This window comes from Vigna unguiculata, chromosome 5 (assembly GCF_004118075.2).
Source record: "Vigna unguiculata cultivar IT97K-499-35 chromosome 5, ASM411807v1, whole genome shotgun sequence".
NCBI lineage: Eukaryota > Viridiplantae > Streptophyta > Magnoliopsida > Fabales > Fabaceae > Vigna > Vigna unguiculata.
This window is the reverse complement of record NC_040283.1, coordinates 45,801,114-45,873,202: the sequence shown is the minus strand read 5'-3', so window position 1 is coordinate 45,873,202 and position 72,089 is coordinate 45,801,114. Positions and strand designations below refer to the sequence as shown.

The 72,089-nt window shown below is 27.3% G+C and overlaps 3 protein-coding genes and 3 pseudogenes across 4 annotated transcripts; all 6 read left to right on the top strand.

Moving 5' to 3' along the window:
• The first annotated feature begins 8,725 nt into the window (after positions 1-8,725).
• Positions 8,726-12,697, top strand: LOC114183527 (cyanogenic beta-glucosidase-like). The gene is made up of 14 exons (XM_028070578.1): positions 8,726-9,017; positions 9,200-9,330; positions 9,488-9,557; positions 9,722-9,780; positions 9,896-9,971; positions 10,077-10,163; positions 10,263-10,350; positions 10,428-10,680; positions 11,138-11,253; positions 11,335-11,555; positions 11,849-11,880; positions 11,988-12,090; positions 12,219-12,330; positions 12,398-12,697. Exons 1-14 carry the CDS (start codon positions 8,747-8,749, stop codon positions 12,567-12,569), a joined length of 1,791 nt encoding a protein of 596 aa, XP_027926379.1. The 5' UTR covers positions 8,726-8,746; the 3' UTR covers positions 12,570-12,697.
• A 6,781-nt stretch (positions 12,698-19,478) lies between these two features.
• On the top strand, positions 19,479-23,370 carry LOC114184781 (annotated as a pseudogene).
• A 5,804-nt stretch (positions 23,371-29,174) lies between these two features.
• On the top strand, positions 29,175-36,313 carry LOC114184780 (annotated as a pseudogene).
• A 6,985-nt stretch (positions 36,314-43,298) lies between these two features.
• Positions 43,299-46,719, top strand: LOC114183659 (beta-glucosidase 24-like). The gene is made up of 14 exons (XM_028070748.1): positions 43,299-43,664; positions 43,779-43,903; positions 44,010-44,079; positions 44,189-44,247; positions 44,340-44,415; positions 44,525-44,611; positions 44,721-44,808; positions 44,900-45,155; positions 45,258-45,376; positions 45,589-45,803; positions 45,898-45,929; positions 46,021-46,123; positions 46,203-46,308; positions 46,379-46,719. Exons 1-14 carry the CDS (start codon positions 43,400-43,402, stop codon positions 46,572-46,574), a joined length of 1,797 nt encoding a protein of 598 aa, XP_027926549.1. The 5' UTR covers positions 43,299-43,399; the 3' UTR covers positions 46,575-46,719.
• Positions 46,720-54,529: 7,810 nt separating this feature from the next.
• Positions 54,530-58,577, top strand: LOC114185737 (annotated as a pseudogene).
• Positions 58,578-61,849: 3,272 nt separating this feature from the next.
• On the top strand, positions 61,850-65,646 carry LOC114183686 (cyanogenic beta-glucosidase-like). Of its 2 annotated transcripts, none has more exons than XM_028070797.1 (14): positions 61,850-62,136; positions 62,425-62,546; positions 62,771-62,840; positions 63,159-63,217; positions 63,323-63,398; positions 63,506-63,592; positions 63,701-63,788; positions 63,886-64,141; positions 64,260-64,375; positions 64,465-64,697; positions 64,792-64,823; positions 64,911-65,013; positions 65,110-65,221; positions 65,305-65,646. In XM_028070797.1, exons 1-14 carry the CDS (start codon positions 61,869-61,871, stop codon positions 65,498-65,500), a joined length of 1,818 nt encoding a protein of 605 aa, XP_027926598.1. In that variant the 5' UTR covers positions 61,850-61,868; the 3' UTR covers positions 65,501-65,646. The 2 variants fall into 2 exon arrangements, with proteins under 2 accessions (XP_027926598.1, XP_027926597.1); XM_028070796.1 differs by having other exon boundaries at positions 62,422-62,546.
• The last annotated feature ends 6,443 nt before the right edge of the window (positions 65,647-72,089 follow it).

Genomic DNA, 72,089 nt, shown 5'->3' with positions numbered 1-72,089 from the left:
TATTTATTTTTAGGTATTCATATATTTAAATATTTTTTTAAGTAATTCATGAGATGACAAAAACAAATGTCTTTATCATGCTCATCACCGATATATGATAAATTATTTCTAAAAAAATGTCCATATAGTCCAAGAAAACATGACTAATATTACACATTTTATGTCATAATATTTAAAATAATATAAATAAAAAATTACACATTTTTGTCATGCTAATTTATAAAATTTTGTTTATGAGAGAGTTGATTGAATAATTTACTGTAAAAATTATAAAGTATTAACGTATATAACTTCGCAATCAAATTAATTAAACATTTAAACTATTTAAATATTATTGAACAACATTCCAATATTTAAAAATATAAAATTGAACCTATATAATTAAAAATTGTAAATAATTATTAAAAATTATAAAAAAATTATAAAATAATGTTGGTGAGTTAAGTGAATTATATTAAGTTCAACACACTTTAAAAAATTAACTTTTTCAACTTAACTCAACTCGAATTTATGATAAACGAAATTAACTCCTAAATTGAAACGCATTTTGAAATATCTCTGATATCATTATTAATCTCATTTGGCACTGTGTGGTGGATAATGAAAATGACCACTTCGTACAGACGCGCTTCCTTATCTACGTTCTGTTCTCCCTTATTGCAGAAGTACAGAACTTCTTATTTCCAGAAAAGGAATCAATTCAGTACGTAACAATAAATTAGAAAATTCATATTTTTATACCTTCATATAAAAAATAGTCCTCATATACTTAATACATTCACATAACTTAATTTAAGAATTGAATATGTTTTCAAAATTTTAAATTTTAAATTTTAATATAAAAATAAAAAAAATATATTTCAAGTTTTCGAATAATTTCACTCTCAAATTCTAATATAGTTTAGCTCTCAAATATAGTTTAGTTTAACGATAAATAAATATAGGCATTTTATTTTATCTTAGTTGTATTAATTTTTTGACGACTGTGAAATATTTTTAAAATTGACATTTAAATTATTTATATCGATTTAAATATTTATATGAAATTAAATTATAAAAATTAACGCTATTAAGTTACATTAAATATATTTATTTATGACCAAGATATTTTAAAATTTAAAAGAGAGAAGAATTTTGATCAAAATTTAGAGACTTAAATATATTTTAATTATTTTTATTTAAAATATTAATTAACACTAAAACGTAGACTATTAAAATATTTCTTTTAAGTGTTAATTGTTTTTCTCTAAAAGGAACATAAATAAGGGTTTTAAAAGCTAAACACTTTACAACATAAAATTATTAAAAGGATAATAATATTTTAATTTATTTTTTTATCCATTTTTAATTTATTATTTTAATTATCATTAAATCATCACATTATATTATAAAAAAAAATAAAAAAGAAATAATCTAATAATAATTAAAATAATAAATTAAAAATAAGTAAAAAAAGTGGATTAAAATTTTATTTTTCTCGTTGAAAGCCTGTTACACTTTGATTTGGATGTCATGTCACATCCCCACTTTGTATTACACGTGTTATCTTGTTGCGGTATGAACATGGATAACTTTATTTTGTTCACATTAATACACAACCCCAAACAAACGCAATATTAATTTATTTATCCTTCAAATTTATACAATTTTTATTTCAATACAATAATGTTAAAATAGTAATATTTTAGTTAATATTCGATATAATTATTAGAAAAATAATATGTCTTTTATCATTGTCTATAAAAATTTTATAAAGTCTAAAACTTTATGACAGATTTTCGTGATATCATAAAAAATGTATTTTCTGTATTTTTCATATTTCTTGTAATTATGACGTTAGAATACCTATGTCATAATAAATGAAATAGAAACATTATAGTTTTTATCAGAATAAATAAAAATAGTTATTTAATATTTATATCTGTAATTATATATTTTCTTTTTATGTTAATTAAATTAAAGATAAAATATAAATAAAATTATATAATATTTATATCTATAATTATATATTTTCCTTTTATGTTAATTAAATTAAAGATAAAATAAATAAAATTATATTATTTTAGAATTTAGAAATGTGAAATGAAAAAGAAAAAGTTTGACAATTAACAGATTCTCTTTGTTGCTTTGCCCTGTTTTCTTGGCCACATGTATCTCGTTCTATTGACTCCCACGCATTCTTTTTCTTCTCAAAAGTCTAAAATACATTTATTTATACTCAGGGTTTCAGTTTTCACTCTTTAATTATAACATAAGATTTTATATTCTTTTGGAATATGCCGATTTAAGATGTTATATTGTTCCAAATAAATATAAAAAAGTTATTCATATTGGGTTTCCATTTCAATATTCAATATTTTGTTAAAAAACATATATCCATATAAATATTACAGTAAATAATAACTACACCAAAAGTATTACATGTGACAAGACAAATAATATGACATGAGAAAATAATAATTATGTTAGATACTTAATTATCAGTGGCGGAACATCATTTGGACAAAGAGGCCATGGTCCCCAATTTTTATTTTACATTCATATAATTTAATATATGATTTTAAATAATGTTTTTCAAATTTAATATTTTAATATATTTTATATATTTAATATTTTAATAAATTTTACAGGAGAATTTTTTTTTTCACATTTATATAATTTTACATATTTATTTTAATATAAAAATAATTATTTTATTAATATTTTTATTAATATTATTTTTTAAATGATTATTTGTTTAATTTAATCATTTTTTATTTTTTAAAATTGAACCATTATAAATTAAAATTAATTATGCTAAAATTATAAAAATTATTTACATCTAATTTTATAATTATAATAATAACAATAATTGTTATTTTATTATTTTTTATTATCATAAAAAATAAATACAATGTTTTGACTAGTTTATATAAAAATTTTAGGATTCCTCTAATTCCTATTTTCGTTCAAAAATATTAGGTTGGTCTTCTAGTTTTTTCTAATCTCAATTTGGTCCGAATTTTAAAAAATTATGTAATTTTGTTCTTTTTTCATTAAATTTATTGAATAAAATCAATAATTTTTCATCAAAATTGAAGTTGTGAATGGTTTGCTTTGTTGGTGTGATAAACATAATCGTAGTATCAATTTTGATGAAAAATTCTTGTTCCGCTTCAAGAAATTTGACGAAAAAGATAAAATTGCATTAATTTTTATAAAATGGAGACCAAATTGAAACAAAAAAATATTAGAGAACCAACATAATATTTTTAGACAAAAAATGTATCAAAGAGTAATTCAACCAGAATTTTTACACCTAACATATTTTCTGGAGGTCTGCTACCGTTAACAACTATATCACTAAGTTAACATAAATTTAAATTTGTTGAGTATTCATTTAACTATGAACATTTATTAGATTCTCAATTAAAATTTTACAAATTCATCAGCAAATTAAAAAATAACTAAGCTTAATTTTAATTATAAATTACTACGGAATTGTTGTATTATAAGAGAAACATATTATTTCCGTCAAATTTGACTTTTTCAAATGAGTAATAAGTTTGGGACTTTTTTTCGGAGTTGTATCTAAATATATTAAATCAAGTTACCAATTAAAAATAGTGCTTAAGATTATTCTAACACTACTATAATAATAATAATAACAATAATAATTTAAAATTACTATTTTAATAAATAATAATAGTTCTATTGATTTTTCTGCTTATATATAATAATTATTTTTAATATATAATAGTTTTATTATAAATAATAAATGTACAAACTCATTAACAATAATAAATATACATTAATAATAATAGTAATGAACTTACAATATTTTTTAAATCTATAATATATGTACTAACTTATTATTTTCAATATGCCAATAAAAATTTTAATATTAATTTAAATTATCCAAATTATCATTTTAAATTAACGTTGTACACTTCTTAAGTTTATATAAACAAAGTTTAAATTCATAATACAATAAATTAAAATTAGTATGTAATTAATAATATCTCTATTGATTCATCAATTTTAGTACAATAAGTTGTTTTTTAATATCTAAGAAATCAATGTTTTTTATTTATATATTTAACGTTTTAATTATATATTTTTCAATAAATTTTAGAAATGATTTTATTTTTAAAATGATTGGTAAAATTTCAATTTATATGTAGTGATCTAGTTAGTTTTCTGATTCATTATAATGTGAAAAGAAGAAATGATAATTTGTTTTGAAGGTTTTAATTTGAAGTTGAAAGAAAAAAATAGTTCTACTTTGATAAACATTTGATAAAGTGGTTGGGTTATATAATCTATTTTAGAAAAAAATTCTAAAGCTATAAGAATTTTTTTATTAGTCTTTCTACTCTATCGTTTTCCTATGAATCAACATGATACATGTGAAACCCACGTGTTTGTAATATAAGGTTTAATTCAAAAATTTGTTTATGAACACGGTTATGCTGTGTTGTACCTCCCGAAACACAGGGTGTTCCTCAACTACTAACATATATCTTTTATTGCACATGTGTATGTTTAGTAAAAATTAATAAGGAAAAAAAATACTTTTTTTTATTGTGTACTTTTCTTCTTTCAGATATCTTTAAGTTAAAATATTTACTGTCAATATTTTTATTTTATAATTTTTTAGTATATTTTTTTAATTATTGTATTTTAAATTTAATTTGAAATCAACTTATTCAATTTTATTTATTGGTTGTGTTATGTGGTAGTTAATTTATAATATTCTTGTAGTGTTAACTTAACTGCATATCAGTTATTAAACTATATGTATAATAGGTAAAGTGTAACATGCATTTCGATCATATCACCCTATCTCGTTAATCATAGATATAAATAAATCTGTATGCATAAAAGTCCGGTTTAAGATGTAATCTAAGTGTTTGAAGTTTAATAGAAGAGTTATTTATAATTCAATTTCATAAAATTAATTTATAAAATAAAGATATTATATATCTTCTGATTTTAATTTTATTGACAGAAATATAATGTATTTTAACTTTTTATATAATTATAAAAAATATGACTATTACGAATATATTCTAAGATTTTCTCTTCTATTTATATTATAGGATATTGATTTTTAATAAATTAATGTGAAAAATATGTAAGTTTTCACGACTTCCCTCAAACACCTTTTTTAAAATATTTTTTCTTACTTATACATATCTAACAATAACGTTTAAATCTTACTTGTATATTATAATTTAATTATGTTTTTATTCATATAACTTATTTTCTCGTCAACTTGTAAATCAGCACATGGTGTGGTGTATTAAAGTTATAAAATCTTTTATATTTTAAGAGACTACTTCAAGTCATTTTTTTAAAACTTCTTTAACTTTGTATTTAAGAGAATAATGAAATTAAATAGTGTTGCATTAAAATGTTCAGTAGATAAATATATATAAAAAATGTAAATGTAAATAAGTAGGTTTTGGAAAGTATGTCTGTATTTCCAAAATCTAATATTACAAAAATAAAACAATCTGCACTTAATAAATCCTTTATTATGATGCAATTTATGATCTCTTCAAATTTAAAACATTTCAAATTACTATCAAAATTATTCTTTACGAAATATTACAGGATTATTATAGCATTTGATTTTGACCTTTCATGGTTTGATTTATTGGCCATAAAATGAGTTTGGTTTGGATGTGGAAAGTGATAAGGTGAAGTGTATTATTGTTGTGTAGGTATTAATGAGAAAGCCCCCACCCTACAATTTAGAAATCCTAAAGCCATAAATTTGCCACAAATTTTTTGGTGGCACATTGCACACACTTATTCCGTTTAATATACTACAATATATATAGTAAGTTAAAACTATATTAAATGCGTTTCCATGTCTATATATGTTCTACATGTGGTAGTAATTGCAAATAGTATAAATATAAATGTGGTACCAATAGGACTCATCTCTCATCTCCAACATAAATTTTTCTAATTTTTTATTAGGTGTTGCACAATAGAGTTGTCAAAATTGGATGGACCCATGAACTAATCCGGTTCACCACTGGTTCAGGTCGGATTAAGTTGAATTTCTTTTACAAATTTTAATATGAGTTAATTTTTTACCCAATCCACTTACAACCTGGCTCACCTAGGTTGAACCCATGATGAGTCGGGTTGGTGAGCCAACCTGCAAATAAAGGGTCACATAAGTACTTTTTATTATGTTGGATTTTGCAATTGGGTCGAGTTAGGTTGTTTTTTTAGCCAACATATTGGTATTTTTGTGATTTTGGTTTGTATTTGGATTCTATTGAAGTTTATTTAGATTTTAATCGTAATTATAATTTAGTTTTTTCTTTTTAGATCAAAGAAAAAATATATTTTTTTAATTGAGTTAGTGAGCCAATCCATTTAACCCACCAATCCGTGATGAGCCTAGTCGGGTTCAAATTTTTTTGATTCGCTAATAAGAGAGCAAACCAGACCAAATTATCCGTTTTGACATCTGTAATGCACAAGTGAAAAGAGTGAATATTTTTCTATTTTTTGAGGAAAATAGCACACACCCATGATTGCTTGCAACTACATGCCCTAATCACTGATTTGCCTACAATGTAGCAACCCTAAATCCATGAAGGTGGTGAAGCGAAGTTGCATTATTGTTGTAGATATTAACTATTTGTTTCATGATAAGGTCCCCACCCTACAATTAATGTAGCAACCCCAATACCAAGAACTTGCCAAAAAATTCTGGTGGCACGCTATGTTCACATTACTAGTCAATTAAAACTAAAGAAACTTACTAAATGCGTTTTTTCATGGCTCTCTATACTGTACATATATTGCAGTTTAAAAGACTACAATTATAAAACTGTTACAATAGGTGTACACAACTGTGTTATTGATCGTAAACAAAGTCAAAGCTTTCACATCAAATTAGGCGGAAAATCTAAATTTTGTAGCTGCCACAAACAAAAGGGAAACAAATTTAGAACACCCAATTTCCCAATCTTTCATCGCCACCTGTTATGCTATATTTAAGAATTTCCAATTTTAACGATAAAATGAAACTAAACTTAAATTCTTAGCATAGTTTCATAATCAATTCTACAATATATATATATATATATATATATATATATATATATATATATATATATATATTTATAAACACCTAATGCTATTTTTATTAAAAACGACAAAAGAACACAACTTCATTATTGTAAAAAAAAAAAATCTAAGTTTCACATATATGAATCTTCACTCGGAAAATAGAAACTCCACTTAAAAAAAAAATTGAAGTCACGTAAACGACGAACTCGCTTAAAAATTTCAAATTCATCATATATGAAAGCTTCTATTTCAAAAAGAGTAAAACCATCTTAAAAGAAAAGAACTTTTATTATGACCAAATAAAACCCTCGCCCATATACCAAACCACTGAATACAAAATTAAAAAAGAAGAAGAAGATTAAAGTGGTTTACAACGAAATGTCCACGTATTATAACAAAACATTATATTACTAATGGAAACAAATTTATTAGTAATTTAAATTTGTTAACGAATTTACCAATAAATTTTAGCATATTAATTACTTATAGAAATATTTATTGATAATGAATTTATCAGTATTAACTACTCATATAAATTTTGTAATTTTAATTTTAATATCAATTATTGTCATGTTTCTATGGTTACTTAATTTATTTAATCTTTAGTATAGGATAATTAATGTCACCTTTTACTATAGGATAACTAATGTCACTTAATAATATTACCTACAACAATTTTAATATAGCAATTCAACTAATGGGTTAAAAATTAAATAAATTAATCTTCATCAATTAGTGTTCTTTCAAGTTTCAAAAATCTGATAACTAACTAATGTCAATAAACTATATATTTATAAGAACTCCAAACCACTACATACAACAAAAATATTAAGATCAAATTGTGATTTTAATGAAACACGATTTCTTTATATTAAAAAAAGATATAATACATTATTATTTTATATTATAACCGGTGAGTACAAAAACATACTTTATTAAAAAAGTTTAAGCAAGAGAATATATAGTGTGGTGTCACGTGTAATAAATGAGAACCACAATTCCCTTATCCACGTAAAAAAATCCAATCTAAGTAAACAATAACTCACTTAAACATGTAATTTGATAACATTTTAACTTTCTCTATAACTATTTATACAACGAAAAAATAAATAAAATATATTTGTTAATGTTAAGAAGTAAATTTTAATTTTAATTCAATATTACAAAACTGATTTATAAACTAAAATTTATATTTATTTATATATTATGAAATCGTCTTATTTATAGTCGATATTAGATCTTCAACAATATCTTTTTTAAATTAATTTGTCAAAGTTTTCTAGCATGATTCATCAAAATTTGTAATTGTTGCAAAGGATTCTTGTGCATGTGATAAATGTTGAAAGTTCCTAGTTGAATAGTAATAAGGTAATTTCATAATATATAAGTGATAAGATAATTTCATAATATATAAGTGATTCTTATTTACTATACAAGTTGATTTTGTGAAATTCAATAAATTTAAAATTCACCTCTTAATATAATAATAAATATAATAATAAAGCTTATTCTAACGAGATTTGGTATTCTATTTTGTTCCATCTTCTTTAGGACCACCCATTATACATGCAGGGTTGAGTTGGGAAATTCACTTCTAACAATAAACTCTATATATAGTGGCTCATTGAGAGGAAAAAGAGTGTGAAGAATTTGTGTTTTGAGAAGAATGGCTTACACACAAGGTTTCTTGCAGCTCCATGCTCTAAGCACTCCTGTTAGAGTTTGGCCACACTGGGAAGTGGGAAGCACCAAACGAAAACACATTGTGTGCAACGCACAGAAGGAGGATGTGGAAGAGGGTGAAGTCACCACTCTTAGCCATGTCTCTCGCAGATTGGCCCTCGGCACTGCGCTCATCGGCGGCGCCGCTGCTGCAGGCGCTAAGGTATCACCTGCTAATGCTGCTGATGATGCAGAACTCTCTCTCGACCAACCTGGTATTTGTTTTACTCTCATCACCTCCATAAGCAATCCTTTCTTTGCATGTTTATTATTTATAACACAAACACTGTTAGAAACCCTATTTTGCACTGTATCACTACTGCATTAAGCAGAATCAGAGTCTCATAATAATGACTCAACATCGCTTGTAACCACTTTATTTTGTTGGGTACTGTAGCATTTATTACCACATTACCAGCTTCAATAAGCTCTGAGGAATATCCTGCATCCGTTGTCGAAGCTCTTTCTCTCAATCGAACCAGTTTTCCCAAGGGCTTCGTTTTCGGGACAGCATCAGCGGCATACCAGGTATCCTCATAATATATCTCTTCTTAATCTTTTACGAGAAAACTGTTTGAGATTTCAACGTATTTAACTTCATACCATTATGTTGTGTTGTTGATATATATATATATATATATATATATATATATATATATATATATATATATATATATACCTATAGTACGAAGGAGCGGCGTTTGAAGATGGAAGAAAAGCAAGTATATGGGATGCATTCACCCACAGATATCCAGGTTTTTTTTTTCTACCTTCCTAAATATAAATCCAATTAAGACGATTATAAATTATTTTTTTTAATATTAAAAAATATTTGTTTCTATGCTTTTCAAAAATTATACATATGAAACTTAATAAAAATGGTAGATAATATCTGATTGTAAACATTTAATACTTGCAGAGAGGATAAGGGATAGAAGTAATGGAGATGTAGCAGTTGACGAATATCACCGCTACAGGGTAAAGTCCAATTTCTTAATGATTACAGTGAAGGATGAATGAGGAAACCAATTATTTTTCTTCATCAAAAACAATTAATTAAACTTTTGGACGTTGTTTTACATTTATATAACAGGAAGATATTCAGATAATGAAGGATATGAATCTGGATGCATACAGATTCTCCATATCATGGTCTAGAATAGTACCAAGTGAGATAGAAGTTGATGAGTTATTATTCTGATTATTATTACTGTTGTTGGATCTTTCATTGTTAATGATTTTTCAATCTTCTTTTAAAAATGATTGATATATAGATGGAAAGGTGGGTCCATACGAGGAGGGTGTAAACCAAGCAGGAATCGATTATTACAATCGCCTCATAGATTATCTGATAGACAACGGTCAGTGTCCATGTTTTCCTCTCTTGGTTTTTCTTCGTTAAAATTTACATCTTATAATATATAATTTTTCTTTCATTGATTTAAATATTAATGTCGCAGGTCTAAAACCATATGTCACACTTTTTCACTGGGATCTTCCCCAAGCTTTAGAAGAGGAGTATGGAGGTTTTTTATCTCATCATGTTGTGTAAGTTGTACAAAATTTATTTTATATTTGCATAATAATTGTTCAAAAAATGACTTTGCTGTATTCTTGATTTTCAGAGATGATTTCCGAGACTATGCAAGAGTTTGTTTCAAAAACTTTGGAAACAGGGTGAAACATTGGATTACTCTAAATGAGCCATGGTCTTACAGTAACAATGGTTACGCAGTTGGGACGTTTGCACCAGCTCGATGCTCTGAATGGCAAGATCCAACTTGCCTCGGTGGTGACTCAGGAAGAGAACCATATATAGTTACACATAATCTACTACTTTCTCATGCAGCCGCTGTAGAAGAGTACAGAAAATTTCAGGTTTGTTTAGACCGGATTAGAAACTCTCGTTTATCTCTTTTTTATTAATAAGTCGTCAGGAAACGAGCTTTAAACCTAATTCAATTCCATAAGATCAATTTAAACCTAATTCAATTTCATAAGATCAATTTGTAAGGTGAGGTTTGCATCCTACTTATATATTATTAGGAGGTGTACTTTAAGTTTAACTCAACCCCACAAAATCGACTTGTAAAATGAGGTTTATATCCCACTTATATATATATATATATATATATATATATATATAATGAAATTGTCTATTTCTAGTAAATGTGAGACTTCTGACAGAAATAAACTTTAAACCTAAAGTAATTTTACAAAATCAAATCAATTTGTAAGATGAGATTTATAATCCGTTATATATTATAAATTGATCTTATTTTTTATCATCGATGTGAGACTTCTACCTTTTTAAGATTAAAAACACTTTACACAGGAATATCAAGAAGGAATGATAGGCATAACACTTATTTCTCATTGGTATGAGCCACAAACAGACTCTGAATCAGATAAAGACGCCGCCAAACGTGCACTTGACTTCATGTTTGGGTGGTAAGTGCTTAACTCTGCACCAGAATATGCATTAATAGTCGAAGAGAACATGTTTTGATATGTAACAATGATTACTTACAGGTACATGGAACCATTGACAACAGGAAAATATCCAAAGAGCATGCGTTATCTAGTTGGTAATCGATTACCAGAGTTCTCAAAACATGAATCAAAACTTCTTGCTGACTCATATGATTTTATTGGAATAAACTATTACACCACTGTTTGCGTTGCGGATAATCCTTCTGTTCAACCAGAATCTAAACGTAGTTATAGTACAGATCCCAATGTCATTTATTCAAGTGAGGAAACTTCTATCTTTAAATTATTTAAATTAGGAAAGTCCATTAGAAAAAAAAAATATTTTGAATACTAAATTTTGACAACTTTTCTTATAATTTTAGATGGTATCTTTTAAGTGATTCTGTATTTTTTCGTTTTTTCATTCTTAATATTCTAAAACCACTTAAAAGATATTATCTCATGTTGTAAAAGAAAATTGTCAAAATTTAGTAATCAAAATATGACTGTGGTATAAATTATGTATATGTTCAATTTCCTAATATAACATTTTCTTTTTGTTTTCAATGCCCAGCTCAACGCAATGGTGTTCTCATAGGTGTACCGGTGTGTATATTTATGATTTTTGTCAAATTCTATGTTCACACTAATAATAATAATAATATTATTATTATTATATTTTATTTCATATAACTTTATATTTATATTTGCAGACGGCTTCTGATTGGTTATATGTTTGCCCAAAAGGAATTAAAAAGTTGTTGCTCTATACCAAAAAAGAGTACAACGATCCTGTGATTTATATAACTGAAAATGGTAATTATACCAAAAGCAATTTTTATTGTCTTTAAAGAATATATTTTGACAAAATTATTCAAAATGTGGAATTTCAATATAGATATTTCTTTTAACATGTTGATGTATATATTACTTTTAATTTATAGGAAGAGGCAATGACATCGGTGAAGAACACGATACACTTGAGGAATCTCTTATAGATGTTTATAGAATCGATTTTTACTATCGTCATCTCTATTATCTACTTTCAGCAATAAGGTAATGATTTAACTTTTACATATTTTAAATTTGTTTCTAACTCTAATTTAATTTTTTTTTTATTAAGGGATCGCGTAAAGGTAAAAGAATATTTTGCATGGTCACTTTTGGACAATTTTGAATGGAAAGATGGGTATTTAGTAGGATTTGGACTAAACTATGTGGACAGGAAAAATAAGTTGAAGCGATATCCCAAACTTTCAGCAAAGTGGTTTAAAAATTTTCTTCAGAAAGCATGAGATGATTGCAAGAGTTTGGAAGATAATCTCTTATGTAATGTTGCCTATTAATAAATTTGTGTGGGAGCTGTTAAACTTTTTATTAATGTAATGCTTTTTTATTAGTGAAATGTGGCTTGTTTAGTAAATTAATTCCTGGTTGTTTTTTTATTTGAGAAGAGAACATATTCGTTTAATTTTTTTAATCTGTCACATTAGGCTTAATATCAGCTTTTCTTTAACAATGAAGAATTATATTAAGTGCTATTTGGGATATTTTAACTTATGTATAAATAAATATATGCAAGAAAAAAAATTATGAAATTAATATACCACCGAAACTATAACTAAATTGATGTATTAAACAAATTTTACTACTTAAAATAATAAGTATTATAATTTAAAAATATCATATAACCAATTATTACATCGTAACATCTTATAGAGATATTAGATAATGAATTACTATTATAATATCTTAATAATATAACAGAATATAATAAATTATTATATCATAAAATATTAGTTATAAATATTTTAAAAATATTTCATAATATCTTGAGAATATAATATAATAGGTTATTATAACATAAAATATTAATTTTAAATATTTTAGATATATTTCATAATATGTTGGAAATAAATACATAAGCCTCTAATTTCAAAATTGAAATTAAGGTACACATAAAACATATTGAGAAATGAACAAGTTTTATCATTTTTTATTAATTGAAATCTGCGAATGTCGAGTGCACTAATATCAGTTTCTAAATATTCCATATATTTAATTATTATATTTCCTTTTTATAAAAATATAGTAAGAGTAAGTTCTTGTTCATTATTGTTGTATTGTGAGATCTGAAATACTTAATCCTAGTTCCCACCTCACTTCGAACAATTTGAAAAAAAAAGAGAGTTTTATAATATTAATATGTAGATTTTTGTGTGAGTAAAAATATCAAAATAAAACTAACCATTGAGGAAAAAATGTTACATAAGACTTTCTGAAAATAGAAAAATTATGTGGAATAAAAAAGAATGTCATTACAAAAAGAATCGAAGGACTTTGTCTGAAATATATTAAAATGTTGAATGTGAAACACACTCATTCTTACAATAATAATATTTGGAAAACCACTATTTGTATTAGTATAAAAGTAGAAAAAGTTACAATTATTTTCGTGAAGAAATTGAATTTGAAGGAAAGAATTCGTACAATCATTAAAAAAGATGCCAATTATTTATCTTCTTGGGGCGAAACATAAATTATTTCTAAGAAAAAAAAATATTGACATATCACAAGTTAATAAGACATTAACAAACACTAATAATCACTAAACATACTTCTAACTAAAATTAAGATTATATCTCCTAAATATAATGACTAATGATAATAATAATGATAATATTTCAGCAAGTATAATATTTTGATTATAAAATCATATTTTTAAATATAAATAAAAATTTCACATTGTAGATAATAGACACCACAAAAATATTATCTTGCGAGTGTGTTGTTTGTCATCGATCTGACGCAATTGGTATCAGCATCATCCTGACACCTACATTCTTTCTAATTAAAGACTTTTGGTGTTTATTTTGGACACATTCCCCTACTACCCACTTTCTCCCATGTCTTTTATTATATATATATATATATATATATATATTTTTTTTTTTTTATTTTTAAGTAAAAATTGTAATTAATTTCTTTTTTAATTATTGATCTAATTTAATTTTTCAACAGTAAAGATATGTAAATTTAATTTTTTTAATGAAATTTTATTAAGTCTATTCATTATTTTAAATATATTTTGTGATAGTATTTAAGTTGATTATATCTTTGATATTTTTTATTTTTAATGTTAGTTTATACATTATCATAAATTATATTTAAAATATTAAATAAATTTAACAAAATTTAATTAAAAAAATTAAATATAGTATCTTTATAATTATGAAACTAAATTATATAAAGTTTTTGAGAAAAAAACTAATTTTAATTTCACTGCAAGCTTTGAAACAAAAATATATTTAACATGAATGAGAAAATAAAATATATATTTAACCTTCGGCTCGGCCTTTCACCACTGGACTCTTCATTTTCATTAATTAAACTTTTTGCATTTTCCAATAATTTTTAAATTTTAAGTAGGTGATTATAATAAATCTCCTCTTATAAGTTAATTTTTTAAAATTGAATTAAATTTAAAATTTATTTATTATTATATGTTGCATATTTTTACGGAATCTCTCCATTAGAGAAGTTAAGTGTTTCTTAAATTTGATAAAAATGGTAACTTTTTAGTGCACATTCTATTTTATAATTTGAAAAAAAAAAAGTTAGAATTTCTTCTTCTTTTTTTTCTGGTAGAAATGTTTATGTTAAAGACACAATTTGATCAGAAAATTATTATTTTTAAAAGGTAAATAAAATATGAGAAACATAGTTTTATAATTTCAAATTTGTCTCTACGAAAAAGATATCGTTATTAATCTCATTTGGCACTGTTTGGTGGGTAATGAAAATGACCACTTCGTAGTGTTTCTAGACGCGCTTCCTTATCTACACTACATCCATGTTTGCAGTGGTACAGTTGGTATTTCCAGAAAAGGAATATATTCACTACGTTACAATAAATTAGAAAATTCATATTTTTATATTCCAGAAAAGGAATCAATTCATTACGTTACAATAAATTAGAAAATTCATATTTTTATATCTTTTAATTCTTAAATTTTAATTTTAATATAAAGGTAAAATTTATGTTTATCTCAAACTTTAATATAGTTTAACTTTTAAACTTTGATATAATTTAATTCTCAATTTTGATAGAGTTTTGTTCTTAAATTATCTAAATGAATAAATATATAGTCTTTTTATTTCTATTTTAAATTTTGTTAATTTATCAAATATATTTAAAACTGATATTTAATTGTTTATAGTATTTAAAATATTACAAAATATTACAGTTCAATCTAAAACTTTATTTATCAAAGTCGTAAAATTTTCAATACGTTAAGTTAAAATGATTCACTTTTAAAGTTTTAAAATTAAAATATATTAAAATTTGAAATAGAGAAGAATTTTAATTTCGCATTTAAAATTTAGAAATTAAAATATATTTTAATTATTTTTTACTTTTTTTATTTAAGATATTAACACAAAAACTGGTGTTATTAAAATATTTTTTTTAATGTTAATTATGTTTTAAGGATTTTAAAAGCTAACCCTTTACAACACATCATATAGAATTATGGTTAAATATTTTTTTTTGTCCTCATTTTCTTAAAAATGATTCAATTTGGTTTTATCTTAATTTTCATCAAACGATGTTAAAATCAATGTCACGTGTCAATTTCTGATTTATTTGAATTTTTTTATTTTATGTTTAATTTTTTTTATACGTGACACTTCATACTTATGTCATGTGTTAAAATGATTCAATTTAGTCTTTATAATTGTTTTTAATTTTAATTTAGTCCCAATTTTTGTAAAATGAAACAATATTTTCCCTCCTTATATTGACACTCAATTTAGTTTTTGTATAAATCTTATGATGATATTCTTACTAAAATTGAAATTTTTATTAAATATTTGTAAAAATATTTTTAAACAATTTCTTTTTTAGTTTTATTATTAAACAAAGTTAAACCACAAACTTAATTTCAACAATTAACAATTTTGTCATCATATATAAAGACATCAAGTGTATCATATTATACATACTCAGTGAAGATTAAAAATCAAATAACTTGTCACAGATAAATTTTAGAACTAAATTTAAAGTTTAAAACAAAACCAAAGTTTAATGTTTTGTATAGAATTTAAAGTTAATTTAAAATATTTCTATAAATATTGAATAAAAATATTAATTTTAGTAAGCATATCAACATAAGATTTATAAAAAAGTAAAATGAGTTTCAATTTAAAGAGGGACAACATTACTTCATTTCTATAAAAAAATGGACTAAATTGAAACTAAAAAACAAATAAAAGAACCAATCATTTTGACATGTGACACGTGTAAAATATAAAAATAATTAAAAAAGTTTTAAAAATTTTAAAATTTAAAAAATTAGAAATTCACATATGACGTTGACTTTAATATTATCTGATTAAACTAACGATAAGAACAATATTGAATTATTTCTAAAAGAACAAGGACCAAATTGAAAAAAAAAAAACCTTTAGGACCAAATTAATATTATTAGATGACAAATAAAATGACAAAAAATAATTTAACTTAGAATTATTGAAAATCCTTCTACACTTTGATTTGGATGTCATCTCACATCCTCATTTTGTATTACACGTGTTATCCCATTACGGTACGAACATGGATAACTTTATTTTGTTCACAACACCAAACACAGTGTTAATTTATACACTTTTTATTTCAATACATTAATGTTAAAATACTAAAATGTTTTTTTATTATTGTCAATAGAAAAACCTTATAAAATATAAAATTTATACTTTTATCATTACTTTTTTGTATATGAAATGAAATATACATATAATAATTATTCATCGGTGTAAAGAAATTATTTATTTAATATTCATATTACTATTGTAATTATATTTTCTATGTTAATTAAATGAGAGATAAAAAAATATAAATAAAATTATATTACTTTAGAATTTAGACAAATGTGAAATGAAAAAAAGTTGACAATTAAAGGGATATATTTGTTGTTTTCACTTATTAGTTGGCCACATGTATCTCGTTTTATTCATTCCCACACATTTTTTTTATTGCTGCTTTTGTATGATCTATTTCTCGTTATTTTTTCATCTCGTCTCGTAGTTGTTCTCTCAAGTCAATTTTAATTTTTTTTAAGTATTCATCCATAGACTCATTAAATATGAATGAGATTAACGTTTAATAATGCTAATTTTTACCATTGAATCATATTTTATTAATAAAATCAACTATTTTATAGTTTTTAATCTTTTTAATCTTAAATTTATTTCATTTTATAGATATATACATTTTGGATTATACTAATTTAATTTTATCACTAATTTTCATTTTTTGTGTGTCTAATTATAAAGGGAAAACTTTATTCCAAAATTCAGACAAGTCAACAATCCTAAATAACAAGAAGTAGACCAAATGTAAAATAATGAAAGAAATACTTAGATATAAATAAAACTGTAAATGTAAAATAATGAAAGAAAAATACTTAGATATAAATAAAACTGTATGCATAAAAATCATGTTATTTATAATTTAATTTCGTAAAATTAATTTATAAAATAACGTTCAAATCTTACTTGTATATTATAATTTAATTATTTTTTTACTCATATAACTTATTTTCTCGTTAACTTGTCAATCAGGACATGGCCGTGTATTAAAATTATAAAATCTTTTATATTTTAAGAAACTACTTCAAGTCACTTTTTAAAAACTTCTTTAACTTTGTATTTAAGAGAATAATAAAATTAAAGAGTGTTGCATTAAAATGTTCTAATCTATGTATGTAAAATATCAGTATATAAATATATATATAAAAAATGCAAAGGTAAATAAGTAGGTTTTGGAAAGTATGTCTGTATTTTCAAAATCTAATATTACAAAAATAAAAGAATCTGCACTTAATAAATCTTGTATTATGATGTAATTATGATCTCTTCAAATTTAAAACATTACAAATTACTATCAAAGTTATTCTTTACAAAATATTATAGGATTGTTATAATTGCATTTGTTTTTGACCTTTCATGGTTTGATTTATTGGCCATAAAAGTGAGTTTGGTTTGGATGTGGAAAGTGATAAGGTGAAGTGTATTATTGTTGTAGGTATTAATGAGAAAGCCCCCACCCTACAATGTAGATATCCTAAAGCTATGAATTTGATACAAATATTTTGGTGACACATTGCACACACTTATTCCGTTTAATATCCTACAATAAGTTAAAAGTATATTAAATGCGTTTCCATGTCTATGTTCTAAACTAAAATGCTTAGCGTACACATAATATTATATATTTTACTAAAGATAATGGTGTTTGGGATATGAATATCGTTTTGATATGGAAGTGTTTGCTGTCAAATCCTTATAATTTTTTTTTATGTCAATATTAAGATGAAAAACAGACAAGGACACAATAATAGAAGTAGAAATTTATTCTTGATAGATTATCAATATAACTGAGATAAAATATTTAAAAAATAATGTATCAATGTATATGTATAAATTTTATATAAGGGTTAGAGTATTATAAGTGTTTCTATTTAAATACATATTTATTCGATTAAAAAAACAAAATTATTATAAGATTTTTTACTTTTTACTTTTTTGTATAGTAGTAAATATGTATAAGGGGTGATCACCCAAGTACTTTGTATATTATATTTGTTTTTTGTTGTCAATAAAAAAAAAGAATTATTTAACAAAAATTACAACTAAGATAAATACAAGATAAATGAGATATATGCCAATTTTAAATCTCAATTTAATTAGCACCAAGTTACAAAATATATTGAAAGTTTATCAGCTAAAAAAAGTCTAACTATATCTTTAAAAAGTATAAATATCTCAACTTTTTTTAAAATAATTTTTTTTACAATTATAGAATTCAATTCTTTAATTTAAATTAAAAATCAAAGGACTAAGAATATAAAAAAAAAGTAAAAAAAATACAAAAAGTAAGATTTCTACACGTAGAGAGACTCCATTTAAAAGATAAGGTGTCATCTCGTTAATGGAAAGTTGAATTAAAGTAAGAAGATTTCTATTTTTAAAAATTAAAGTAATCGTAATAATGCGGACTTTCTACGAGCAACTAAACTCGTCTTCTTGAATAATGACTTTTTTTTATAAGAAGTTTGTAATGACTTATGCATTTTCTTAGTAATTTTTTTTAAAACAAACTTAAACTGTAAATTAAACAAACTTATCCCATTTTTTATGTAAGAATGGTTGGAGATTTCACATGTCAAAGGTAAGTTTTACTATTATTTTATGAAAGTAAATTTTAAATCTGATCCTGTCTCGTAAAACTTATTTAATAAGATATGGGTTTATATTATTTTAGATACTTTTAGTAAATCGATGACATCAAATTGTGAGAATAGAAATGATTGAATAACAAATATATCAAATATGACACGTATTTCATATCGATATGTTTATTTTAAAAATAATAAAATATAATATATATATATATATATATTTATATTAAAAATTATATAATTATTTTTAAAAATATGATAAATATATCGTTATTATTGTGTAAATCCAAATTAAAATTATATATTATATATTCAAATTTTTAAAATAGAAAATTATAAATGATTATTATCATAAAAGTATTATTATTTTATAAATCAAATACTTTATTAATAAGTATTAATGAAGTATAAAAAATATCAAATACAATACGTATAAAACACATATACGTCACTATATACATCTCTATAAACATTGGATTACATTAAACGAACCATGGACTTTCAGTAAATATGGTTATGCAATCGGAGTTTTTGCACCAGGTCGATGCTCTGAATTGATAAATCCAACTTGTCTTGGTGGTGATTCAGGAAGAGAACCTTATACAGTCACACATCACCAATTACTAGCTCATGCAGAAGTAGTCCAAGTATACAAGAAAAATGTTCCAGGTTTTTTTTTTTTCTTCACTCTTTAACCTTAATTTATTAGATTTTCAAGTTAACCAAGAATTAATTCAAGTATTTCTACAACAATTTTGCTTAATTAACCTTCAAAACACTGTACACAGAGATCTCAAAAAGGAGTGATAGGACCAGCAATTAATTCGTTTTGGTTTGAGCCATATTCAGATACCAAATTAGATAACGACGCTCAACAACGAGCACTGGACTTCATGCTTGGCTGGAAAGTGCTTAAATCTACATGAGAATGTGTATTATCGAGTAGGATATCATTTCAAGAAAGATCGTATAAAACACTATTTTATGTATCTCTAGGTAAAATTCGTACATAATTATTGAAAATTCAAATATGTGTTTAAGTTTCACATTATGTAGAAATAGAAAAATAGAGTACTGTATAAGAATAAAGATCCACAAATCCATTGTCTTAAAATTTTAGATTAAGAGTGGTGTCAATGTCTTAGGTAATTGGACTTATGTCTCATTGATGTTTGATCTCGTCAGTAAAACTGCATCCGTAATCCTAATAATAATATCAATTTCACCTATTATAGGTACATGGAACCATTGACAACATGAAAGTATCCAGAGAGCATGCGTTCCTTAGTTGGTGAACGATTGCCAGAGTTCACTGCAGAAGAATCAAAACTTCACTAGTGCAGATTTGACATTTTACTTCGCCTTATAGGTCTCGGTTATAATGGAACCGAAGCCTATAAGGAGGCGGTGACATTTTTGCAATTTCGTCCAACTATATTACCTCGGGTGAATGCAAAACCGGTGCAGTAAGAGGTTTTAGGCCTCGGTTGCAAAAGAACCGAAGCCTATAAGGCAACCTAGTAACCAAAATTTCAAAAATGTCATCAGCACTTTTGGCCTCGGTTATTAATTGAACCGAGGCAATATGAAGAGGTTTTTGGCCTCGGTTAAAAAAGAACCGAGGCCTATAAGTCAGCCAGTAACCCTAATTTCAAAATGTCACCTGCGCCGCCACATTTGGCTTTGGGTCTTTATTGACCGAGGCCATAAAGGGACTTTTGGCCTCGGTTATTAATTGAACCGAGGCAATATGAAGAGGTTTTTGGCCTCGGTTAAAAAAGAACTAAGGCCTATAAGTCAGCCAGTAACCCTAATTTCAAAAATGTCACCTGCGCCGCCACATTTGGCTTAAGGTCTTTATTGACCGAGGCCATAAAGGGACTTTAGGCCTTAGTTATTAATTGAACCGAGGCCATATGCCCTATTTAGGTTCCCAAATTCACGACTTCGCATTGTTCACCTTCGTCCCTGAGCGAAAACTTTGCGCGCAGTGGATGCATTCTCGTCTTCGTTTTCTCGTGCGGTGGTGTTTGGTTCGTCATTGGTGAAGGAGGCGTGCTCACGGCTCACGGCAAAGGTGTGATTTGGTGGTCATTGTCTTCCTTTGTCTGCGGTGGTGATTGCGGCACAGTGGTAGGGTTGCCCACAACAGTGGATTGAAGTTATGCTTCGAACGGCGGTGGAGGTGCTGGATCTCTAGATCTCTTGGCTCTACTGGTTCATGGTGGTTTGTCATTGTCGCATTCAGACCAGTGAGCGTCGTGGTGAGTTACTCGTTCAGTGCTGGTGAAGGTCTGGCTGCGACAGCGTTTGCCGACGATCTCGGTGGCGAGGACGAGCGCAACAGTGCTAATGGTGGTGCGAGCGAAGTACCCCTATGGCTTCGGGTCCCAGGGAACCGAGGTAGAAAAGTACCCCCTATGGCTTCGGTTGACACCCGAGGCCAAAAACCACCTTTTTTTGCCTCACCCCAATATGCCTCGGTTCTGGAACTGGGGCAGAATATCAAAAACAACCGGAGCCAAAAGCCCTTACTGCACTAGTGCTTCTTATTGGTTCATATGATTTTCTTGGATTAAACTATTACACCACTTACTATGCTTGTGATCAACCTTCATCCAATGTTGTACCTAGTTATGTTACAGACTGCAATGTCGATTATTTAAGTGAGGAAACCTTTATCTATCATTTATTTAAATCATATATATGTTAAATTTGTTAATATCATAATTTGTTTTTGCTTTCATTGGCTAGGTGAACGAAACGGTATTTCGATAGGGCCACCGGTTAGTAAGAGATAATAATGTCAAATTTTAAGTTTATATTAGGGTTAAATATATTCTTGTCGTTCAAGTTTTAGTGAATTTTGAAATTAATTTTTTTTCAAAATTTTATATTAATTTAGTCATTCATCTTTATAAATACGTGAAATTAGTTATTCTTACCAAATTCTATTAAGTTTATTTGACATTTTAAATGCATTTTATGATAATATTTGAATTAACATTAAAACGAAAATGTGTTAAACGATGTAAACGATTCAAATACTATCATAAAATATGCTTGAAATGTCAGATAAACTTAACAAAATTTTGTTAAAAAGACTAAATTTATGTATTTTTAAATATGAAAGACTAAATTAGTCGAAAATTTTGAAAAAAGATTAATTCCAAATTTGACTGAAACTTGAAAGACAAAAAATATATTTTTCCCTTGATGTTATTATTATTTGTTTAGGTTTTATATATAACTTTCATAATTATACTTGCAGACAGCTTCTGATTGGCTGTATGTATATCCCAAAGGAATTAGAGAATTGTTGTTCTATATCAAAAGAAAGTACAACAATCCTGTGATTTACATAACTGAAAATGGTAAATATTTCAAAAATTATTTTTATTATATCAAAGTTTGTAATTGTTCATTTAACTTTTAACATTATAATGTATATTGCTTTCAATTTGTAGGTAGGGGTGATAATCCCAATGAGGAATCACAGACCATTGAAGAAGCTGTTCAAGATACTTATAGAATTGACTATTATTATAGACATCTTTATTATCTACTCACAGCAATTAGGTAATGAATAATTTTTCATATGATTTTTATGAGTGTAATTTAAATTCATTTGTTTTACTTTTCCAGGGGTAACGTGAACGTAAGAGGATATTTTGCATGGTCATTAATGGACAATTTTGAATGGAGTGATGGTTATCTGGTACACTTTGGACTACACGTTGTGGATCAAAAGAATGGTTTGAAACGATATCCCAAACTCTCTGCAAAATGGTTCAAGGGTTTTCTTGAGAACAAACCATTCTGTGAAAGATGCAAAACGGATCAAGAATTTTCTTGAATAAAGATCTCTCCAAAGGATTCTTGCATCACACACACACTCTTACTACACTTTGAAAAGACTATATGTTGCTTTTTATTCGATAAGTTTCAACAAAGTGGGTGCTGTTATAAACATTTTTATTGTTAAAGTGTTGCTTATTTGATAGAATTAGTATGGGTGGCGATGCGGGCCGGCCCGGTCTGTTTAGGCTCTGTTTAAGAAGTTCACAAAATTAAGTAAAGACTTTAGGGAATTAGATGATAAATTGATAATTTAACATTTTCATACACAATGTATTCTTCAAATTTTAGCACATTAAAAATTACATAATACTTGTCTTTTCCAGTTATATAAGAATTTGAAATGTTAATGCAAGAGTCCATAAAAGAAGTAATTAATATACACAAGTGCAAGTTTTTTTTTCTTTTTTCTTTAATTTTGTGCGGGCTTGCAGGTCAGCCCGTGCGGGTCGCGGTCCTATGCGGGCCGAACCCGTGGGCTCACTACTCTGGTCTACCCCGCATTTTTTCTGCGGGCCGCCCGACGGACTAGGCCCTAATTGCCACCCCTAAGAATTAGTTATAAATTTTTCTTCATAGTTGTTCTTTTCTAGAGAGGAAAACATATTCTTTTAATTGTTTTTATTTGTCATAATTGACTTCTGGAAATGATTTTTAGTTTTTTATTTAAGACCAAATTTAATTTAAATACATTTTCTTTTAGTTTTTCCAGAAATAAAATCATAATATATATCGCTCCAAATTCAAAAGAAGAAAATATCTTAAATACATTAATTGATCTAAACGATGTGATGTTAACATACTTCTCATTTCATTTGCCTCCCTCGATCAGGGAAAGTAAAAAAATCATTTCAAAATAATTTTTCATTATTTTTAAACTTTGATTTCAGATATAGTGATTGATATTTATCATAAAAATTTTGAGATCAAAACATTATTGCCTGATAGATGAAAAATAAAATTTTCAGCAAACCCTCTTTCTCAAAAAGAAAAAAAAACCATTATTATGAAAATGAATTATATGTCTAAATCAATGTCATAATTAGTAATTAAAAAAATACCAATTAAGTTATAATAAAAATATGTAATATATGCACCACAAACAAGAAAGGTTAAAATATTCAAAAATTAGTAATTAGAACTTTTTACACTTTACTCTTAGTGCACTATTAAGTTTGAAGGCCTTTAATTTGATATGTGCTTCATTTTTTCTTTTCATTTCTGAAAATAGGACTATTTTTTGTGTTTCAATAACTTAATTAAACCCTTTTTTATTTATATTTTATCTTTACTTTATATTGAAGAGAGTTCAATTAACAACTTAAAAATTTATTTTTAAGATAAATTTAAACAACTTTTATCTTATTTGGCAAAGAAGAAACGCATTGAAGAAATTCTTGCACGTAAGTGATTTTTCATTTTTTCCGTGATTTAAATTCTATACATGCACAATTGCTAACAAAAATGTTTATTGTTTTATATTCGATATATATATTCTAAAATTGAAAAAAAAATGTTAAGTATATATGACTATATTTTTTTTTCTAAAATAGGGTTTTTTCCACATATACAGTGGTAACGACTTTATTTTTTTACATTAATCATTTGTTGGGATGTTATAGAGAGTGGAACAATGAGTTTTTTTTTTTTTTACATAAGTTTAGACAACCCAATTGTCTCCTTTCCACCTAAAAACAAGTAACAAATAGATATGTCAAACACGGGTGGGCTAACCACGAGCTGGTTGAAAATGAGTGAACCCAACCCGGTTCATTTTATGATGAGTCAAAAATTTTGTAATCCGGCTCAACCCACCACGGGTTGGTAGGTTAAGTGGGTTGGCTCACCAACCCACCTAAGAAAATTATTTGTTTTTTATTTTTTAGTATTCAAATATTTAAATAAATTTTTAAGTAATCCATGAGATGACAATCATAGTAAAATCAAGAACCAATGTTTTAATCATGCTCACCACCAATATATGAAGAATTATTTCCAAGAAAGTATCCATATGGTCTAAGAAAGCATGACTAATATTACAAATTTTCTGTCATGCTATTCAACAAAATATAAATAAAAAACTATATATTTTTTTCATGCTAATTTAGAAAAATTTGTTTATAAGACGGTTACTTGAGTAATTTACTATAAAGATTATAGTTAAAGATTAAAGTATCAACATATATAACTTGACAATCAAATTAATTAAACATTCAAACAATTCAAATATAATTAAGCAACATTCTACATTCTAGCATTTAAAAATATGAAATTGTGAACAAATATAATAGGAGTAGTAAATAATTATTAAAAAATAAAAAAAAAATTGTTAAAAAATGTTAGTGAGTTAAGTGGGTCAATTCACTCTCAACCCAACTCGAATTCGTGAGTTAAGTGAATCAGATTGAGTTCAATCTACTCTTAAAAAGTTTAATTTTTCTCGATCCAACCTGGATGAACCAGGTTGGCTCACAGATTGAAATTCATTTTAACATCTCTACTAACAAATAAAAAAAACCTGTAACGGTAACCGACACTAGTCTTGATGGTGCAACCGCTGCCATAAAACCAGGTAATGTTTTTTTAACCATCTCCTTATCCTTCTGCTACATTGTTTCTCTTCCTGCATTTTCTGAATTGAGATCATTAAAGAGTTTCTTGTCTTCTGCGAACGTTAGATGGATATATTACTACATTACATTATTTACAAAACCAACCAACCACTTAAATATTACAACAACCATATTTATTATAGATTGAAAATATAAAAGTATATAAATTTGAACTTTTCTAGATTTAGATTTAAATAATTGAATAAAATTTAAAAACTTAAATCCATAGTTTATTAGATCAAATAGTTTGAAATGTTTATAAATCGATTTGATATATTCTTAAAATCGGCATATATTTTTTTTAAATCGTTTATTAGTATAAAATAATTTACAGCTAGACTTTATTTCATATAAAATATTTTTTAAAATTAAAATGTTTCAAAAGCTTCTTCTTTTTTTAGTTCAGTAAAAATGTTTATTTATATAAGAAACTTACCATTATACTTTATGCTGAATATATCAATTAAAATTTGAATTATTCAATTATTCATTTATAAATCTAACAATTTTCTCTAATATCCTCTAAATTTTCTTTAACTTCTCCATAACTTTTTGGAACTAATTTTCATGCTTTTCACAATGAGAGAGTATAAGTGAGATGACATTAATGATAAATTTTGACTTCTAAGAATTTTAATTAGAATACATTTTTGTTACCGAATGTGAGATTAACCAATGAAGTAAATGAAGTTAAAACTCCTCTACTTCTTATTATTACAGAGGTAATAATAATAATTGTTAGGTTAATCTGTAGTTGGAGGTTAGGAGTTATCTGAGGGAGCCAGATGCTTTTCAGATTTTCATTAATGCATTTTATATTTAGGATTAATTATTATATTTGTTTTTCACCTTCCATACAAAATAATGTGTTTCATTGCAAATTACAAGGTGAAGTCTATTATTACTGCACCTATTAATTGTTTCATTGATGATAAGGTCCCCACCCAACAATGTAGCAACTAATACCATGATCCTACAACAAAATTTTGAAATTTCTATTTAATAATAAACTTACCTAAGTATTAAATGCGTAGATGTCTATATTCTATATAATGCAGACGACACATATTGCTGCATATATATACAACTATGTTACTTGTCACAAACAAAATGAAACCTCTTACATCAAATTACGCTGAAAATCTAAAGTTGCTAGCTCAAACAAAAGGGAAACAAAATATTATAAATTTATAACATTTCCAACCAAAGCAATAATTAAATATATTTTTATTCCTTAAACTTTGTCATCATGAAATTAGAATTTGCACTACAAATTTTGTTTTAAATAGCGATTAATTTTTAGAGACAAAAAATAATTGATTTATCATCATGAAATTAGAATTTGCACTACAAATTTTGTTTTAAATAGCCATTAATTTTTAGAAACAAAAAATAATTGATTCCTATGATGAATGATTTATATACTAATTTATAAACTAAAATTTATTAGTCTTTAAAATTTTTTTTATTATGAATAAAAATTATAATTTCTTTGTGAATTAAAATTCTAAATTAGTCACTAACATTATCAAGATTTTGGGTTCAAAGGAATTAGTCTTCAAATTGGTTTCGAATTAATTAGTATCCAATTTAAATACTAATTTATTTGATAGTCAAAACATTGGTAGTTAATGTTAATGATCAACTTAGAATATAATTCACAATTCAAGTTAATATTTGAGTGTTGTGTTAATGCTTGTTGTGACTTCATAACTTGTTTGTAGTTCTTAAAGTGTTGGAAAATGTTTTTTGAACCTAGAACTGAAATTGAATAAATAATGAAACTTGTATATAGGGATAGAAAATATAAAAAAAAATTATATTTTTTAAAATTTTGAATTGTTGAAAAAGAAAGGTTCGACTACTAGATGTTGTGTGTAGTGACATGAGTATTCATACATTTATTTTAAGATGTGAGACGATGCATGCATACTATCATACATACGTCCAAAGAAAGAATAAAAAAAGTGTGTTTTTGAATTATTTAAAGAAAATGAAAAATATTAAGTAGAACAACAATATCAACGTTAGTCACACGTTTATTTTATGAATATCAAACACCATGAATGATCATACAAACATTCAAAGAAACAACTTTGAAAGAAAACAAAAATAATTGAATACAAAATGATACGGATAACCATGTATCCGACCCTTATTATTTTTGGAAGATAATAAATGACGCAGAGGATCATACATGTATCTAAAAAAGTGTAAATAGTATTTTAATTTTTTATATTTTAAAGAAACATTAAAAATTTGCGAAAAGGGAGGGGCCCACCCCGACACATTCACACGTGAATTTAGTGCATCCTTATTTATGTAAGGGTTAAATATGTTTTTGGTCCCTCAAGTTTCAGTAAAATTTGGAATTAGTTCCTCTTCGAAACTTTATACCAATTTAGTCTTTCATCTTTAAAAATCTATGGATTTAGTCCTTTTAACCAAATTTTATTAAGTTTATCTAACGTTTCAAGCGCATTTCATGATAGTATTTGAATTGTTTATACCATTTGACACATTTTCGCTTCAATATTAACTCAAATGTTATCATAAAATGCGTTTAAAATGTCAAATAAACTTAACAAAAATTGGTATGAAGGACTAAATCCACACATTTCTAAAGATGAAGAACTAAATTGGTATAAAGTTTCGAAGAGGGACTAATTCCAAAATTCACTTAAACTTGAGGGATCAAAAACATATTTAACCCTTTATGTAAAATTGGGCCCCACTGATGATGGAGAGAAAAGAAAGAGAAAGGAATGGGCAAAAAATAAAAGAATTGAAATCAAATCAGACCACTTAATTTGGCCCGATCCCAATGCTTTATGTACCCAAGCAAATAAGCAGCTTCTTCCTTCACCTCTAAGCATCTATTCAGCACTTTCAAATTTTTTAAATATTTTCAGACCTTTGCACTTTGATTTATGGGTAGGTAAAAAAATTAAGAGTTAAATATGTTTTTTGTCCCTCAAGTTTTAGTGAATTTTGGAATTAGTATTTCTTCAAAACTTTATACTAATTTAATCTTTTATTTTTAGAAATGCGTGGATTTAGTCATTTTTACCAAATTTTGTTAAGTTTATTTGATATTTTAAACGCATTTTATGATAATATTTGAGTTAATATTGAAATGAAAATGTGTCAAACGGTGTAAACAATTCAAATATTATCATGAAATGTACTTAAAACATCAGATAAACTTAACAAAATTTGGTTAAAATGACTAAATCCACACATTTCTAAGAATGAATGACTAAATTAGTCAAAAATTTCGAAGAATGACTAATTCTAAAATTAACTAAAATTTGAGAGACCAAAAACATATTTAACCCAAAAATTAATTATCCTCTCTCTTTCTTCTCCTCACTTCTTTCCTTTTTAATTTTTAATATTTTTTAATTATAAATAATTACACAACTAAATTATAAATAAAAATTATAAATTAATTAAAAAAATTAAAAATATATAAAATTAAATACAAAATGAATTTCGAAATTCAGTCAAGAAAATTATTAGATTTTGAAATCTAATTTAAATAGTTACTGAATTTCGAATCTAGTTAACATAGTTAACAGATATAAATATAAATATATGTGTTTATTTATTTTTATTTTTGTTTCTTATTTCTTTTTTAGTTTTGTTTAATTTTATTTATTTTTCTTAATATATTATATGAAAACATTTAAAAATTCTATAATTTCCTTAACCGAATTTAAAAATCAGTTTAATTTTACATATTTTTATTTTTTAATTAATTTATAATTTGTATTTATATTTTAGTTGTTTAATTATTTATTATTTAAAAACAAACTAAAAAAATTAAAAAAGTTAAAAACAAATTAAGAACAAGTCATACATCAATTAAAAAATTAAAATATAAAATAAAAAGAGAGAAGTGAGGAGAAAAAAGAAAGAGGGTAATTAATTTTTTTTATCCACTTACCGGTCAAAGTCAAAAGGTCATCTTGAAGATTTTTAAAAAATTTGGGTAGAGATGATAATGAAGAGTGAGCCAGACTTGCCAACCCGTAGGTTTGCAAGAAAAAGTGTGGGACAAGGTGAGTATTTTTAGTTCGCTGGTCCGCTTAGGTCCATCTCACTTCATGTGTATTTTGTGTGGGTCAATGATGTGCTGACCTGCATAGTCCCATTGACTTAAATCTCTAAAATTCAGTAACATTAACACAATACATTGTGTGTATTTCTTAGAAATAAGTTGTTCATTAGAGTTTTTTCTCTAGTCCATCCAAAAACAACTCTATTATGTGTGTTTCATCTTTTATTTTAATATAGCTCAAAGTTATTTTTATTTTCAACATACTTGTACTTAAAAGTTTGGAATTGTAAAATTTGAATATTACTTGAAACAGACCTATAGAAACTTTTATTTTTACTAATTTTAAATAAAAATAAGTCAAGTTGAGTTGAAGATTAAGCTGAGTTGTACTAGGTTGAAGCTAAGTCCAATCGTCATGAGAATAAGTTTTAGCTAAATCTGTTCAAGTTAAAAGTAAAGTCATGTCAACATAGATTAAGGTTGTGGCAAATTAGTTCGAACCAAAAGTCTAACAAAAAATTGTATCGAGTTGGTTCAGATCGAAAAACTAGCTAAAAGGTCACACAAATAGACCCACTTAAAGCTAATTTTCTATTTAGTATAATGTGTGAATTTTACATTTCCTATTTGGTAAAAGACGGATAGTTTGATCATTAAAAAATAAAAATACAGATATGTTTTTGTATACAAGCTCTTTATCAGCAAAGTCCATTTTCTAATAACCACAGATTTCGTGTTATTTAAAAGTTTGGTATAAAAAATTGTAAAATATATGGATTACTATATTTCAAGGAAAAAGGTATCAATAAGTATTTAAATGGCATGTGTGAAATAGATTTAAATAATAAATTAATAATAAAATAATATAATATACTAATAATAAGAAGAAAAAAGATAAACTTCACTATCTTCCTATTTTCTCTTTCCGTGCCCATACCAAGCATTCTATCACACTCTGTCCTACCATTCCTTATCCCCAACTACCGGACACTTAATAAAACTCAAATTATACATAATGTGATCCAATACGAGAAACATGATATTTCTTTTTTAGGAACTTTCATTTTACTTTAGTTTAAGAAAACCGAAAGTTAATTTGGTTAAGAGAATGTTTTTGTGGAAAGTGATTATTTTCGAAAGATATAATTAAAAAAAGTTATAACTTCGTGATTCCGAAAAAATAAATTTGGAGTTTACTAAGAGGATCTTCAGCAAGAGTTATTCACTATGATTAAATTGCTTATTTCAATTTTAAGCTATTTATATTTATGAAATCTATGTAAAAATAATTTAATATCTATATAGCTATTTTGTCCTAATATGTTATATAAAGTTTTTAAGATCTTTTTTGTCTTTATAAGTTTCACACTTAAATTTCCACTTATTTCAAAATTAGACATAATAAGTTCATGATCTAGATATTGCATTTTTAAACGTAAAAAAACCTTTGAATTCTCTAATTTAAATAACAAAAAAAATTACTAATTATATAAAAAAAATGTCATGCATAGAGACTCCCCTTAAAAAAGAAACAGACAAATGCAGACTTCACTTTAATTAAAGTTGTCATATATGAAGGCTTCTATTTTTGTAAAAAAAAAACGAACTGTCTTAATAACGAAACGATTTCTATCCTATCGTGATCTTATCACTTCTGAATAAAAAAAAATCAAAATGGTTCATAATAAAATTCAATTCTTAATATTTTGAAAATATCCACGTGAACAATGCAAACCCTAAACATTGAGATCTGCGTACACTTCAAGATATAGGGCGGTGTCCATTCTTAAATAAAAAATAATAAAAATAAAGATAGAATATGTTTTTTTTCTCTGATTTTTTTATGAAAATTAAAATTAATTTCTCTTTAAAAACGAATTAATCTAAATTTTTACTAAAAGGTACAAAATAGTATCTTTATTTATTAAAATAAATTCAAAGTTCTTCTTGATAGATTAATGCACATAAATGATTTAGGTAACATTTATGAAAAATACCCAGGTGAACTTTGCAAAAGCCCTATTATTTGCACAGAAAATTTGAACAGAGTAATTTATTATTTTAGAGAATTTTAAATATTTTATGGTAAAATATATTATTTGAATAAGAAATTTTAAAAGAAATTTAAATTCTTAGAATTTTATTAAAATAATGAATTTGAAATATTTTATATATTATTTTTTACTCAATATTAGAGTTTACTATTTTCTTGAGGATGTAAATTAAATTTTTTTCAAATAATATCTATTATGATTATATTTTTGTCAATATCTACGATGAATTTTTTATCAATAGAGATGTTTTTTTTTTGTCAATATCTATAATGATTTGTTTTATCATCAACATATTGCAAAAAAAAATTCCATATTGACAGACTCTATATATAGTGGCTCATTGAGAGGCCAAAGAGTGCGAACAATTTGTACCTTAAAGAGAATGGCTTACACACAAGGTTTCTTGCAGCTCCGTGCCCTAACCACTTCTTCTGTTAGAGTTTCGCCAAAATGGGAACTTAGGACCAGCAAACCAAACCGCATTGTTTGCAAGGCACAGAACGAGAATGTCGAAGACAGTGATGCCACCAACCTTAACCTTTCCTCTCGCAGAATGGCCCTCGGCACTGCGCTCATCGGTGGTGCTGCTGATGCACAACTCTCTATGGAGAAACCTCGTATTTCACTTCTTTAACCGATCAACTATTTGCATCTTTCTTTTCATGTCTCACTTTTAAATTCTCATCTTACTGTCTAATTGTTGAATGTTGAAGTACTTTCACTTTATTATTTAAAACACAAACAGTGTTTTAAACCCTATTTTGCACTGTTTCTCATTACTGCATTAAGCAGAATCAGAGTCTCACATGGGTTGTAACGAGTTTATTGTGTTGGGTACTGTAGCAGTTACCACATTACCAGCAATAAGTCCTGAGGAATATCCTGCATCGCATGTCGAACCTCTTTCTCTCAATCGAACCAGTTTTCCCGAGGGCTTTGTTTTCGGGACAGCATCCGCGGCTTACCAGGTATATGCACTCGATAAAACAATGCAAATGTTTTTGTTACAGTTTATTCTATTTATCGTACAAACAAAATGTTTCTTTTATGTAACTCAAATTTTTGATACGTAAGTGTTTCTAAATATATAAATTAACCTTTGAGATTTCAACCTAAACTCACGTGATTTTGTTATGTTCATAATATGTGTCTACAGTACGAAGGAGCGGCATTTGAATATGGAAGAGAAGCCAGTGTATGGGATACCTTCACCCATGAACATCCAGGTTTTTCTTTTCGAAACTTTCTATTAACACTATATCAAGGAAATGGTAAAATACTTTCTTTTGATTTTATTTTATTTCTATTTTAACTGTTAGTTGTGAATATCTAATTTTCCTCAAGTAAAAAAAGGTAAAAACGGAAAGAAATAGGAAAAATAAAAAGAAACAACAAAATTCTTATCGAATAAAACAATTATAAATTATTTTTTATAATTTAAAAATTTAATTGTTGGTCAATGGAGGAACAATATCACCATGTTTCTAAGGTTTTTAGAAATTATATTACGTATTTGAAACTTAAGAAAAACTGTAGATACTAATCCGATTATAAATGTGTCATGACAGAGAAGATAGAGGATGGAAGCAATGGAGATGTAGCAATTGACCAATATCATCGCTACGAGGTTAAGTCCAAGTTCTTATTGATGACACATATATAGGATGAATGAATAAGTCAATTATCTTTGTTATTCAAAATAATGAATTAAATTTTGTGTTTATAATAACAGGAAGATATTAAGATAATGAAAGATATGAATCTGGATGCATACAGATTCTCCATTTCTTGGTCTAGAATCCTACCAAGTGAGATAAAAGTTTATGATGAATTATTATTTTTTGTGATTATTGTAGTTGGATATCTTTTATTACTAATAATGATTTCAATCATTTCTAAAAATGATTGATATATAGACGGAAAGGGTGGTAAAAATGAGGAGGGTGTAAACAAAGAGGGAATAGAGTATTATAACAACCTCATCGATCATCTCATAGCCAACGGTTAGCATCCACGTTTCATCTCTTGTTTTTTTCTCAATTCTAATATATTTTTTAAGTAAATGACAATATAATCATGTTTTAAATATTAACCTTTTAGGTATAAAACCATACGTCACTCTCTTTCACTGGGATACCCCCCAAGCTTTAGAAACAGAGTATGGAGGTTTCTTATCTTCTGACATTGTGTAAGTTATTTTCAATCTCTACTTTATTTTATTCTATTTTGTTGATTTAATAAATGATTTTATTGTAATTGTTGATTTCCAGAGATGATTTTCGAAACTACGCACAAATTTGCTTCAAATACTTTGGAGACAGGGTGAAACATTGGATTACTCTAAATGAACCATCGGCATATAGTAGGGAAGGTTATTCCGTTGGGGCGTTTGCACCAGGTCGTTGTTCTTCAGGGCATGATGAGACATGTCTTGGCGGTGATTCAGCGACGGAACCTTATATAGTTACACATAATTTATTACTTGCTCATGCAGCTGCTGTAGACGTGTACAGGAAACAGTTCCAGGTTTTTTTTTTTTTTTTTTTTTTATCATAACTTTTAAATCTTAATATTTATTAGATATTTGGACATTAATTGGTACGAGGATTGAAGTACTTGGTACTACTATTTTACTAAGTTAACGTTGGAAACACTTTACCCAGGATGATCAAAAGGGTGTGAGTGGCATAACTCTTATTTCTCGTTGGTTTGAGCCATATTCAAATTCCGAAGCTGATAAAAGAGCTGTCCAACGAGCACTTGACTTCTTGTTTGGATGGTAAGTGCTTTTTTGGTAGGAATTTAAGTGTCAATCTAAGTTTCACATTAATTAAAAATAAGAAGGTTGAACACTATATAAGTATAAAGATCCATAAATTTATTATCTTAAGAGTTTGGACCGAGAGTAGTGTCAATTTTTTATCTAATTGAACTCAGATCTCATTGATATTTGTTCTTTCCGATAAATCTTTCCTTATAACTTAATAAGTAATGTCAGAGCCGAAAGTTGAAACCTAATTTTCATACGCGTGCAGTACGGTATATACAAGGATAAAGATACACGTATATTCGACTACAAAGGAGTTATACCGAGTTAAAATAGAATAAAATAAAAATAAAAATTGAAATTTAATATTTTGATTTGCATAAACGATTACAGATACATGGATCCATTGACGTCAGGAAAATATCCAGAGATTATGCGCGAAAAAGTTGGGGAAAGATTGCCAGAGTTCACAGAAGAAGAATCAAAACTTTTGGCTGGTTCCTTTGATTTTCTTGGATTAAATTACTACACCACTAACTATGTTTCTCTTGTTGAACCTGCACCCGATACCTTTCCTAGTTATGAAACAGATCCTGGTGTCGAATATTCAAGTGAGGAAACCTCTATCTATAAATTATTTAAATTATATGTGTTCAATTTGTTAATATCACATTTTCTAATTTTGTTTTCATTGCCCAGCTGAACGCAAAGGTATTCCGGTATGTATACGATCATGCCAAATTTTTTTTTATTATTTATTATTATTTTATTTGGTTTTATATAACTTTAATTACATTCATATTTATTTTTGCAGACCGCTTCTAATTGGTTATTTGTATGCCCCAAAGGATTCAAAGAGTTGTTGCTCTATGTCAAAGAAAAGTACAACAATCCCTTGATTTATGTAACTGAAAATGGTAATTACCTTTTATTATCTTTGAAATACTGTCTAAAAAAATTATTTTGACAAAATTATTCCAGATATGGCATTTCAATATGAAGTTTGTAATTTTACATGTAATTTTTCTTTTATAACATATTTGATATATATTTTTATTAATTTATAGGTCGGGGTAATGACGTCAATGAACATGCACATTCACTTCAAGATTCTCAGCTGGATACCTATAGAATTGATTATTATTATCGTCATCTTTATTATCTACTTTCAGCAATGAGGTAATGACTTATTTTTCACATATTTTAAAAATTATTTTTAAGTCTAATTTAATTTTTTTTTATTGACTAGTGAGGGAGTACGGGTAAAAGGATATTTTGCATGGTCACTCTTCGACAATTTTGAATGGAAAAATGGGTATTTAGTTGGATTCGGATTATACCATGTGAACAGAAGTGATGGTAGTTTGGACCGAAATCCCAAACTTTCAGCAAAGTGGTTTGCGGATTTTCTTCAAAAGCCACAGCCAAAGCCAAATCTCAATTAATGGCAATTTGTAGCAGACATATATATGTTGCAATAGTGTGAAAACTCTCTTATGTGGTGTTGCTTATTTAATAAATTTCAATAATAAGTGTGTGTGCTGTTAAACTTTTTATTAATGAAATGTACCTTTCAATTACAGAGAAGTTGAACCCAATACCTCTTTCACTCTCGTTTTCAACTTTTACTATTAGACCAATTATATAGCTCCTCATAATAATAATGTCACTCCATAAAGTTTGTGAGATGAAAATTTGTATAAAAAAGTAATGTATTTGTGACAAAACAATTTCTAGTAAATTTCTTATTGATCCCTTACAAATTATTATGCAAAGGAAGCAAGGAAACACCAAAATATTATTTCAAAGATAATTACTAGTACAAAAATCAATTTCTACATCATCAAATAACAACACTTGAAAAATCATCCTCGTAAAATAACAATTTTGTAATTAAAAAAAAGTTTTTAAGAACTATTATTAGTGACCAATTCAGAAACCAATTATAATTTTTTATCCATAATAATGACTATTTTAGTAATCATTATTTTTTTATTTTGTAAACCGATATTTAAATTGGTCATTATAGTAACTAACAACTTTTGGTTACTAAAATTAGATGTTAATGAGATTTTTTTAGTAGTGAATGTTATATTAACTACAAAATTCAACATATATAATCTAAATAATTGATAACTAGATGTTTCCTTACTTAAATAATTGACACTAGCATTTGTCTCATAATTAGGTTTGAGATTAGATGCATGTTTTTTTTTTTATCAACAAAGAATAAAAATAATTAAAAAGACCATTTAAGGAGTATTCTAACCATATACAAAGATGCAAAACATGTATACATTGATGCAAAAGCTTGACTTCATAGCCTCAACAAAACAAAAGATCCCCAAACAAGCCAAATGATCACAATCTAAAGCAACACAAAACACAACAAAAAACTCTAGATGTTGTTATGTGATCCATTGAACAAGAGAACCACAATGTGAACACCATATATCTAGTCTCACCTATGTTGTAGTATAACTTTACATTATATTCAAAAATAGACTTTCCAGTTCCTCTTATCAATGGTTTAAACATGTCCTCCAACTCTTAGGAAGAGAAGGATCATTCTCACATAACCCCATATATGAAGTTTCAACATCAATTGCTATTGAGACTTTAGATTAACTTGGTCCCTTTCTCTAAGGATCCTACACTTGTTTGTCTGGCACACTTAAACACATAACAATTAACATATCAAAGATATTTTAAGCAAGTATAAGAAGAGAGACACCAATCATTGTATAAGAACTTTACAGATGAGATTTTGTGTTTCATCCATACATAGACAGTTACTTGGGCGAGACTAAATATCTCAATAAGATCTATTTTACTTTGCTTGAAGATTACCCCATTCCTATGTTTCCAAATTTCTCCTATAATTGTTAACCACATACCTTGCCATACAATATTTTGCCTCATATTGTGGTAACTTCTCTTAGATTGTACTGAACTGTAGAGTGTTCACATATGACATATTGGTCATATGCAGTGTTGTCAAGATTTGGTCGTTAAATATTTCAAATGGTTATAACTTTTGCAACGAATCTTAGATGGAGATGCTTCAAAAATAAAAGTTGTTGGAAATGGGGTGACGAATGCGCTAGCCAATACGCAAAGAGGATTGGAGGTTTGAAATTTCAAAAATTCCATCATTTATGGTATGTTTTTTATTTTTTATTATTTTCACCCATTTTTATATATTTTACATCTTTATTTGAGATACCAATACTATTTAGAAAATATCTAGAGATTTTTGTGGTATATTCTTATATTATATATTGATTTTTAATACTGTCAGAGGATGTAAATTTTGGCTTTAATTTTGAAAAAAAAATGGATCACAAATTAAAGTCGATTGTTCCTGCAACAAACATAAACTAAGTTTGTTATAAATGCAACAACTGTTATTTTACACATGTTAACAAACATTAATTTACGTCTCCCGCTATAAAGTTAGACCTTCAACATATGTAAAAATTTTAAAATAACAAATGTAAAATGTCTTTTTTGTGTCAGTGAATTTAACATGAAGATCAAACAAAATTAGTCTAGGTAGAGCTGAGTCAGCCTGAGCTAAAGAATCAAATTGAATTAATTTGGGTTGAATGATAAAGTTGAATTTTAAAGCATTTCAACATAAAAGTTCATCCGATCAAACAAATCAAGATAATAATTGTTCACCGGAAGCCACCATTAGTTGGATGATCAAATGCAATATAGATGGTGCAACAAGAGAAGCACCCATACCAGCAGCTTATGCATGCATCTATCAAGGTAGTTCAGGGGAGTACATTGGAGGTTTTTCAGAGCCTTAATTGTAGAGATGGCAAAATGGGTTAGGTCTATTAGCCCGTCCAAAAAAGGGCGAGCCAGGTTAGAATTTTCAACCCGCCAACCCGCTATAACCTAGTCCACCTGGCCTTCCAGTTTAGTGGGCCAAAACGGGCCAGCCTGCTAACCCGTTTTTTTTTTCATGTTTAAAATTAAAAATAATTAAAAAATAATACTTTTTTTATATTATATAAATAAATTTATATATATATATATATAATAAATTTATAAACAAAATTTTAATAAAAAGTTAAAAAAAGTTTAAAAAAATTAAAAAAAAAAAAAAAGAAATGGCCCAGCCCGCCGGCCCGCTAGTCTGCCCAAAAACAAAACATGTTACAGTTTTCAACCCGTTTATTGATGGCGGGCCAACCTGACTCGACCCGTTTCTGAAGGACCATAGGCAAGTTAGGTCAAAACGGTTGTCCGTTTTGCCACCCCTACTTAGTTGGGATTGCTATAGCCATTAAGGCTGAATTGATGGCACAATTAAACAAGGGAAAACAAGGGAAAGTGGATCCAGAGGAAATATTTACTTTGGCACAATTAAATGCTTGGACATGGATGAAATACAAAGTTCCACATGTCCATTTCTCTTATAACGATTGGAATTTGTGCCCAATTGAGTGCATCAAATCAATAACGTAGAATCCTCCAATCAAAATATGATATGGAGGAAACATGTGTTATAACCCACTCAGACTATTCAGTCTAGAGGTTTCTTTTGCTTTATGCAGAATATTTCACAGGGGAAGTCTTCAAAGGTGTAATGATTTACTGGACGCACAATACTTTGCTGTTTACTGATCAGGAAGCACTCAAATAGACCATGAACGTATTGAATCTAGCACTGGACTAAAGGAATGAATCCAATAATTGTCAATGTGTACCAACTTGAATAAGTTCCTATGAGTGGATATTTTTAAGATGGTACTTTTTAGTTGTACTTTGAATATGTAGGTCCTCTATTTGTCTTTGATCTTTTTGCTAGATACATCAATTAGGTTGTTTTGTTTATCTAAGAACCTCAATGTAAAATCAGGACCTGTATAAGGGTTGAGGCACCCCTAAAGTGTCTCTGTATATATATTAATATTCTTTGCTGATAAAAAAAAAAAGGCTGAATTGATGGCCGCAATTCTTGCAATACAAGTAGGACTACAGAGGGGATGACAACACCTTTCACGGGAAATCAAGGCTTCTTTGAAACTAAGTAAATTTTTATTTATTTTATAAAATCTTTCTTCTTTAATTTTTGTAGTGTTTTAATAACTAATTTTAATAGGAACAGTAAACAAAAATGAACCTCACAGTTAAATCTATTTTATACTAAAATTTTTTATCTTATTTAAATACTTTGTATTAAGTATCTAGATAACTCAAATTATTTCTCCGAATTCATACATTAAAAAAATATTTATACATACAAGAAGATGGGATATTAATATTTGACCAGCTAAGCCAAATTAAATATCTAATCTATATCGTATATCAGTCCTAATAATACTATTACACACTGTCCTACCTTTTCTTATGCCCAACTACCGGACACTTATAAAACTAAAATTACACATGCCATTTTTTTTTAAATTGGAGTGACCTGATCTACTATGAGAAACATGATATTTTTTTTAAGAACTTTCATTTTACTATATATAGTTTAAGAAAACCAAAAGTTAACTTCGTTAAAAGATTTTTTTTTTTTTTTTTGTAGAAAGTGATTATTTTCATATAGTTAAAAAAATTATAACTTCATGATCCTGAAAAAATAAATTTGGAGTTTATTATTAACACTACAAGAAAATATTTCATTAACAACTAATTCTAATAATTAAAAATTGTTAGTTACTCTATAGTGATAAATTTAAATACCAATTTATAAAATAAAAAGTGATTGGTTACTTAAATAATCACTTTTATGAATAAAAAATTATAATTGATCGTTAAATTAGTCACTAATAGTGACTAACAATTTTTAGTCACTAAAATTAATTGTTAATGTTGAAAGTATCACATTGACTAGAGATAAGACAATTTCATAATATACAAGTGAGGTGCAAACCTCACCTTACAAGTCGGTGTTGTGAGATTGAGTTAGATTTTAATCTCACTTCTAACATAATATCAGAGTGAGTCATTGTTAGAGATATTTCTTGAACATTTTATTTCACCCTATATCGAGTCGCTATCATACCACCTATTCATAGTCTCACGCACAAAATGTATATACCTCGCTGTGAGGAGGGTTTTAAGTCCACTTTTAACTGTTAATGAAACAATTTCTTGTAAAAGAATCTCCATCCAGAGTTATTCACTATGATTAAATTACTTATTTCAATTTTAAGCTATTTACATTTATGGAATCTATGTAAAAGTAATTTAATATGTATATAGCATACATGATACATATAAAAACTTTAATACCCATATACAAAACAGTTTTATTACAACATTTTCCTTAGATATAACCTTATACATGTGGAAACCCTGATTGAGTTCCAGGAAAGGTGGAACCTGCTTCTTTATGATATAAGATTGAATATCATAATGCAGTACCTCGTACTTCCCGAGACGCCGTGGTGCCGCCGTGTGTGACGGAGGGAAGTTTCTGAACACCAACAATTGCCCCTGTCGTGGCACATGTACACGTTTAGCAAAATGTTAAGAACGAAACAGATATTATTTTTCTTATGTATCACATTAATTGGCTTATCTACTTAATCATAGATATGTATGGATCTAGATGCATTCAGGTTTTGATTTTTTTTATAGCCATGTGTTGAATTTGATTAGAGTATTCAGTGCAAAGTTCATGTTATTGTCTTTAATAAGTTTCTTCTAAATCTTTATAAGATCCTCTTTTGTCTTTATAGGTTTCTCCTCACTCTAATTTCCGCTTCTTTCAAAATTAGATCATGCCTATTCAGTTATTGATTTTATCTATATTTCAATTCCTTTTTGTTTCTCAAAAAATTTCAATTTCTTTAATATTAATATTTCAAGTTCTCTAAATTAGTTTTATTTTCTTACTATAATTAGGTTTTGTTTGTAATGTTATTCTAGACTATTTAGAATTTTGGACTTTCTCATCTTTCATAAATATTGCATGCAATGCAAATTACTTTTTGTATTAAACATGAAATTAATAGTTAGGTATTAATTCCTTGTTAACGAGAAAGTCCCCACTACAATGTAGGACCAACGTAGTATAAATATATATTTTATTATTTATTATATCATTATCTTATAATTGTAAATTTGAATTCTTTAATTTAAATAACAAATAAAAATTATTAATTGTATAAAAAAAAGGACGTGCATAGAGACTCCAATAAAAAAAAGGAAACAGTCACATGCAGACTTCACTTAAATTAAAGTTGTCATATAAGAAGACTTCTATTTTTTAACAAATAATCTATCTGTCTTATTGAATACGATTTCTATACTATCATGATCTTATCGCTTCTTAATAAAAAAATACAAACATATCAAAATGGTTCATAATGAAACCCAATTGTTAATATTTTCGAAAAATTTCCATGTTTCAAAACCCTGAACATTGAGATCTGCGTAGATTTCAACATTTAGTGCGGAGTCCATCCTAAAATAAAATAAAAAATTTCAAAGTTCTTCTTAATAAAATCGTCAACCTTAATGATTTAGGTGACATTTTTGAAAAATAACCACGTGAATGGTGCAAACGCCATATTTGTATAGACAATTTTAAAAGAGTAATTTATTATTTTAGAGAATTTTAAATATGTTATGGTAAAATATATTGTTTGAATAAGAAATTTTAAAAGAAATTAAAATTCTTAGAATTTTATTAAAGTAACCCCGTTATTTAATGTTAGAGAATTTCAAAATTTACTTAGAAAGTAAGAGTTCGAATTATTTTATAGTTTTGTAATTCACATTTTACTCTTTGTAATTTTTTTTTAATTTAATTTTAGTTGAGATGATAAAGATTGACTAACATTGTTACATAGTTGAGATGATAACTTTTTGACTGGGATTTTTTTTTTTTAATGTTAGTGAATGGTATCTGTGTTATTTACGTTGTTCGAATATTTCTTTTTGTAGACTACTATTATTTTTAATCAATATTATTTTTGGATCTTTTTTCTACCGAAAAAAACTTTCAATCAACATTAAGTAAGATTTTTTTCATCAATGCGAACTTGCAAAAACAAATTTCGACATTGATAAAAAGTTGGCAAAAAATTTCGAACTATCAAACATCATAAAATTAACCTTAATTATGTCAACTTAAATAATTATGTACAATATCAACTAAAACCCATATAAATTAACATCAATAGAGAAAATCTTATAAATATCGATTAAAAACAACATCAACTAAAACTAAATTAATTATAATATTTGGTGGTAATTGAAGTATTTTATTCTAAAAAAAAAACTAAAAGTCGTTAAACTTAAATCTTTTTATTCCCACAAAGTATTTAGGAAATAAAACAATTTAAAAATAAATCAATTCAAAATGTATTTAAATATTTTAAAAACCGTAAAATTTCCATCATAAATTTTCAGAAACTTAGACTTGAACATAACAGTGTCCGTCTTCACTGGAACACTAGTTTTCATAGCTGCAGAGGATTGTTGTGCATGTGACAGACTCTATATATAGTGACTCATTGAGAGGCCAAAGAGTGCGAACAATTTGTATCTTAAAGAGAATGGCTTACACACAAGGTTTCTTGCAGCTCCGTGCCCTAACCACTCCTCTTAGAGTTTCGCCAAAATGGGAACTTAGGACCGCAAAACCAAACCGCATTGTTTGCAAGGCACAGAACGAGGATGTCGAAGACAGTGATGCCACCAACCTTAGCCTTCTCTCTCGCAGATTGGCCCTCGGCACTGCGCTCATCGGCGGTGCTGCTGCTGCCGGCACTAAGGCCTCACCTGCTGGTGCTGTTGATATAGCACCCTCTGTGGAACCTCGTATTTCACTTCTTTAACCAATCAATTATTTGCATGTTTCCTTTCACGTCTCACTTTTAAATTCACATCTCCGACATCAAAAGTAAATGGTAATTAATCTGTTGAATACTGTAGCACCTACCACAATACCAAGTTATGATAACGAGGAATATCCTGCATCCATTGTCGATGCTCTTTCCCTCAATCGAACCAGTTTTCCCGAGGGCTTCATTTTCGGGACGGCGTCCTCGGCTTACCAGGTTCATATATTCTTTTATCACTTTTCTTATTCTTATGAGAAGTTAACCTTTGAGATTTCAACTTAAACTCACCTCATTTTGTTATGTTCATAATCTGTACCTACAGTACGAAGGAGCGGCATCTAAAGATGGAAGAGAAGCTAGTGTATGGGATACCTTCACCCATGAACATCCAGGTTTTTCTTTTCTTTTGTTTTCGAAACTTTCTATTAACAACGCTATATCAATGAGATGGGAAAATAAAATACCTTTTTTCTGATTATATAAATATGTCATAACTTGCAGAGAAGATAGACGATGGAAGCAATGCAGATGTAGCAATTGCCGAATATTATCGCTACGTGGTTAAGTCCAAATTCTTAATATAGGATCAATGAATAAGTCAATTAACTTTCTCCTCCAAAATAACCAATCAAATTTTGTGTTTGTATAACAGGAAGATATTAAGATAATGAAGGATATGAATCTGGATGCATACAGATTCTCCATCTCTTGGTCTAGAATCCTACCAAGTGAGATTGATCAAAGTTGATTAACAATTTATTATTTTCGTGATTATTGTAGTTGCATCTTTGGTTACTAACGATTTCAATGTTTTCTAAAATTGATTGATATATATAGACGGAAAGCCTGGTGAAAATGAGGAAGGTGTAAACAAAAAGGGAATAGAGTATTATAACAAGCTCATCAATCATCTAATAGCCAACGGTCATCATCCATTCTTTCCTCTCTTGTTTTTTCCTAATTAAAATTTACATTCTAAACTTATTTTTTAAGTAAAATGACAATAATCATATTTTAAATATTAACCTTTTAGGTCTAGAACCCTACGTCACTCTTTTCCACTGGGATACCCCTCAAGCTTTAGAAACAGAGTACGGAGGTTTCGCATCTCGTCGCATAATGTAAGTTATATATACAAAACGAGGTGTTTATTTTTTGAATCTGTAAAATTTTTATTCTAATTGTTGATTTTATAAAATTGTTGATTTTCAGAGATGATTTTCGAAACTACGCACAAATTTGTTTCAAATACTTTGGAGACAGGGTGAAACACTGGATTACACTAAATGAACCATGGGCTTATAGTAGGGAAGGTTATTCCGTTGGGTTGTTCGCACCAGGTCGTTGTTCTCCACAGCAAGATCCAACTTGTCTTGGCGGTAATTCAGCAACGGAACCTTATATAGTTACACATAATCTACTACTTGCTCATGCAGCTGCTGTAGATGAGTACAGGAAAGAGTACAAGGTTCTATTACTCTTTATGGCAACCTTAAATCTTCACATTTTACTAGATTTTCGTATTGCTACGAGGATTCAACTACTCTAATATTTCTCTTTTGGTACCCAGGAAAGTCAAAATGGAGAGATAGGCATAACACTTATTTCTCGTTGGTTTGAGCCACATGATCCAGATTCCGAAGAAGATAAAAATGCCGCTAAACGAGCACTTGACTTCTTGTTTGGATGGTAAGTGCTTACTTAACTTTATAAGTTCAAATTCAATTCACAATTCACAAGTAATTGCAATTCTCACTTTACAAGCCAATTTTACGGGGTTGGATTAGACTTAAAAGTGACTTTTAACACTGTATTAAAACATTATTATTCTCTAACCAACGATATATTACAGGAAACAAAAAATAAAAATTTAATATTTTGATTCGTAACAACGATTACAGGTACATGGAACCATTGGCATCAGGAAAATATCCACAGACTATGCGTGACAGAGTAGGGGATAGATTGCCAGAGTTTACCGATGAAGAATCAACACTTGTTGCGGGTTCATATGATTTTCTTGGATTAAACTATTACACCACTAACTATGCTGCTAATGAAACTGCACCCGGTCCCTTCCCTAGTTATGAATACGATGCTGGTGTCAGATATTTAAGTGAGGAAACTTATTTCTATCAATTATTTAAATTATTTAAATTATATATGTTGAATTTGTTAATATCATATTTTCCTTTGTTTTCATTGGCCAGCTGAACGCGAAGGTATTCCAGTAGGTACACCGGTATGTATATATACGATCATGCCAAATTTTAACTTCATATTATTATTTTATTTGTTTTTTTTTAACTTTATATTCATATTTATATTTGCAGACCGGTTCTAGCTGGTTATTTGTGTGCCCCAAAGGATTTAAAGAGTTGTTGCTCTATGTGAAAGAAAAGTACCACAATCCCTTGATTTACATAACTGAAAATGGTAATTATTTCAAGATATGGAACCTGAATATATGAATTTTGTAATTTTAATATTGATATATATTGGTTTTGATTTATAGGTAGGGGTAATGATATCAATGAAGAAACACTTGAAGATGCTCTGCTAGATACTTATAGAATCGATTATTATTATCGTCATCTCTATTATCTACTTTCGGCAATAAGGTAATGAATTTATTTTTCACATATTGTAAAAATAAGTTTGAGTCTAATTTGAAAGTGTTTGATTGAATAGGGAGGACGTGAACGTAAAAGGATATTTTGCATGGTCACTCTTTGACAATTTTGAATGGAAGAATGGTTATTTAGTTGGATTCGGGTTATACCATGTGGACAGAAATGATAATTTGAAGCGACGTGCCAAACTCTCAGGAAAATGGTTTCAGACTTTTCTTCAAAAGCCACAGCAAAAGCCAAGTCTCAAAGGATAATAGCATCTCTAGCAAACACATGTTACAATAATGTGAAAACTCTCTTATGTCATGTTTCTCATTTAATAAATTTCAATAAGTGTTTGTGTGTGTGCTGTTAAACTTTTTATTAATGGAATCTACATTTCAATCTTTTTAATAATAATTTCATGCCTGATTGTTTTTTTTTTTTTTATTAAAGAAGAAACATACCCATTTTATTTATTCTTATCCATCATATTTGAATCTTTAAAATGAGTTATATGTCAGTAGATTAGATCAATGTTCTAATTTCTCAGTATAAAATACTAAGTAAGATATATAATATATGTACGAAAAATAGGAAAATTAAAAAAAAAATCAATAATTTTCAATTTTAACTTTTTGACACATATATCGTCAGTTCACCATTAAATCTTGAAGGCGTTTAGCCATATTTTTAATATGTGCTTTGGTGGCATTTTTTTTTTAATTTCAAATATGTTTGGATGGATAATAAAAAATTAAATAGATATATCTATTGTGTGGATTGTTGGGATTTGACATTGTGCTGCATTATGTGGTTATGGTGGTGATTGTGCTTCAAGTGTGTAATGGTTCATGAGGACTTGTTCTAATGTGTATTTGTGATTTTGTGTATTTTTTTGTATGATTTGTTTGTTTAAAAGTTTTAATTGATTTTTTTTGGTAATGGAGTTTTAATTCAATGCAGTTTTAAATTTGTTAGTCTTTTCCTTTATAGTTACAAAATATATGAGTGCTAGATAATGAATAAGATAATTAATATCTTTAGATATATTATGTTGGAAGTCCTACATCGATTATCAATTCATAATGTATAAGTTGAATATAAATCTCACTCTAGAAATCGATTTTATGAGGTTGAATTAGATTTAAAATCTATTTCTAACATAATATCAGTCAGATTAGAGTCTATCTAATGTATATTGAGCTTTAAATTAAACTTAAAGTTTATTTTTAACATTATACATGATATATATAAAAAAAATAATATCCATACAAAATATTTTTATTACATAATTTTCCTTAGATGTAACCTTATGCATGTGGAAACCCTGGTTGAGTTATAGGAAAATTCGATACCTCCGGAGAAGCCGTGTGTGACGGAGGAACTTTCTCAACAGCAACAATTGCCCTGGCATGGCACATGTACATGTTTATCAAAAGAAAATATATTTTATTTTTTATGAATACATTACCTTATCCACTTATTCATAGATATGTATGAATCTGGATGCATGCAGATTTTTTATTTCTTTTATAGTCATGTGTTGACTTTGACTATTATGTGTAAAGTTCATCTTCTAAACCACTTCCTTTCTTATTCCATTTTTCTTTTTTTAATTCTTCTTATTGTTTTTAATAAGTTTTTTCCAAATCATTATAATATCTCTTTTGTCGTTATAAGTTTCTTACTCTAATTTCCACTTCTTTCAAGATTAGATCATGCCTATTTTCAGTTATTGAATTTTATCTTAATATATTTCAATTCATTTTTGTTTTTGAAAAGATTTCAATTTCTTTAATACTAATATTTGAGGTCAAAATCAGTTAAGTTAAAAGAAATAGTTCTCTCAATTAGTTTAATTCTCTTACTATAATTAGGTTTTATTTATAATTTTATTCTAGACTATTTAGAATTTTGGAGTTTCTCATCTTTCTTAAATATTGTATGCAATGCAAATTTCTTTCAGAGAAAAGTATATCTTTCACAAGTAAAGTGGGTTATATTTAAAGACGAGATTAAATGAAATTGGATAGTTAGATATTAATTGCCTTGTTAATGAGAAAGTCCCCACTATAATGTAGGAGCATTGATAACCTGCCAAAATTTGTGGCACCTTATACAAACTTTTCCCCTAAAGTCTATAATATGTAAAAAAAAAATTAATAATAAATTTAAATGCTAATTAGTTAATAATATTGAAATTACCTATTATTAAATTTTAAATAATAAAAATACTAATCTATTGTCAATATTTAAAATTAACTTAAGATAACATAAACTAAATTAATCATATTTTACTACTAAATTTTAAATTAATTTATAATTTTTAAGATTTCTAATATGTTCAATATATTCCATTAGCTATAGTTTACATACACTTTACTTTAAAATGATATAATTATGATAGTAAATTGCAGTTTATTATCCGTAAAGAATATATATATATATATATATATATATATATATATATATATATATATATATATATATATATAGTTATGAATAACATTTTTTTTGTTAAAAAAGAAAGTTGGACTGATATAAAACATAACTCTTTGCAGGAGAAATCCTTTGTCTTAGATAGAGACTTATTTTTTATGGGAAAGGAATTTGTATAAAATAATTGATAAGAAAAGATAAATGTTATTAAATTTATATTAATTTTAATATAATCAATTTTATTAATTTTTTTTATCTTACGTATCGTATAATCCTACACTGTCAATTCTATTACTTAGGACTTTAATTATATAAATATTATTCAATTAAAACTAGAAAGGTTTTGAAACCTATATAAATAAAATACATTCATTATACAATCTAAAATATTAATATTTCAATTTAAAATATCAATATAAATTATTATATTATTAAAATAAGTAATGAGTGAGTGTAAAGAAGGGTAATTTCCCTTGAAAGTATTTTCATGACTCTCTCCATTTTACATATTGGAGTTTATTATGTCTACCCACACATGACACATTGCTGTAAGAAAATGACAACTTTCACATCAAATTAAGCTAAAAATCAAATTTTGCTGGATACATATTAGAGTTAAAATTTTTGTTTTTTCCACTGACAACTCATATTTAAAGGTATTTTAATCATTTAAAAAGGTTAAAATTTGTATTTAAATATATGTAAAATATTATTGGAAGTCAAAGTAGTCATTAGAGTTTAGAAAAAGGTGAATATTATGCCTACCCTCACATGACAACAGTGTTATTTATGACATAAAATGAAAACTTTTACATCAAATTAATCTAAAGATCTAATTTTTCTGTATAGATATTGGAGTTTAGAAGAAGGTGAATATTATGCCTACCCTCACATGACACATTGCTGTATATACAACACTGTCATTGATCACAAAGAAAATGAAAACTTTTACATCAAATCATGCTAAAGATCTGATTTTGCTAGTTTGCAGAAGCCAAATATTAGAAATTTAGAACATCTCCAACCTTTGGCACTCTTCTTCATATATGTTTAATAAGAATCCCAAGAAAAATTTAACAGAAAAGGGAACTTCACTACAGATGAAGAAACATGTGAAAACAGAAAAGTGCTCAAATTCATTTTAGTCAATTTAAATTCTTAGGTCTTCATACCAAATGAAGTAACTTATGGAGTTGTATGTGGATGACTATTATTTAGGGTATTTGGTCACATAGAAATGATATTATATTTAAAAATACATTAATAGATATGGAGGAAGTTTTTATGTTGGCTCAAACTAAAGCATGGGCTTGGATCACCAATAAGTATTCATCAACAACATTCTCTTATTCTGACTAGTGTTTGAGTCCAATTACATGCATGCCTCCTCCTTGCAATCTCAAAGTTTCATTTTTTTTGGGAGTGGTTTATCATCTTTTGGCTCATCATGATATAGCTTCTGTGATTGTTGCATGTGGATTCCATTCATTGTTATTTGTAGCCTTGGTTTGGTTTACATCAAAAGTCTTGTGAAATTAGTTCTTTGCATTGTCTTTGTGTGTATTTGTGGCTTCATATTTTGAAGGATAATTGATGCTATTGGGGAAGGACGCTTAAGTTTTGTATTCAAAGCATAATCATGAAAGATCTGTTTCTTACTTGTAATCTTTATGTCTTTTCTTTTGTGATGATTGTGAGTTACTATTCTATGTAAAACTATGTGAAGAATGATGAAGAAAAGTCATAGTTTATTTTTTTATTTTTTTTATTTTTTATTATTGTTTATGGATTGAGGTAACCCAATTACCTCTTATTAATATATGTGTTCTTGCTGATAAAGAAAATAAGGAACTGTTCCTAAAGGGTTTTAAATGTTTTAGATAAAAAAATATACTCACTTTAAAACTGATATAGATTATAGATTGTTTTAAGCAATGTTCTAATTGAGGATTTATGTCTTTAAGCTTGTAAATATTATAATTTAGTTTGGACTTATGTAGAGGAAGTGATAATTTCGGAGCATTTCATTTTTTTTTACATTTCTATATAAAATTTTATTTTGTACACAAGTTAGAATAATTTAACTATTCTAATTCAATATATTTGTTTTTATATATTGTAAAAAAAAATTTGGACAAATTTTTATAAATAACTTTAGTAAAAAAAAGTTTGTAGGACAAGTAAACAATGTTTAAGATTTTATTTTATTTCTGATAAAGAAAAATTATTCACTTTAATTTAAATATTTAACATAACTAATTTCAATTTTATTAAAAAAAACAAACAAACAAAAAAACTCTACGGAGCTTAAGCTTAAAATAATTATTTGAAATTTATCATCTAAAAAAGGTAACTATTTCCTAAAATATAAAGAGCTAAATTATTCGTATCATTCTTTGATTTCTTTTATTATCATTATTTTATTTTTTTCACTATTCATGTTTGAAAATTGTGGCATAAGGAGAAAAGCAAACTAAAAATGTGTTGTTGGAAAATTTTTTCATAACGAGACAAACACAGTGAAAGTGTGCTGTTGAAAATTTTGGCGGAAGACAAACTGTTCGGGTTACTTCTCTTCAATATTAATTTTCCAACTTATATTTTGATTTGTATCTTCACATTAACAAGAAAATTCATAAATAATAACAAAAAATATATATTTAAAATTTAATTTTTAATTAGAAACCAACTTTTCTTAATCAAATAATTAATATTAACGATTAATTTAATATCAATTCATAATAAAAAATATTTTAATTATTAATTTAAAAAATAAATTATGATTTTTTATTTTTAATAAAAATTATTTTATTTAATAATAATTTTTAGTTTATAAATTTATATCGAGGTTAATCAGATTAATTATTTTTATCATTAAAATTAATATTATTTAACAATTTTCTTTACTGTATTAGACAGATACTATTTTAAATATTGTTTAAATTATATAGATAACAAGTATACTTAATTTTATTTAGTAGGGAATCATTAATAAATCTTATACAAATACTCTCTCTTTGCTCTTCATTAATATATATTTAATAATTATTTTGATATAAAGAAAGTGTAAAGAATGAAAAACTTCTTTATTTAGAAATAGATATATGCTTCACACACACAAAAATTATTTCACCAAAAATCTTAAGCCATTGTATTATAAAAATAATATATATTAATTATATATAATTACATCATAATTATTTTAAACTTTAATTATAATAATATTATAACTAAATATATTTGAATGTGTTTTTTGTATAACAGTAAGAGTTTAATATTATATAATTTTAAATTATTTGAATGTGTTTTTTTAGTATAACATTAAGAGTTTAATATAATATTATTTTAAATAAAGGAGACTGTCACATGCATACTTCACTTATTAAGGTTGTCATATATGAACACTTCTATTTTCTTAAAAAAAAATTAGTGAAAACGATTTTTATTCTATGATCATCTTATCATTTCTTAATAAAAATATATCAAAATGACCCATAATGAAATTTAATGCATAATATTTTCAAGGAAAATGATACTTTTTTTTAACAAACTTTGACAACATATCAATTTGAGTAAAAAAAAAACAATTTTATTACTTCATTTTAATTTAAATAATAGAAAAAATATATATTTTAATTTTATTTATAAAATTTGTCAAATCTGTCCAAAAATTCTTTTTCAAAACATAATTTTTCATTTTGAAAACATACCCACGTGAACCATGCAAAAACCCTGAAAATGCGTATATATTTTAACTTTTTGCTAAAAGTACCCACGTGAACCGTGCACAAGTCCTATCGGTGTATTTGTATATTTGCATAGACAATTTTAACAGACTAATTTATTATTTTTAAAATTTTAAATACTTTATAGTAAAATGTGTTATTTAAATACGAAATTTTAAAAGAAATTAAATTTTTTAATATTTTATTAAAGTAACCCCGTTAATTAAGGTTAGAGAATTTCAAAATTTACATAGAAAGTAAAAATTTGAATTATTTTATAGTTTTTAACTCACATTTTACTCTTTCTACTTTTTTTTTTTAATTCAAATTTAGTTTTGAAAATAAGAAATTTGACTAAGATTAATACATAATTGAGATTTTAATTTTTGACTTATTTCGACTTGGATTTTTTTTTATAGTGAATGGTATTTTCGTTATTTAAGTTGTTCGAATATTTTTCAAGAACACTATTATTTTTAATTAATATTAGTTAAAAGTTTAACATTAGAAAGACCATTTTCTAAATTATTATTTTTTATTTAAATTCTATTAATATTATGATTATATTTTGTCAATATCTATAATTTTTTTTATCATGGTTTTCTCAATATTTATAATGATTTTTTTTATTATAAACGGGAATGTTATTTTTGTCAATAGTTCATTAGATTTTATTTACTTGAAACCTTTCAACCAACAGTAATTGAGATATTTCTTTTTATCAAGTTGCATAAAAGTTTGTCCACGTTGAGAAAAAAAGGTTGGTAAAAAAATTTCAAACTATCAACATCATAAAACTAACATTAATTAATGCCAACTTAAATAAGGGTGTTCAATATCAACTCAAAACCATATGAATTAACATCAAGAGAGAAAAAAAATTTACAAATACCAGTTAAAATAATTGTGTCACTGAAAAAAATATAACAATTTTAATATTTTTCAATTTTCAATTTTTAAACAATTTAACATTTAAATAATTTTTTAACATTATTTGATGGTGATTGAAGTATTTTATTAAAAAAATTCAATAAATTTAAATTATTTCATTCAAAAAAAGTATTTAAAAAAAATAAAACAATTTAAAATTGAATCAATTCAAAATGTATTTAAATATTTAAAACTAGTGAAATTTCCTATCATAAGTTTTCAGAAACTGTAGACTTGAACGTACCAGAGATAAGTCTCCACGGGAACAGAAGCTTTTAATAGCTGTAAAGGATTCTTCTGCATGTGACTAGGCTCTATATATAGTGCCTCATTCAGAGGCCAAAGATTGTGAACAATTTGTATTCTTTGAGGAGAATGACTTCCACACAAACTTTCTTGCAGCTCCGTGCCCTAACCATTCCTGTTAGGGTTTCGCCAAAATGGGAAGTGGGGACAACCAAACCAAACCACATTGTTTGCAAGGCACAGAACGAGGATGTCCAAGACAGTGATGTCACCAACCTTAGCCTTCTCTCTCGGAGATTGGCCCTCGGCACTGCACTCATCGGTGGTGCTGCTGCTTCCGCCACTAAGCCCTCACCTGCTCGTGCTGCTGATGCACAACTCTCTCTCCAGAAACCTCGTATTTCACTTCTCTAACCAATCAACTATTTCCATGTTTCTTTTCACTTGTAACGAGTTTATTGTGTTGGGTACTGCAGCAGTTACCACATTACCAGCAATAAGTTATGAGGAATATCCTGCATCGGTTGTGGAAGCTCTTTCTCTCAATCGAACCAGTTTTCCCGAGGGCTTCGTTTTCGGGACAGCATCAGCGGCTTATCAGGTATATGCACTCAATCAAACATACAAATGCTTTTGTTGCAGTTTATTCTATTTCTCACACATAGCAAATGTTTATTTTATGTAACTCAAATTTATGATACGTAAATGTTTCTAAATATATAAATTAAACATCACATCACTTTTCTTTTTCTTATGAGGAATTTAACCTTTGAGATTTCAACCTAAACTCACGTGGTTTTGTATTGTTCGTAATATGTACCAACAGTAACGAAGGAGCGGCCTTTGAATATGGAAGAAAACCTAGTGTATGGGATAACTTCACCCATAAATATCCAGGTTTGAATAACACTGTATCATATTTGAAACTACAGAAAAAGAGTGCATAATAGTCTGATTATAAATGTGTCATAACTGTCAGAGAAAATAAACGATAGAAGCAATGGAGATGTAGCAGTTGACGAATATCATCGCTATGAGGTAATGTCCAAATTCTTAACGATGACATATAGGAGAATGAATAAGTCAATTATCTTTCTTTTTCAAAATAATGAATTAAAATTTGTGTTTATATAACAGGAAGATATTAAGATAATGAAGGATATGAATCTGGATGCATACAGATTCTCCATCTCTTGGTCTAGAATCCTACCAAGTGAGATTGATCAAAGTTGATTAACAATTTATTATTTTTGTGATTATTGTAGTTGGATATCTTTTATTACTAATAACGATTTCAATTTTTTTATAAAAATGGTTGATATATAGACGGAAAGCCCGGTGAAAACGAAGAGGGTGTAAACAAAGAGGGAATAGAGTATTATAACAAGCTTATCGATCATCTAATAGCCAACGGTTTCATCTCTTGTTTTTTCTCAATTGAAAAGTTCACAGTTTATGATAGATTTTTAAGTAATAATAGTCATATTTGAAATATTAATGTTGCAGGTCTAGAACCATATGTGACACTTTTTCACTGGGATTTTCCCCAAGCTTTGGAAGAAGAATATGGAGGGTTCTTAAATGCTCGCGTTGTGTAAGTTATACAAAATTTATTTTCTATTCAACTTCGTAATATCATAATTACAAATATATATACGAGATAAATATGTTTTAAGTAGAATAATATATATTTTTATCTGTATGTAATTATTTTTGTAATGTCATCTTTTAAGAAAATAGATAAATTGTGGTGACGCTTTTTTAAACTCAATCAGCCCAGTTGGTTAACCTTTTATCAAATACATCATTCACTACTAAAAATTTATTATTTCTTGTCAAATTGTTTTTAGAAAATAATTATAAATTTAGTTATAAAAATAATTTTGCAGAAAATTACTATCACTTTTTTTGCAAAATATTTTATATAAAAATATTTCTCACAACAAGTTTTACGATAAATACTTACAAATTTTATAATTTTGTAGAAAATAATTATTCACGAAAAAATTATATGTCAAGTTAATATTCTTAAATAAATAACAAGAAAAAATCACATGTAATATGAAAATTTTTAGTAATGATAACTAAAGTATACTTTTTTATTTTTTATTTATATAATGACATGAAACAAATTGAAATATATGATTTATATCTCTTTGTGCACTTTTTTTTATATCATTTCTTATATCGCTCATCAAAGTTAATATAAGAAAAAATTAAATGATGTATTATCATAAATGCAATATTATTTAGAAACGTTACAAATATAGTTCTGTAAATGTAAAGAGGATAATTATTATTTCAATGTTATGAAAATAAACCAAAACAAAGTTAAACCATGTTGAGTTTGAATAGTGCACAACGTTTCAATTTTAAAATACTAGTGTAAAATTTATGTAGTTGTCACCGAAGGTTTGATCTTATCACTAAAAGAAAATGGTATTAGTAGTGTTCAAAGTTCATCGATAATGATAAATTTATGTTAGTAATTATTTTTTTTCTTTTGCAAAAATATCATCAAACAAAAATTCGTCAATAAAACAATTGTCGAGAAAAGTTTATTGTGGAATTCTATATTTTTTTTATCAGCATTGTGGAATCCTATATAATGTAGATATTTGATCATGTCAAATTATAATCATATATCCATCAACACAACAAACATTTATCAACAATATTAAAATTATATGTAACAAACGAGAGGTGTTTGTTTTTCAATCTGTTAAATTTAATTCTTATTGTTGATTTAAAAAATGAATGTATTGTATTCTTGATTTTCAGAGATGATTTTCGAAACTACGCAGACATTTGTTTCAAATACTTTGGAGACAGAGTGAAATATTGGATTACTCTAAATGAACCATGGGCTTATAGTAGGGAAGGTTATGCAGTTGGAACCTTTGCACCAGGTCGATGTTCTGAGTCGCTAGATTCAACTTGTCTGGGTGGTGATTCAGGAACAGAACCTTATATTGTTACACATCATCTACTACTTGCTCATGCAGCAGCTGTGGATGTTTACAAGAATATCTACAAGGTTATTTTAATATTAATCTTAATATTTTATTACATATTTGGACATTAATTGGTACGAGGATTGAAGTACTTGGTACTACTATTTTACTAAGTTAACGTTGGAAACACTTTACCCAGGATGATCAAAAGGGTGTGATTGGCATAACTCTTATTTCTCGTTGGTTTGAGCCATATTCAAATTCCGAAGCTGATAAAAGAGCTGTCCAACGAGCACTTGACTTCTTGTTTGGATGGTAAGTACTTAACGAATTTGAATTCTCTGTTCAATTTTTTTATATTGTTTTTATGCTGTGTATTTGTAATGTTCAGTAAAAAATAATACTAAAAAATCGAACAGAACAGAGAATCTGGACTGGTGTTCAACTCTATATAAGAACATATCATCACTTTCTAAATAAATGTGTTTTTGAATTTGAACTGTACTATGTTTGTGTAGGCCACATATATTAGATTACTAAGGAGTTATACCTAGTTTAGAAAAGGAAAAAAACAATGAAATTTAATATTTTGATTTGTAACAATGATAATAGGTACATGGAACCATTGACATCAGGAAGGTATCCAGAGAGCATGCGTTCTTTAGTTGGAAAAAGATTGCCAGAATTTAGCGAAGAAGAATCAAGACTTGTAGCGGGTTCATTTGATTTTCTTGGATTAAACTATTACACCACTAATTATGCTGCTGATCAAGCTGCATCCAATCTCAAACCTAGTTATGAGACAGATGCCAATGTCAATTATTTAAGTGAGCAAAAATCTAACTATCAATTATTTAAATTATATATCATTACTAAAAAAATTCATATTTTCTGTTAATTTTATTTTAAAAAATTTTTTCGTAAAAAATACTTACAAATTTTGTTAAGAAAAAGAATTTGTAGAAAATTGCTACCAATTTTCTTATAAAATATTTTGTATAAAACACTTTTCGCAACAAATTTTATAGAAAATATTTACAAATTTATAATTTTGTAGGAAATGATTACCTACGAAGAAATTATCTGCTAATTAAAATTTTTAGAAAAAATGACAAAAAAAAAAATTTCTTGTAAATTTTTTAACAAATATGCTAGAAAAATGCTATATGATATGAGAATTTTTAACCGTGCATGTCCAATATCGTAATATCACATTTTATTTTTGTTTTCATTGGCCAGCTGAACGCAATGGAATTCCTGTCGGTACACCGGTATGTATATATGATCATGTCAAATTTTAAGTTCATAATATTATTATTATTCTTTTTTTTTTAATTATTTCATATAAGTTCATATTCATATTTTTATTTGCAGACTGCTTCTGATTGGTTATTTGTATGCCCCAAAGGATTTAAAGAGTTGTTGCTCTACGTCAAAGAAAAGTAAAACAATCCCTTGATTTACATAACTGAAAATGGTAATTATCTTTGTGATGTTATATTTTGACAACTTCAATATGAAGTTCGTAATTTTACATGTAATTTTTCTTTTATAACACATTGATATATATTGCTTTTAATTTATAGGTAGGGGAAATGATGTCAACAATGAAACACAAACACTTGAGGAAGCTCTGCTAGATATTTATAGAATCGATTACTATTATCGTCATCTCTATTATCTACTTTCAGCAATGAGGTAATGATTTTTTTTTTACATATTTTAAAAAATAATTTGAAGTCTAATTTGAATTTGTTTTGTTTGAGTAGTGAGGGAGTAAACGTAAAAGGATATTTTGCGTGGTCGTTGTTAGACAATTTTGAATGGAAGAATGGTTATTTAGTTGGATTCGGACTAAACTATGTGGACAGAAATCATGGTTTGAAGCGATATGCCAAACTCTCTGCACAGTGGTTTAAGGATTTTCTTCGACCAAAGACGAATCTCAAGGGCATCTTGCAGACATAAGTTACTGTGAAAACTCTCTTACGTGATGTTGCTTATTTAATAACTTTCAATAAGTGTGTGTTTTTGTTAAACTTTTTATTAATGAAATCTACCTTTCAATAAATTTACTAATAAATTATCGTTCTTTATCGAAGAAAACATTTCCATTTATTATCTATCATTTTTCACTACAAGAAAAAATATAGATTTACGTGGTATCTCTTGTTGTTAAGTTACAATCTCTCGTATTCCGTGATAATATTGATGTTGTGAATGAATATTTTTATATTAATAATCTATATGTTTCTAATGGTAATGTGTTAATAGTGTCTCATTTCTTAAATATTTTATCTATTCTGAAAGATGTCACTCTCATTGTAAATAGTTTGCAAGACTTAAAATAACTTAATTCAAAATAATTTTGAAACAATTCTATCAATTATGATAATTAAGGAAGAGAAACATTCTAATACTCAAACCGATGATGAGTCCGTTTATACTACCTAAAAACACCGCAGGAATAAATCATCAAAGAAATTTAATATTCAAACATCAAAAATTATACTTTTACAAACCAATGAGTTTTAGACTAATGAGTTTCATTGTGGTAAGCGATTTCAGATTTCACATATTTTATATTACTATTATATTAACGAGTGATATATAAAGTTTGAAATTTCTAATGTTCTTTGTTAAGAAAATAATTATATGGATAAATTAGTTATTTTATTTTTATTTTCTTCATAGGAAATTATAAGTAATTTTTCTTTGTATTTATTTAAAATATTTATCATAATAATAGGTGTTGGCCTATATTTTATGAGGTATTACCTTTTATCATAGATTTAATGTTGTCTCGTATGTTTTTTTTTTTAATAAAATTTTCATGTGATAAATTTTGAAATGTTAACATAGCCTTAAAAATTCTCTGTTTTCATAAGCCTATTTGGAAAAAGTAATACTGACTAATATTGATTCTCTTGGTGTATTAATAACAAGACTTAAATATTGTTTATGAAAATAAATGACAAATAGAAAAATCGTTTTGGAATATTTGACCACGTAACTAGTGAATATTATCCTCTTCTTATTTAGACAGAGTGTCACATATAAAAAATGTATTTTCCCATATCGAGGATCGGATCTCAGTCTCCGATCTCCACTTTTGGACTGTCATGATGAAATTTTAAATTTTTTTGAGCTTGGGTAATTTCGAAAAAAAAAATTGTTTAAGATTCTTATATAGAATTATTAGATTAGGATTTTCACTTGTAAATTTTTCCAATTGAAATATACAGATATAATATAATATTTAAAACTTTAGATCTTAAATAAGATAATGAATTCTAAAATGAAAATAAATGTTTTTTTTTATCTTAAAATATATAAAAGATTAATAAGAGTACGGGTCTTATTTGAATTTATACTAAAGTAAAAGCTCTAAAGATATTTTAATTAAAAATAATATAAAGGTACTTTTAGATCTGTAAAATTCAAACTGGTTTCTTACAAAACATGGATCTGGATTTAATTTTAATCTTTTTTTTTTAATTTATGATCATTGTGAATTTAATTTAGTTTCAATTATTTAAACTTGATAAAAAAATTTAAAATCAAATCCATATATGTTTTAATACTAAATATAACTAACAAATTTGTATAAGATATTGTGTCTTTATTATCCTGTATCATAAATTTAAGGAGATGTAGTAAGTTATTTATATAACTATCTTGTATTTCAACTTTAAAATTGAAATAAGTCCTAAATTTATTATTTCGAAAATAAATAAAGGTATAGAATATGACAAGATGCAATTTTATTTATTAAATCTTTTTCTTAGTAACTTTTTGTAAATTTATATATATATATATATATATATATATATATAATTATTTTATTATAAGTACACTAAATTTAATTAATTTTTTATTTTAATTTCCTATTAAATTTGGCTTAATCTACTCTAAATTGATTCTATTTGCCTAAATCATACAAGACTATCAAGCGATAGCTAACTAATGATCTTTTTGTATTTTATAAATCTTATGTTTTAATCAATACTTATTTATCCAAGTATTAAATGCGTTTTCATGTCCCTCTATACATATTGTAATTTAGAAGAATATGTTAACACGCTTATAAGACACATGACTCTCAATTTATATATTTACTATAATTAATTTAAATATTTGTTTCATATAAAAAAATTATCTTCTAAAATAATTAAGATCTTCTTAAAATATGAAAAACTAAATATTATAATAAAAATATAAAATGGACAACCTTATAATTACAAAATTTAACTCTCTGATTGAAAAATAAAATTAGTAAATTACATAAAAAAATAAATATTACTTTCCCATTAAAAAAATGAAATAGTCACATGGTGACTCACTTAAATTAAAGTTGTCATTTGAGAACTTTTATTTAAAAATAAATAAAAACAAAACTGTCTTTGATAAAAACGATTTCGATTCTATGATCCTATCCTTGTCACGACTTGTTAATAATAATAAGGAAAAAAATATTTATTGTTCATAATGAAATCGTGCAAACCATAAGACTTATTCATCTGTATTTGTAATAGTTTATTAAAAATACCCACGTGAACGGTGCAAAAACCCAAACATTGACTTTAACATATCAGTGTCCATTCTGAAATTTAAGGAAAAAAAATCAAAGTTGTTCGTGCATCTAAAAAACTTTTTTCTATCAACAATAATATTAAAGATTCATATATATATATATATATATATATATATATATATATTGTTAATAAAGAAAAATCTCTATATGTTGATCGGCGATGTTATGTGAGGTCCGATTTAGTTTTATAGGTTAACTTCATAATAATTCTATTATGAACAACTATATATTAATAATTAAATTTTGACAATTTTTTTATTATTTTTGGTGATATTTTTTAATTAATTTAAAAATAAAAAAAATAAAAAATCATTTGTTATTAAAAAATCATTTCCCTTCTATTATATCATACAGAGCTTGTAACCTTTATTTTAGACTTGTATTTGGTAATAAGCGACATAAATCCCTCGACAGCGTTACAACTTACAAGGTAAAAGGATATATGGAGCTAGATAATCTTATTTATCTATTTTGGAAATATTTTCAAAAAATACCCACGTGGACGGTGCAAAAACCTAAACCTTGAAAACACGTGAACGGCACAGATATCAGTCTACACGGCAACACAATTTTACAATTTTTTGAATCGCTGTACAGGATTCTGCTGCATGTGATAAACTCTATATATAGCGGCTCATTCAGAGGCCAAAGATGTGAACAATTTGTATTTTGAAGAGAATGGCTAACACACAAGCTTTCATGCAGCTCCGTGCCCTAAGCACCCCGGTCAGAGCTTGGCCACACCGGGAAATGAAGAGCACCAAACCAAACCACATTGTTTGCAAGGCACAGAACCAGGATGTCCAAGACAGTGATCCCACCACTCTCAGCCTTCTCTCTCGGAGATTGGCCCTCGGCACTGCCCTCATCGGTGGTGCTGCTGTTGCTGGCACTAAGACCTCACCTGCTGATGCTACTATTGCAAAACGCTCTCTGGAGAAACCTAGTATTTTACTCTTCATCACTTCTTTAATCACTCAACATTTGCATGTTTCTTTTAACGTCTTAGTTTTAATTTCATACCTCGGATATCAAAAATGAATGTCAATCTTACTGTCTATATGTGGTATGTTGTTGGAAGTCTACTAGAAATAATTTCAGTATCTTCGAAATGTTTATTATCTATAACATAAAATATTGTTTTACTGTATCAGTACTGCATTAAGCAGAATCAGAGTGTGGTAATAACTGAACATGGCATGTAATGAGTTTATTGTGTTGGGTACTGTAGCAGTTAGCGTATTACCAGCAGTAAGTACTGAGGAATATCCTGCATCGGTTGTGGAATCTCTGTCACTCAATCGAAGCAGTTTTCCCGAGGGCTTCGTTTTCGGGACAGCGTCCGCGGCTTACCAGGTATATGCACTCCATAAAACATACATATGCTTTTGTTACACTTTATTCTATTTATCGTACAAACAAAATGTTTCTTTCATGTAACTCAAATTTATCATACGTAAATGTTTCTAAATATATAAATTAGAGATCACATCACTTTTCTTATTCTTATGAGAAGTTAACCTTTGAGATTTCAACCTAAACTCACATGATTTTGTAATGTTCATAATATGTACCTACAGTACGAAGGTGCGGCATATGAATATGGAAGAAAACCAAGTGTATGGGATAACTTCACCCATAGATATCCAGGTTTTTCTCTCTTTCTATCTCTAACATTCTAACATTATATCAGGAGAAGGGAAAATACTTTCTTTGATTTTATTTTATTTCTATTTTAATTGTTTGTTGTGAATATCTATTCTAAAAACGCCAAGAAACGAGGAAAATTATAATGTATAATTGGATATTGTATGAGAAAAATTAAAGGAAATAACAAAAATTCTATTTGAACTAAAACAATTTTTATTTATTATAATTTAAAAAACAAAAGAATGTGTTTTAAAGATTTTTAGAAGTTATATTATTATATATTTAAAACTTAAGAAAAACATTTGTAATAACTTGCAGAGAAGATAGATGATAGAAGCAATGGAGATGTAGCAGTTGACGAATATCATCGTTACGTGGTAAAGTCCAAATTCTTAACGATCCTAACATAGAGTAGTCACTGATCTTTGTCCTTCAAAACAATTAATTAAATTTTTATGTTGTTTCGTATTTATATATAACAGGAAGATGTTCAGATAATGAAGGATATGAATCTGGATGCATACAGATTCTCCGTCTCGTGGTCTAGAATAATACCAAGTGAGATCAAAGTTGATGAACTATATATTATTGTATTTGTTATTATTGGTGTTGGAACTTTCACTGTTAGTGATTTGAATATTTTCTTAAAAATCATTGATATATAGATGGAAAGGTGGGTGACAACGAGGAGGGTGTAAACCAAGAAGGAATCGATTATTACAATGACCTCATCGATAATCTAATAGCCAACGGTGAATATCCACGATTTCCTCTCCTTGTTTTTCTTCATTAAAATTTACATTTTAAAGTATTTTCTTAAGTAAACGACAATAATCATGTTTTACATATTAACGTGGCAGGTCTAGAACCCTATATCACACTGTTTCACTGGGATACTCCCCAAGCCTTACAAGAAGAGTACGGAGGTTTCTTATCTCATCAGATTGTGTAAGTTATTCAAAATTTATCTTTTATTCAACAAGAGTTATTTAGTATTAATAAGTTACTCATTTAAAAATAAATTTTGTTGTATTTTTGATTTCAGGGATGATTTTAAAGACTTCGCAAAAGTTTGTTTCAAATACTTCGGAGACAGGGTGAAACATTGGATTACTCTGAATGAACCATGGTCTTATAGTAATAATGGTTATGCAGAGGGGATTCATGCACCAGGTCGATGCTCTGAATGGCAAAATTCAACTTGCCTTGGCGGTGATTCAGGAACAGAACCATATATAGTTACACATAATCTACTACTTTCTCATGCAGCTGCTGTAGATGTGTACAGGAATCAATTCAAGGTTTCTTTTTTTCTTTTGTCAGAACTTTTAAATCTTCATATTTATTAGATTTGTGAGGGTTCAAGTACTCGGGTATTTCTCTTTCACTAAATTAACGTTTGAAACACTTTACCCACAGGAAAATCAAAATGGAGAGATAGGTATAACACTTATTTCTACTTGGTTCGAGCCATATTCAGATACTGCAGAAGACATAGCCGCCGCCAAGCGAGCACTTGACTTCATGTTTGGATGGTAAGTGTTTAACTCTGCATCAGAATATCATCATTCTCTAGAGAAATGATTATATATAGATATTGAAGAGAATGTAATAATGATTACAGGTACATGGAGCCATTGACATCAGGAAGATATCCAGAGAACATGCGTATCTTAGTTGGTAAAAGATTACCAGAGTTCAGTGCAGAAGAATCAACACTTCTTGCTGGTTCACTTGATTTTCTTGGATTAAACTATTACACAAGCAAGTATGCAGCTAATCGACCCAAAGTTGAACCTAGTCCAACATCTAAAGCCGAACCTAGTTATACTACTGATGCAAATGTCGTTTATCTAAGTCAGAATTTCCCTATCTTTCAATTATGTAAATTATATATATATATATATTCAATTTCTTTATATCTCATTTTACTTTTGTTTTCATTGACCAGATGGCCGCAATGGTATTCCGGTCGGTACACCGGTATGTATATGATTATGTCAAATTTTAAGTTCTTATTATTATTATTATTTTATTTTATTTTATATAACTTCATATTTATATTTGCAGACCGCTTCTGATTGGTTATATGTATGTCCCAAAGGAATTAAAGACTTGTTGCTCTATACCAAAGAAACCTACAAGAATCCAGTGATTTATATAACTGAAAATGGTAATTATACAAAAACAAACAATCTTGATTATCTTTGAAATATAGTCTAAAGAATTTTCTTTTAGCATACTGATGTATATTGATTTAAATTCATAGGTAGAGGTAACGATGTGAATGATGAACCACAGACACTTGAGGAAGCTCTTCTTGACATTTATCGAATCGATTATTACTATCGTCATCTTTATTATCTACTCTCAGCAATCGGGTAATGATTTTGCTTATTTTTAAATATTTTAATCATTATTATTTGTAAATCTAATTTTAAATTTCTTTTGTTAACTTTATAAGGGATGGTGTGAACGTACAAGGATATTTTGCATGGTCGTTGTTAGATAATTTTGAATGGAAGAATGGTTATTTAGTTGGATTCGGACTAAACTATGTGGACAGAAATGATGATTTGAAGCGATATGCCAAACTCTCTGCACAATGGTTTAAGAATTTTCTCCAAAAGCCACAACCAAAGCCAAATCTCAAGGCATAAGACATGTTACAATACTGTGAAAACTCTCTTATGTGATGTTGCTTATTTAATAGCTTTCAATAAGTGCGTGTTTTTGTTAAACTTTTTATTAATGAAATGTACCTTTCAATAAATTTAGTAATAAATTCCCACCTTGTTGTTCTTTATCAGAGAAGAAAATATTTCCATTTAATTATTATTTTCTATCATTTTTTACTATAAAAAAAATCATAGACTATATTGTGGTGCCACTTGTTGCTCAATCACAATCTGTTGTTGTGGTTCGATCTAATAATACTCTTGTTGTGAATTAATCTTTTTCTTTTAATAATTTAGATGTTTTAATGGTAGTGTGCTAGTGAAGTCAAATTCTTTGGATGTTCTATCTTTTTTGGAAGATGTCACTCTTGTAGTAAATAGTTTGCAAGACTTATAACAACTTGATTCATATTATAATAATTACGAGACAATTCTTCACTTTTTGACATTTAAAAGAGCTCGTCTTGTGAAAAAAGTTCAAATTAGACTATAAATGGGTTAATATGATTCATAAGAGAGAAGATTCTAATACTGAAATAGATTATGAGTCGGTTCAAATCACCAAAAAATCCTACATGAATAGATTACCAAAAAAAGTTAATATTAAATCTTTCAAAACATATACTTCTAGTAAAACACTAAATCATTTTGTATTGTTCTGGCTTTTTTGTATTTCTGGGTCTTTTTGACCAGTTATTTGTAAAAATGGGTCATTTGAATTTTTTTTGGAAAACAGGGTTAAGTCGTTATGGGGAAGGATGACATTGAAGATGAAGTGGTCCTCCCCTCGACCGGTTTAAATTTTTTTTTAAAATAACAAAGTCGTCATGCGAAAATACAATTTCTAGAAATGTGAAGATGAAATCATCGTTGGGGATGCCGGTTTCGCTTCATTATATTTCTGATTTTAAAATTATGACTCTTGCATAGGTTACACTCCCATAGAGTAATTGAACCATTCATAATAGCCACACATATACACATATACAGTTAAGCATTCTTCATCCCATATACAAGCTCTTGAAGCGACACTTCAAGGACACAATGCATATTAATGCCTTGGCTCAACACACACTCATCAATGCTGGAGGGGTGTTAGAGAAAACAGTTTTCCCTGACAAATTTTCCATGGAAATGTCAGCTGTTATATATAAAAGTTAGGTTTTTCCCGAGCAGGCACTACCTGCTGATTTGCTTAAGAGGTGGTGATAACAGAACATTCTTTTCACTCCTTATCATTGTATTGGTTAAAACCGGCATCCCCAACGACGACTTCATCTTCACATTTCCAGAAATCGTATTTCTGCCTAACGACTTTGTTTTTTTTTTAAAAAAAAAATTAAAATCGACCGAGGGGAGGACGACTTCACCTTCAATGTCGTCCTCCCCCATAACGACTTAACCCTGTTTTTCAAAAAAAATTCAAACAACCTATTTTTACAAATAACCGGTCAAAAAGACTAAAAAAAAAAAGCCATATTGTTCTATTTGGGTAGAAGTGACTTCAAGTTTTATTTGATATTACTCATGATATTAACTGGTGACATATTAAACTCGAAATTTATCATATTTTTTATTCAGAAAATCATTGGGTGGATAAGATAATTATCCTTTAGCTTTTTTTTTTATAGGGAACACAATAAGTACTTTTTTATGTATTTATTTAAAATTTTTTTATTAGATGCTGTTTCATAAGGTATGATTTTTTATCGCATGTTTAGTGTGATTTTCCATGTTGTGTTTCTATTTTTCATTTTTATTTTAATAATTTTTTTATGTAATAACCATTATTGTATTTTAGAGTGTTAGTAACACTGAAATGACAAAGTATTAATACATATAGTCTAAGGATTCTTTTAATAAATCTGAATTTAATTTAATTTATTTTATTTTTTAATATTTTAGTTTGAGTTTATAATTGTTTTTTAAAACAAAATAATTGTAGGTTGAGTTAAATTATATATTTTTTATAATGTATAATAATTTCAACAGAAAGTATTATATTATTGTTGTTTTTTATAATATAGAAGTGTTTTTATGAAAATAGTTTTTAAAAGGAAAGATAAATTTTTGAGAAAACATTACTAGGAATAAAGTTGAGTGGTTTGAAAAATAAGTCGTTGGTAGTAAATTTATTTGTAATTATCTTACTAATTTCACCGGTAACTTTTTAAATTTAATTATCTTTTAAAATAATTATTAATAACAAAAAGTTGTTCACAAAATAAATAAAAATTATCTTTTATTATAAAAAATTTATATTTACTTTTATTATTAAAATTTTATTATTATTAGAAAAAGTAAACACTTAAAAGTTGTTCACAAAATAAATAAAAATTATCTTTTATTATAAAAAATTTATATTTACTTTTATTATTAAAATTTTATTATTATTAGAAAAAGTAAAAACTTATTTTGTAATGCATATATTATGTAGTATAAATAAACTTGAAGATTGTAGCATTTCAAAATAATTTCTTAAATTTTAGTCTAATCTACAATTTATTCTTCAAAAGTAAACTTCTAAAGAAGACGTTCTCAATATTAAAGAGTACATGAACTTATGTTAAGAAAGTACTGATATTCTTTTAAATTTTATTGTAGAGCATAAAAATGTTATTAAAGTTTGAATAATATTTTTTTTATTTTTTAAGAATAAATTGAAGAGTTGTGCATGTTCAAAGTGTGTCACGTGTTCAAAGTGTTCATTCAAGAGTTGTTACGTGTCTAAAGTGTTTCTTCAATTGATACATAATACCTAGGACTAAGTAAAGTATTTTGTATTTTCATTGTTTTAAAGTATGAGCGTTAAAAAAATTGGTTTTCATATAGATAAAACTTAAATAACCATCAAATTTTAAAACTTGAAAAAAGATTATAATATTCATCATCACTTTTTTACTTACTTGTTCACTTACTATTAATTAATATAGACAACTAATTTATCAATATCACATTTAATAATAATTAGTTAAAAATTTCAATTTTAATATTTTATTGTTAATGCTATTAATTATTGAAATTAAAAAAATTATTAACTATCTTTGAACTATGTAAATTTTTGACAAAATGTACATTTTATTTTAATTGAATGACTTTTTTTAATGATCATCATCAAAATAACATTACAAAATAATATGAAAAAAAATACATTTTTTCACACAATATAATTATTTTTTTATTTTTTTTTTATTTTTTTATCTACAAAGAATAAATAAATTATAAAAGAACACTTAAGGGATGCTCTAACACTTTTACAAAAAATACACAACTAGTTGAGAGAGATAGAAAAACGTGACAACATGGTCATACAAAATAAGAGTCACCGAAACAAACATAAGTTATTATAACAAAGAACAAATCTCTTCTACTAGCCCACAAAATATTATCAATTCTAAGACATAGTTATAACCTTGACAAACAAATGATAGGCAGTGGCTATCCAAGTAAAAATTAACCACCTAACTAGCAAAACCTTTGAAAGGTTGGTGTTTGCAACATCGTTGCTTGCAGTTGAAGTGTCTCTTCTGCCTATTAGCACTAAGTATCATAGGTGTGAACTGTTAGGAACAAGGCAATAAAGGAAAGAATAAAGGAGAGAAAAATAGACACAGAGAATTTAACGTGGTTCGACTACAATGTGTATGCCTACGTCCACGACTACACTAGGAAGTATTTGTATTTTTTGGTGTATCTTAAAGCTTTACACAGAGTCTCTTATATAGTAAAATAGAGAACCACATCTCACTATTCTAAGCGATGTGGGACTAAATCAAGCACCATAATTCTAACAATTCTCCCACTTGGGGTTTGATTTACATTACCACCTAGTGTAGTGCCTTCATCATCAATTTTCTCGAAGGCCAGTTGAGGCAATGCAAAGCCTCAACTTAGTTGTTGTGACAGTCTTGGTCAACATATCAGCTGGATTCTCTGCACCTGGAATCTTCAACAAAATCAAATCTCCATCATTTATCAAGTTTCTGATAAAATGATACTTCAATTCAATGTGTTTGCATCTGGAGTGAAGAATTGGATTTTTAGCAAGACAAATGGCACTTTGACTGTCACTGAACAATGAAGGTTCATCTTGCCCTTTTCCTAATTCTTTTAGAAGATTCTTCAACCATATCATCTCTTTTGCTGTTTCTGAGATAGCTATATATTCAGCTTCAGTGGTTGAAAGGGAGACTCTTCCTTGAAGTTTGGACTTCCAACTGATAGCTGTGCCACCCAATGTAAAAATATAACCTGTTGTGCTCTTTCTACCATCCAAATCACCTCCCAAATCTTTAGATCTATCCCTGGAAATTCTCATACCAAGAATTTGCTTGGCTGGACCAAGATCCTTCATTTCAAAATTTTCTGACAATTGTTTCTTCAACCTGTCAATTTCTGTCATATTAGCACCAGCAATCAACATGTCATCAACATACAAGGCAAGAATGATATAACTATGAACATATTTCTTCACATAACAACAATGATCTTCTTCACATCTATGAAATCCTGAGTTTCTCATAAACTCATTAAACTTCTTATACCATTGTCGCGGTGCTTGTTTCAACCTATACAAACTTTTATGAAGCTTGCATACAAGATTCTCTTTGCCTTGTACTTCAAAACCTTTTGGTTGTGCCATAAAGATTTCTTCCTCAAGATCTCCATGTAGGAATGTCGTTTTCACATCTAACTGCTCCAGATGAAGATTTTCTGCAGCTACTATACTCAAGATAACTCTGATGGTAGTCATCTTGACAACAAGAGAGAAAATTTCTGTGAAGTCAATTCCTTGTCTCTATTGGAACCCTTTCACTACAAGTCTGGCCTTATATCGTTTGTTGTCATCTGGTTCTTCTTTTAACCGATAGACCCACCTGTTTTGCAAAACCTTCTTTCCTTCTGGAAGCTTGGTTAAAGACCATGTCTTATTCTTCTGAAGAGACTTTATCTCATCTTCCATTGCTAGCTCCCACTTAATAGATTCACCTCCCTGCATAGCCTCAGCAAAATGCTCTGGCTCACCAGCATCAGTCAACAACAAGTAATGCAATGAAGGGGAGTACCTTTGTGGTGCTACAATGGTTCTGCTAGACCTTCTAGTCGGTAATTCAGGAGTTACTGACTCTACTATCTGTTCAGGTTCTGACCCAAACTCTGACTCGGGCTCTGACTCAGGCTCTACTTCTGTATTCTGCCTTCTGTTGGCTACATCACTTTCTGAAACTTCTTCTAATGATACCTGCTCTGGCCTTTTATTTGCATTTGCAAATTCTGCAGTCCTGTCCTTATAGAACATGTTTTCATTAAAAGTAACATTTCTACTTCTGATAATTTTCTTGTTTTGGTCATCCCAAAACCTGTAGCCATACATGTCAGATCCATAGCCAATGAAATAGCATCGCTTTGCCTTAGGGTCCAATTTATCTCTACTATTAGAGTTCAACAAAATATATGAAGCACAACCAAAAACTTTCAGATGTGAAAGATTTACCTCATTTCCAGACCATACTTCTTCAGGTAACTGATAGCCTAAAGGAACTGATGGTCCTCTGTTTATGAGATAGGCTGTTGTGCTTATTGCATCTGCCCAAAATACCTTGGGTAATCCTGACTGGATTCTCATACATCTTGCTCTCTCATTCAAGGTTCTATTCATTCTTTCTGCCACACCGTTTTGTTCTGGTGTTCCTGGAACCGTCTTGATCATTCTGATCCCATTCTTTGAACAAAACTCCTTGAATTGATTACTGTCATATTCTCCACCATTATCAGACTTCAAACATTTAATCTTTAAACCTGTTTGAGTCTCAACCTCCTGTTTCCACCTTTTAAACACAGAAAACACATCAGATTTATTTTTAAGAAAATAAACCCATACCTTTCTTGTAGAGTCATCAATGAAGGTAACGTAATAGTGTGAACCTCCAAGAGATTTCACTGGAGCTGGCCCCCAAACATCTGTATGCACTAGTGCTAGTCTTTCAACTTTAGACGACTTACTTGTTTTGGAGAAGCTAACCTTTTTCTGCTTTCCAAAGATACAATGTTCGCAAGGTCCAACGTCAACATGCTTCAAGTTAGGTATTTTACCTTTTGAGACCATGAGCTTCATTCCTTTCTCACTCATATGCCCAAGTCTCTGATGCCACAAAGAGGAACTGTTGCCAACTTCTGCAACTGATATCATATCCTCATCTGCAATCATGTAAAGAGATCCTCGCTTCTTTCCACGAGCAACAACAAGATTACCTTTCATTACTTTCCAGTGTCCATCTCCAAAGGTGGTGTAATGCCCCTCATCATCCAACTGCCCTATAGATATTAAGTTTCTCTTTAAGGCTGGAATATGTCTGACATTCTTCAAAGTCCACACACTTCCATTAGAGGTTCTGATATTGATATCATCTCTTCCTATAATATCAAGAGATTTTTCATCTGCAAGGTAGACCTTCCCAAACTTTCCTGGAACATAGTTAGATAATAGTTCTAAAGAAGGTGTAGTATGAAATGACGCACCTGAGTCCATAATCCATGAATCAATAGAACTATCTAGACTACATAATAGTGC

Bases quoted from the DNA above. Each gene is read 5' to 3' on its own strand.
- LOC114183527 (XM_028070578.1), top strand. From the start codon at position 8,747: ATGGCTTACACACAAGGTTTCTTGCAGCTCCATGCTCTAAGCACTCCT. The intron at 10,164-10,262 runs GTCAGTGTCCAT...TTAATGTCGCAG, and splicing joins AGATTATCTGATAGACAACG to GTCTAAAACCATATGTCACA. The intron at 11,556-11,848 runs GTGAGGAAACTT...TTCAATGCCCAG, and splicing joins TCCCAATGTCATTTATTCAA to CTCAACGCAATGGTGTTCTC.
- LOC114183659 (XM_028070748.1), top strand. From the start codon at position 43,400: ATGGCTTACACACAAGGTTTCTTGCAGCTCCGTGCCCTAACCACTCCT. The intron at 44,809-44,899 runs GTAAGTTATATA...GTTGATTTTCAG, and splicing joins TTCGCATCTCGTCGCATAAT to AGATGATTTTCGAAACTACG. The intron at 45,377-45,588 runs GTAAGTGCTTAC...CAACGATTACAG, and splicing joins CTTGACTTCTTGTTTGGATG to GTACATGGAACCATTGGCAT.
- LOC114183686 (XM_028070796.1), top strand. From the start codon at position 61,869: ATGGCTAACACACAAGCTTTCATGCAGCTCCGTGCCCTAAGCACCCCG. The intron at 62,841-63,158 runs GTTTTTCTCTCT...AATAACTTGCAG, and splicing joins CTTCACCCATAGATATCCAG to AGAAGATAGATGATAGAAGC. The intron at 63,218-63,322 runs GTAAAGTCCAAA...TATATATAACAG, and splicing joins ACGAATATCATCGTTACGTG to GAAGATGTTCAGATAATGAA.